This window comes from Martes martes (assembly GCF_963455335.1).
Source record: "Martes martes genome assembly, chromosome: 6".
Lineage (NCBI taxonomy): Eukaryota > Metazoa > Chordata > Mammalia > Carnivora > Mustelidae > Martes > Martes martes.
In genome coordinates, this window is record NC_137893.1 from 147430124 (window position 1) to 147500939 (window position 70816).

The 70816-nt window shown below is 47.0% G+C and overlaps 4 protein-coding genes across 5 annotated transcripts in view; 2 read left to right on the plus strand and 2 right to left on the minus strand.

Moving 5' to 3' along the window:
• The first annotated feature begins 8415 nt into the window (after positions 1-8415).
• Positions 8416-13147, plus strand: LOC308345066 (zinc finger protein with KRAB and SCAN domains 4-like). Its single transcript, XM_080807015.1, has 3 exons — positions 8416-8436; positions 10834-11229; positions 12592-13147. The coding sequence occupies exons 2-3, from the start codon at positions 10867-10869 to the stop codon at positions 12790-12792; spliced, it is 564 nt and encodes a 187-aa protein (XP_080663141.1). The 5' UTR covers positions 8416-8436; positions 10834-10866; the 3' UTR covers positions 12793-13147.
• A 1599-nt stretch (positions 13148-14746) lies between these two features.
• LOC308345067 (zinc finger protein with KRAB and SCAN domains 4-like) lies at positions 14747-17375 on the plus strand. The gene is made up of 2 exons (XM_080807016.1): positions 14747-14871; positions 15751-17375. The coding sequence occupies exon 2, from the start codon at positions 15822-15824 to the stop codon at positions 16611-16613; it is 792 nt and encodes a 263-aa protein (XP_080663142.1). The 5' UTR covers positions 14747-14871; positions 15751-15821; the 3' UTR covers positions 16614-17375.
• A 19127-nt stretch (positions 17376-36502) lies between these two features.
• Positions 36503-51386, minus strand: ZSCAN12 (zinc finger and SCAN domain containing 12). Its single transcript, XM_080806662.1, has 4 exons — positions 50321-51386; positions 47015-47162; positions 44375-45497; positions 36503-37675 (listed from the first exon to the last, which is right to left on the minus strand). Exons 1-4 carry the CDS (start codon positions 50726-50728, stop codon positions 37546-37548), a joined length of 1809 nt encoding a protein of 602 aa, XP_080662788.1. The 5' UTR covers positions 50729-51386; the 3' UTR covers positions 36503-37545.
• An 8610-nt stretch (positions 51387-59996) lies between these two features.
• The window catches only part of ZSCAN23 (zinc finger and SCAN domain containing 23), a 12936-nt gene continuing 2116 nt past the window's right edge, over positions 59997-70816 (minus strand). The window contains exons 2-5 of one of the 2 annotated variants that reach the window (XM_080806377.1): positions 66889-67394; positions 66525-66669; positions 65510-66180; positions 59997-60265 (exon numbers count right to left, since the gene is read on the minus strand). In XM_080806377.1, coding sequence (XP_080662503.1) covers positions 65522-66180; positions 66525-66669; positions 66889-67284 — 1200 coding nt within the window. In that variant the 5' untranslated portion in view covers positions 67285-67394 and the 3' untranslated portion in view covers positions 59997-60265; positions 65510-65521. Of the gene's footprint in view, positions 60266-64357; positions 66181-66524; positions 66670-66888; positions 67395-70816 lie in introns of those variants that run through there. The other variant, XM_080806376.1, reaches the window with a different exon arrangement.

The following is a 70816-nucleotide window of genomic DNA, read 5'->3' on the forward strand; positions in this document are numbered from 1 at the left end:
ATATATATAAATATACATATGTGTATATATATAATATAAAACAGAATATTGCTCAATCATAACAAAGAATGAAATCTTGCCATTTGCAATGATATGGATGGATCAAGAGAGTATAACGTTAAGTGAAAAAAGTCAGAGAAACACAAATACCATATTATTTCTTTTTTTTTTAAGATCTTATTTACTTATATGACAGAGAGAGACACAGCAAGAGAGGGAACAGAAGCAGAGGGAGTGGGAGAGGGAGAAGCAGGCTTCCCACAGAGCAGGGAGCCCAATGTGGGGCTCAATCCCAGGACCCCAGAACCCCAGGACCATGACCAGAGCTGAAGACAGACCCCTAACAACTGAGCCACCAGGCGCCCCTGATTTCACACTCATGTGTGGAATTTAAGAAACAAAACAAATGATCAAAGTAAAAACAGAGGGACGCCTGGGTGGCTCAGTTGGTTAAGTGGCTGCCTTCGGCTCAGGTCATGATCCCAGCGTCCTGGGATCGAGTCCCACATCGGGCTCCTTGTTCTGCAGGGAGCCTGCTTCTCCCTCTGCCACTCTGTCCGCCTGTGCTCACTCTCTCTCTCTCTCTCTGACAAATAAATAAATAAAATTTAAAAAAAAGTAAAAACAGAGACCAAAAAACCACACTCTTAAATATAGAGAACAAAGGTGGGTGGGAGGATGGGTGAAGCAGGTGAAGGGGATTAAGGAAACACTTATTGTGATAAGCACTGAATAATGTATAGAATTGTTGAGCCACACATTGTACATCTGAAACTAATATAACACTGTATGGTAATCACACTGGTATTAAACAAACAAGCAAAGAAGTAAAAACCCATGGAGATCTAAAATGCACATGGAACATTCTCAAAGACAGACTTATGGTAAGTCATAAAACAAGCCCCAGCAAATTTCAAGTGGTTAAAATCATACAGAGTACATTCTCCAACCACACTGGGATGAAATTAGAAATCAATAACCAAAGGAAATTTGGGGAATTCACATATTTTTTGGAAATTAGACAACACACTCCTAATAATCAATGAGTCAGAGATGAAACTTCAAGGGAAAGTAGAAAATACTTTGAGATGACTGATAACAAAATGACAATATACCAAAACGTATGGGACGTAGCTAAAGCCATGCTTAGTGGGAAACTGATAGCTGTAAGCACCTGTATCAAAAAAGAAAGATCTCAGATCAATAGCCTATCCTCTCAGCATAAGAAGCTAGATAAAGAACTAAACTCGAAGCAAGTAGAATATATAAGCATGTATGTATGTATATATAGGATAGAGAATATATATAGATATGTATTTATACATGGAATATAGAAGAACGTATGTATCATAAACTCAAAGCAAGGAGAACAGTGAGTACTCCTAAGAGGATTCGCATTTGCCTCTGTCAGGTAAGAGGTGAATAACTTTAAACTGAATGCATGATTCGAGACTTTTGGGCCCATCTTGGTTTTGTGAATTCGGAAGGCATATCTGTGCAAGAGCGGCCTTGTGGTTACAATTCGCAGGCACTGTTTTGCCCTGTTCTGTTCACACCGAGGCAACTTCCTTTCCAGTCTGCTGCAGGTAGACGTGGGAAGGGGTCGGGTTACTTTGGGTCCCCGGCTGCATCTGCCCCATGGGAGCTGCGTTTATCCAAGGAGGATCTCTGATCAGATGCCACAGGCAGGCTTGCCGCTTTGCCTTATACTTCCAGGACCGTCAGACTGGGGGCGGCTGGGGGCCTCCGTAGGTGAAGCCTCCACCTTTGGCTCAGGTCATGTTCTCAGGGTTCTGGGATCGAGCCCCGCATTGCGCTCGCTGCTCAGCGGGAAGCCTGCTCCCCCCCCCCCATCTCTGCCTGCCTCCTCTCTGCCTACTTGTGATTTCTCTCTCTCTCTGTCAAATAAATAAATAAAATCTTTAAAAAAAAAGATGTCAGACTGAAGATCAAATTGTTGTTTGGCAAAAGGTCTCAGGATAAAAATCAGCTTAAGTATTTGCTTGCCTCTCTGAACTTTCACTTCTACTTAGATTTTACGTTGAGATTCCTTACTATCTCAGGATCTGCAACGCTTTTAAGAAGTTACTTCTAAATAACGCATGCTGCATGGGTTGTCTTCACTAAGAAAGTGGGTCTGAATAATTAAGCTCATGTTTCAGAAATGGAAAAATACCCCTTCTTTTATAAACCCACCGAAATCTTTTTTCTTTTTCTTTGTCCTTGCCGTTCCACTGAAACTGCTTGATCTCCACATTCCCAACTCTAGTGATAAATTGTCATCCTAGCCTCTTGGCAACGTTTCCCGTTTTTAAATACTCCTTCTTCCTTGAAACACACTCTTCTTTGGGGCACCACTCTCCTTCTCATAGTTTTCTATCTGGTTGTTTACTCCATCGTTTCCATTCACTCTCTAAATGTGGGATATTAGAGTTCAGTCATTGATTCTTGCAGTGAATCTATTGCTTGGTGGTCAGCTCCTTCTGTCACAACTGAGGCACATGTTCCCCCCGCTGCTTCAGTGAATGAGAAGGTCTTGATACACATCCTTCGGGCACAATGACAACTCCATAGCTCAAGATCAGGTCCCCAAACATGGCCCCTCACGTTCAGCAGCCACTTGCTGCTGAGGGCTTTGTGCAACTTTGACTCCTTGCTTTGAGGCAAGAAACTCCAAAGGACAATTGCTCTGATTCCAGAGCTCCTTGTAGAATTTGTTGATGTCTCTTTTCAACCTCCCTCTCCACCCAATAGTGCTTCTCTATAAAAAAAAGTGCACTCAATAAATGTCTTGCACATACATCTCAGAATATCTTACCTAGAGAACTGAACCTACATTTGACATTGGAAGTAATCCTAGGAAGTAGTTTCAAAAATTCAAAAATGGGATTTGGGAGTTGGAGACCTGATGTGAACTGGTGATGAGAATCCAGGGCAAGGGGATGGGGCGAGCACTGACACTGTGGAGCCCTAACAGCGGGTAGCAGTACAACTGTTAAAAATGTCAGTGATGGTGAAAGTAGGCTAGGATATTCGTGGGAGGTAATGAATTTTGGAGTGCATTATTTCAGGTGAGGTGACAATGGGGTTTTATTTTATTCATCTTACAAACTAAAACCAGCCTGTTAATGTTTCATGGATGATCTCAAATGACATAAGACTTCAGGGTCAGAAACAAAGGACTTCGCCGTTCAAAGATAGCAGCATGAATATCCACACACGTGCCAGTTCCGCTCGCCCCAAATCTGAAAGACGTTACAAGGCGGACCAGATGGATGAGGTGCGCACAGTGAGTCTGTGTTGCATCTGGAGCAGCTGGGACCTAAGCTTAGGGACCTGCCACTTTTGCAGAATGTTTACTCTTTGTCTAGAGGAAGATGTTACCTCATTTCTCAAAGTTACAGGCTGCATAAACGACTCTGAGAAATGCCTTGGGCAAAAGAATGGTCAGGGTTTTTCACTGTGAGCCACCGACGTATTAAAGGCAGGCAGTGAAATTCTGAGGGTGATCAGCCACCACTATAAGGCAAAGTGTAAAGTCCAGAGGGTTTCTCTGGCACCATGTAAAGTCTTATCTCCTCCAGCCAGAGGGAAGGTCTGAATGCAGAAGGTCAGACCCAGGACTCAGCTGAAGGAGTAGCAGAGCGCCAAACCAGGTTATTATCAAACCACACTAGCCACTGCCAGAGAGCTGACTGAGAAGGAATGCAACTCTGGACTTCAGATGGGAACATCTCAGTCAAAGCCGTGACAGTCGTGGATCCTCGGATTCCTCAATGAACCCTATGGACCTGCAGAATTACTCCATTCCCCCCAGTTAAAAGCTAGTGTTGCTGCCTTGCTTGAAGACGATGTCAAACCCCTGCTCTGCAAGACATCATATGCCCCTTCAGGATCTATCCACATCCACATTGGGCCACGAGGTCAATTCCTAAGGTCACATGCAGCAACATCTGGCTGGGGTAGCACTGGAGGTCTGCTAAGGGCAGGGAGAGAGTATATGCCACCACACGGGAAATTTGTGCTTTCTAGCCTCTGAGTCCGGAAGTCTCAGTTCCTGGACGCTTCTGCCAGCAGACAAAGGGAGACTTTCTGTAAACTTAAAGGTAGGGCTGGCACCCAGACATTTTAGCCTCTTTTTCCCAAGACTCCAGCAGACAGGGAGAGGAGTAACTATCCAGGCAGAAATTGATGGTCCCATCATCAGTAGAAGGTAGGGGTGCTGTTACACAACGAAGACAGGGAAGAAGTTTGTCACTCAGGTGAGTCACTTGAGCGGATGTGTCTTGGTTCTCTGCTGAGCAATTTGTATATTAAATGGACAAATACAGCAGCTATCACCTGAGTGGAGCATAGTGACCACAAATTTAGACCTGTCACAGATGATTGTGTGGCTCACCTATGAGGAATACCACCCAGATCATCAGAGGTAGGAGTCAAGGTCGAGGGGAATCTAGAATGGGTGGTAGAGGACGGAGAAAATGAATATTCTTTATGACTCCAAGATGCGCTATGTCAGCAGGGCTGCAATTCCTCCTACTCATCTATCCCTGTAAGTTTCCCCAGGAAGAAGGAGAAATTTTGGTGTGTTGTTCCCACTTCTTCCATTTTTTTTAAGATTTTTATTTATTTAATTGACAGCGATCACAAGTAGGCAGAGAGAGAGGAGGACGCAGGCACCCTGCTGAGCTGAGAGCCCGATGCGGGGCTCGATCCCAGGACCCTCGACTCATGACCTGAGCTGAAGGCAGAGGCTTTAACCCACTGAGCCACCCCAGGCGCCCCAGTTGTTCCCACTTCTTATAGCAAATAGATCAGAAGCTTCAAGGTTAGACTGTGCTATATGCGCTGCTTCAGTATCCAAAACGGGGCATTCAGTTCCCCAGTCTGGAGAACTGGTAGACAATGGCTTCTAGTGGAGTCTGTGGGAATTGCCCTCTGACAAAGAGTTCCCACGCAAGGGGGTTCTCTACTCCCAGACACCTTGCCTCAAGGCAGAGCAATGCTAAAGGACCATCCCAGCTCATGCGCTTCTGATAGGACCAGCTGGAGCCTCTGCTGTGACTGTCTCACAGTTCGGTTGCTCTGTCTGGTCCTGTTTCCTTAATTTCCTCACGAGTCGTATTTCTGAAGACATATCTCAGTAAAATTCCCGCATACAAATCTTGGGAGTCTCAAGTCGGTTTCCTGGGAACCCAATCTATCTAACAGTTCCCGTCTCCTCTCTCTATACACTCACTTTCTCTGAGATCTCACCCACCTTCACGGACCTATATGCTATCCTTCTGCTTCGGACTCCCAAATTCATATCCCCCGCTGCCGTCTCAATGTCTCTAATCCAGGGTACACTCAGAAATCAGTACAGTACGCTCGGGGAAAGAAAGAGCTCTGGGTATATCACATGCCACTAATCTAACACAGGCACTGGGTTACCAGATGACGGGAAGCTGAGGGGATGGGATGCATCGGCCTCCAGGTTGGATGTGCTCGCCAGCCCGGAAGCTCCCTGAACGCTACATCTGGGGTGTTATGGAGGCCTCCTCGTGTAGGCATGATGAATTATTAACTCCATTTCCAATACTAACTCCATTTCTCCATTATTAACTCTCTGGAGAAGTGGTTGAAAATACCAAGCTTCTAACTGTGGCCTGGTCTGTCTGGTGACAAGCCCCTGTCCAGGAGCCCACCCAGAGTCACCTCAGCAGAACAAGAGATGCTCCTCCTGTTTTTATCACTTAGGAAATTAAGAGGTTTTTAGGAGCTCTGTGCCACGAACCAGGGGCAGAGACCAACTACCTATTATCTCACCATCCCCTGGCTTCTCTGCTTTTCCCTCTACCAGGAACACTCTTACTCAGATATGTACTCCACAACCAGAGATGGCTAACCCCATCTCCTTCAGATTCTGGCTAAAATATCCCTTCCAATGTGATTTACACTGGCTTCTCTATCTGATACTTCAGCTAGCCCCATCCCAGGCGGGGACTTCTCATCTCTCTACCCTGATTTTATTTGGTTCTTTTTTTTCTTTTATCATGGTGCTCATCAACTTCCATTCTACCATTCTACTTTATATATTATTCTGTTTAAATTTTTGTTTGTGTTTGGGCTTTTTTGGGAGGGGAGGGTGTCACTCCCCACTGGAACATTAGCTCTATGAAGGCAGGGATCTGTCTATTTTGTGTGTGTATGTGTGGGGGGGGGACACTTTCTATCCTGAGCATCAAAAGCTGTCTAGCCTAGAATAGTACTCAATGAACACTCTTGTTTAAGTTCAGAGCTCTTAGAAGGTGCATCCTTTGAACCGGCTGGGCTAGTATGTATAGCATTTTCAACTTTCATATATATTTCAAAACTGCTTTTATTTATTTTTTTAAGGATTTTATTTATTTATTTGACAGACAGAGATCACAAGTAGGCAGAGAGGCAGGCAGAGGGAGAGGAAGAAGCAGAGTCTCCTCTGAGCAGAGAGCCTGATGAGGGGCTCGATCCCAGGACTCTGGGATCATGACCCGAGCTGAAGGCAGACACTTAAGCCACGCAGGAGCCCCTTGCTTGTCTTTTCCACTAGTTTCTGGTGTTTTTAAATATAGTTTTAATTTTTAATAAGGCCAAATTTATTATTTTTACTCCTTCACAGCCTGTGCATTTTAAAGCAAATCTTGCTCTACTTGAGGTCACAAAGAAATGATCCTAAATTTTCTTTCAAAGGTGTTAAAGTTTTAGGGTGTCTGGGTGGCTCAGTTGGATAAGCATCTGACTCTTGATTTTGGCTCAGGTCACCGTCTCAGGGTCCTGGGATGGAGCCCCAAGATGGGCTCCCTGCTCAGCACAGAGTCTGCTTCTCCCTCTCCCCCTCTCCCCCTCCCTCTGCTTGTGCACGTTCTTGCTCGCTCACTCTCTCTCAAATAAATAAATAAAATAGGGGCACCTGGGTGGCTCAGTCGGTTAAGCATCCGCCTTCCACTCGGGTCACGATCTCAGTGTCCTGAAATCGAGCCCCTAGTGGGTCTCCCTTGTCACTGGAAGAGTGGGCTTCTCCCTTTCCCTCTGCCTCTACCCCTGCTCATGCGCACTCTCTCTGTCTCGTTCGCTCACTCTCAAATAAATAAGTAAAATCTAAAAAAAAAGAAAGAAAGAAAGAAAGAAAGAAAGAAGCAAAATAAAATAAACTAGTTAATTCCACAGAACATATTCTTGGGATTTAGCTTGACTTTGCACTGAATTTGTATACTAACTTGGGATGTCATAATGACATCTTTGTGATATTGAGTTCTATACACAGACATGATAGGTATCTCCATTACCTATACTTAATAAAGAAAAGTTTATGATGTTTCCACTAAGATATCTCATGTATTTCTTTGCTCCTATAATAGCTGCCCCCCCCCACACCACCATTTTAAAATCTGAGTTTAGTTGAAACTAATGTAACAGACTGTTTCATTGGTTTCAGGTGTACAACACAAGTTCAACTCTACACATGATGCTGTGCTCACATGTGTGGCTACCATGTGTCCCCACACGTCACTGCTACAATACCACTGATCATACTCCCGGCGCGGTGCCTCTTCTTCCCTTCACTTACTGATTCCGTAGCTGGAAGCCCATACCTCCCACTGCCCTTCACGCAACCGCTGTCTTTTACAATTAACGTTTTCTAACTTGTGCTGGGGATAGGAAATGCCGTTGTCATTACACACTTTTAAAACTTACACCGCCTTGCCACATTCTTATTAGCCATTATAATTTGAGTATTAGGTTAACTTGATTTTCTCTGTAACCAATTCAGCTGCTCAGCAGTTACGTATACTTCACGCTTTTGTTGGTAACACAATCAGCTCTAAAACTTAAAATATATTAAAAAGAGCAACACTCCAGTTCTCACCCTCGGCCTTTTCCACTTAGTTTCTAACCCTTCGCCTCTCCCAGGTAACCAATTACTAATTTTCTTACGTATTTTCCCAGGGTCTCTTTCTGGCTGCACAAGAAAACACAAGTTCTCCTCCCTTGCATTTGCAAATGCAGCTGCAGCCGGTCTCCCGTGGCTCGCGGGACACCTGCTTCGCGCTAGCCCGGCGCGAGGCGCGCAGGTGGCGAGGAACCACCGAGTGCCGGCCGAGCGGTGGCTAGAGCGGCCCGGGGGTCGTCTGCGCAGCCGCAGCGCCGCCGAGCCCGCCCCGCCTCTCGCGTGGGGCGCTCGTTTCGGAGCGTGTGGGGTGCCAATGGAGCGTCACCCCGGCGCTTCCCTGGCCAGTGCGGCCGCCCCGCGTCCAGCTCCGGGTGCGAGGGCGCCCCTCCTCTCCCCGGGGGCCCGTGCCGGCCTCCGGGCTCGGGTCGGCGCCTCCCCGCGTTGGCGGACGCGACTCTCGGGCCCCACGCACACACCCGCCGCCAGAATGGAGGCGGCTCGGTGTGGCTCCGCCTGCGGACAGGGTCAGTGGCGAGGTCTCTAAGTCCCCCCGCGGTACTGGACCGGAGCCCGCTCTTCGCAGTCAGGCCGCCTCTCCTGCCCCTGCCACGTCCCGGCTGTGTGGCTTTGGGCCGGTTCCTTGGCCTCTCTGTGCCTCAGTGGACTGCTCTGTGAAATGGGGAGAATGAGGTCGCCTAACCCGCGGGCTTGCGACCGATCCGCGAGTTACGGTGCGTGAGGCCCCTAAGACAGTGCCAGGCACGGAGTGAGGACGGCTTAAAGACTTGCCATGGTTATTACTGTGGTTATTTCTGATTATGACAGCGCGTTCTCTCTCGTGAGTGGTCTTGGCTTTTCTGACATTTCTTTAAACCTTATCTTCCGTCAGTTCTCTTTGTAATGGATGATTTCTCTATTTTAAGAGGGAGAAGTAAAATACAGAAGAACCTGTCCCTAAGCAAAGACCCAAACTGGTTTGTGTTGTGATGCTTACGATCCCCAAGGCTTTACAGTTTGGGGATGCCTTTTCCTTGGGGCTGCCTGGATTCAGCAGGGGCAAGAATGGTTTTGAACAGTGAAGGTGTAGGGCCTCATATGTTAGGAATGAGGGTCTGGCCCAGTGCTGGACTTGTGCCAGCGTCTGAGCTCCAGGAGAGTCCTGAATCCTGGCACGATGTACTACAGTACAGACATTCTGTGTTTCTGTGTTTTTACTTAAGTGTGGGAAATTGAGTTCATACTAACACTGCTAACTCCAGTCCAAATTACAGGGTTCACACCAGATTGGGTTTTTTCTGGATTTGTAATTCTCTTCTCTGATAATGAGCAACTTTGCTCGCATTACCTTCCATACGTTTCCTTATTTGACCAACACTGCCTCTTTTTAACAAGTTTCTCAATCCGGTGCCTTCTCACTCCGTTCCCTTGGCTAAAACCCCAAATAGGACAGGTGGTGACACGTGAATGGGGATGTGAAATAGGAGGTAGTAGTTCTCCTGTCATTCCTGCCTCCCCCACCCCCATGACACCCTCCTCACACCACATGGGCTCCAAAGTGGCTGAGCTGTGGCGCTCTTCCACCTCCCGTGACCCCACCTAAATGCTTTTACACTGTTAATTGAGGAAGGAAAGAAGGAAGGTAGGATTTAGTTTTTAAATGCGGGAGGGGGTGGATTTCAAACATTTCAGCATGAACCTTGAATTCAATAACCTTTTAATTCAATGTCTTTTGGCCATTTTCTTTCATTCTTCTATCCCCTCCCTCTCCTCTTTCTCTCCCTTTCCTTTCTCACCCCGACTTTCATCTTTCTCTCACTCCCCATTCTTTTAGTAAGGAAAACCCAGTGACAATCTTATCTGTTTACCAATTAATACAAATATTTCAGTGTGAATTTCTAACAAGGACCTTAATGTAATCTTAGTATTATTAGACTCAACAAAATCAACAGTAATTCCTAAATATAACTTTGTTCAAGTTTTCCTAATTATTTGAGATGATTTTTTTAAGATTTTATTTTTAAGTAATCTCTATACTCAAAGTGGGTCTCACCCATGACTCTCAGATCAAGAGTTGCATGTCCTACTGATGTTGCATGTTCGACTGAGCCAGCCAGGTGCCCCTGTAATAGGTCTTTTTTACAGCTGTTTTTCCTTATAGGATCCCAAAATAACTTACACTTGCATTCGGTTGATTTGTCTACTAAGTCTCTTATTTATTTATTTTAAATATTTTATTTATCTTAGAGGAAGTATGAGCCGGGGAGGCAGGGAGGAGCAAAGGAAGAGGGACAAGCAGATTCTGGGCTGAGTGTGGAGGCCAACCCAGGGCTCCATTCCAGGGCCTGAGATCATGATCTGAGCCAAAGGCAGGTGCTTAACCAACTGAACCACCCAGGTGCTCCAACTCAGTTCCTTTTATCTATGACAGTTTTCCTTACCTCCTCCTCCTTTTTTTTTTTTAAACATTTATTTATGGAACAACTTCAGTCTTCTGTCCTATAAAATGTCACACTCTTAGCTGATTGCTTATTTTAGTATCTTTAACTTACTAGTTTTCAAACCCAGCTGCACATTGGAATCATCTAAAAAAATTTAAGTTATTAAATGCCCAGCCCCCCCCCCCCGCCAGACTGATGTAATTGATATTGGTTCACCAAAGGTATCAGGATATTTTAAAAGTTCTCTAATGATTCTAATGTGTAGCAAATTTGAAAACCTTTAATTTAATTTGCTTCTGTATTTCACCTGTTTGCTGGTATTTGGATCTAGAGACTTGATGAGACTCAGATTCACTGACTTTGGCGAGATTTGTTAATGTAACAGTGCCCCAGAGCTCCCTAGCAATGTCCCCGAGCCCTGGGCACAATGGGGGTAAGGGACTGCTAACACTATACTAGTTAATAATGCTTTCTCACATGCAGGAATCTTCTGCAGAAGTACAGCTGCCCACTAGCATGAGGCTCAAGTCCCTGCCTTGGCCCAGGACGGCTCGAGAATCGAAGGAAGGCACAGCCCTGGACGGCCAATCTGCAGAGAACCAGATTGGGCTTCTGGTCGTAAAGGTGGAAGAGGAAGAGGCCTCTGCCTTCGTGGAGGAGGCCAGCCCTGTTCAGTGTTCAGAAAACTCCTGCTGGCGCTCCCGGGGCTTCTGCTGTCCCGAGGCCAAGGGGCCCCGAGAGGCGCTGAGCTGGCTGCGGCCCGAGACGCACAGCAAGGAGCAGATCCTTGAGCTGCTGGTGCTGGAGCAGTTCCTGACCATCCTGCCCGAGGAGCTGCAGGGCCGGGTGCGGGAGCAGCAGCCGGAGAGCAGGGACGAGGTGGTGGTGCTCCTGGAGTATTTGCAGAGGCATCTGGAGGAGCCAGGGCCGCAGTTAGAGGCAAAGGGCTTAGTGTCTGAGACGAGCTCTGTCTCCTCCTGAAGTCTCAACATCAGAGTGAGGGTCGTTTCTGGAAGACCCAGAAGTTCTCAGTCTCTTTTTGTATCATAAACCTCTTTGCCCCTTCGGAGTAGTGGTATTTTTAAGAACATGAAGAATTAGAAAAGAACTCAATTCTATTGAAACACAGTTAACCAAGCGTGAAACAATTTAGTGATAAAATTATCTATGTGCTCTTTAAAATTAATGCACCAAATAGTAAGACCTAGGGACAGGCCCAGTAACTGAAAGAGTTTCCAAGTTTTTATAAGCATGAATGACTTTGACAATGTTTGCCTGGCTGTGATGTGGTATGAAAACATCTGTACTTTCTACTGGTGACTAAGTCCTGTGGCTTAACGCCACATTGGTTTGTTGCTTCCATTTAATATGGAAGGAAATGCCAAATTTCTCTTAGAGGCTAGGAAGCATTAAAATGCTTTTTTCTGGACCACTTGAGTGGGAGTTCAAGAATCTCAGGCTCAAAAACAGCCCTGCGTCTTCTATGAGATTGTGTCCTCCATGCACCGTCTTGTGAATGTTGCTTCAGAGGACACGAGGCAGAGCCCTCCAGGCACTGACCCAGTGCTCAGGGCTGTGGACTGGGATCTGCTGCCTGCCAGCCCTTGAGCAGTGAAGTCGTTTCAAGGGTCTTAGCTTCAGGCTCCTCATTCTCCACAGAAGTGGTTAAGTCTGAGCTCCATGGCAGAAAGTAACTAGAAAACAGTTGTTTATAAATTTCTGAAAGGAAGCCTGCTTTTTGTGGGGACAAACCACGTACAGAGTTCTGAGTTAGGTGATTGTACATACTGTCATCTTATTGGTCCCCAAAACCCTGTAAGCAAGAAATGATTGCCCTCAACTTTTCAGACAGGAAAAGACAAGAGTATTCTGGAAACTTAACACTAGCTCCCAAAGTCTTCATAAGAACACAATGTATGTAACGAGGGAGCACCGATAGTGGCTAAGAGCATGGGCTCTGGGGTCCCTCTGCCTGACCCCCCCCACGCTAGCATCTCCAGTGATTAGCTGGGTGACCTTGGGCAAGTTGCTGCAACTCTGGGCCTCCATTTCCTCAGTACAAAAGCACAGATAATAGCAGTCCCTAGCTCATACAGTTGTTGCTACCTGCATTCGGTGAATTACCGAATTATCATTTGGTGAATTCATAAGGTTCTTAGAAATAGTGCCTGGAAAACAGAAAGTACTAGCACAGAGAAAGCATACTAGAAGTTCTGATGAATCAGTAAGTGAAACTTCCAGGTCCTCGGTGGTGACCAGAGGCAGCTGCTCTGTTGCAAGATGGCGGTGCTGACACCAGCTCAGAGGCCCTGGAGTACCGAGTTGCAGCCAATGAAGGCTCTGCTCAAGCACGAACCTCTGGGATCCCAGGCCTCAGCAGACAGAGGTGAGTGTTGTCTCCTGGGCAGCTTGAATTCTACAGCCTTCCTCCAGCTTCATTAAGGATCACCTGATAGGTCCACTGACCGCTACACTGGCCATCACTGACTGACTGTAATTTGAGACTAAGAGGGAAATTTTAAACAGTGGTGGAAAGCTTTCCTAATCAAGCCCGTTCATAATACAAAGATAGACAAGTAAAACTTGGTTTGGAAAGAATTGGTTCTCCATTCATTTCACACGTAATCGTGGAGGCCTCTATGTGGTAGCCCGTGGGTCTGCTGGGGACGGCAGCACATAAGCAGAGTGATACAGCTTCAGACGCGGAGAAGTGCCAAGAAGAAAATGACAGAATCTGTCAAGCCAGTCAGAATACCCCACAGATTACAGGACTGTTGCAAATGAAACTACAAATCTTCTAAACCCTGGCTCTGTTATCAGAATAGCATGAATCACCCCACCGGGTGAGGCTGTATGTCCAGAACGTGTGTGCAGGTTCCCAAGACACAGCCCCGAGACACGCCAGCCCCCACACCCAGTCTTTCCTTCTCAACACAGGTTCTAGCTTAAATCCACTATTCTGTGCCCCTTTTAAAGTTTACCTCTTACAGGGGAACCTGAAGTTCTTGCTTTTCTCTCTTGGCTCTAAGCAAGTTCTGTACAACTAGAGGCCTGTGCATTTCCAGTTCTAGCCTTCGACTCTGCTTAGGCCCCTAACAACCACAAATGGCATTTTAACCAAAATCTTAATTTTTCTCACCCTCCCAAGCAAAATTCAGAGGCTCTTCAGATGAAAAGCTTGTTTTATGTTTCTTAAATGCACTTTTCCTTTTAAGGATCCCACCCTTTCTGTGTACTTTTCGTATACAGACAGCACACCACGCCTCCTAGGCCCTAGGGCTGGAGCTAGCAGGACCAGGCACCGGGGAAAGGAGCACATCGTCTATAACTTTTCAGGGGAGTTTACTGGCCCAGTTGTTGAGCTTGGAATCCACAGGCCAGGGGGGCTGGGTGCCAGGGTCCATCTCACCCAGAGCGTCTTTCCTTCTTAGTCCTCCAGGTTCCCGGGCTTGCCCCGGGAGGGCGCCGCAGAGGACACGCGGTGGTGGCTGCCAGGCTGCCCCCGGAGCCCCAGGTGAGCCGGAGCCCCCCTGTGGTGCATCCTTTGCCGGTCTCTCCCTCCCGCCCTACATCCTGCGCCCACCCAGATCCGAGGTGGGGTTTTAAGTTTCTCATGCATGCCCGTGTCGTCTGTCACGGTCTAACTTCCTGGTGTCTGCGGAGGAGCCTTCTCCTGTTTTATGACTCGCCTGGGCGCTGTCTGTGCTTCCACACCCTCCCCGCTCTCTCTGGTCAGCCCCTTCCTCGGTGGGATTTTCTTCAACAAGTACAATTCGGCAAATGCAAGCTGAAGCTTTTGTCGTGATGGTGCTTTTGTTCTGAAGTGGCATTTTTTTTTTTTTTTAAGATTTTATTTGAGAGAGAGAGAGCAAGCACGAGAGTGGGGAGGGGCAGAGGGGAGAGCGGACTCCCCGTTGAGCAGGGAGTCTGACCCGGGCTCCGTCCCAGGACCCTGAGATCATGACCTGAGCCAAAGTTAGAGGCTTAATGGACTGAGCCACCAAGGCGCCCCAAGTTTTTTTGCCTTTTTTTTTTAATGCCATGATCAGGGTTTAAACACACAGTCCCTGGCTCTCAAGGAACTTAAGAGTCGAGAGGAAGGTGAGGCATGTCCATTTATCTCAACTAATAGTACGATCTGAGCAAGCTTTACTTAAAGTGGATTTTACTTTCTCCTCCAGTTCCTCGTGTCCTCGAGAGTCTGTAGTCCCGCTTGCTTCCCTGACTGTCCTCACCTCAGACCTACGTTTCATTGTATTTTACTTTTTTTAAGACTTTATTTACTTACGTGACAGAGAGAGACAGCGTGGCTGTCTACAGTACTCACTGAGTCTCGGGTGCCCAGCCGCGGGCGGGCCTCGGGGGCAGAGGAGCAGGGGGACCGTGTGCTGTTTCAGGGCCTGCCGAAGACGGAAGACGCGGCCCTGGCTTCCTCCCCTGCATGGACACAGCCGGATTCGTCTCGGGGGAGCCTCCACGGAGAGCAAAGGCAGGAGGACTGCGGCGGCCTGGCCCCCCTGGGTAAGACGCGGGCGCCGGTCTCCGCTCGGGTCTCGCGGCTCCCTCGCCGGTCAGAAGCTGCCGGGCGGCGAGAAGCCGTCTGAACCGTCTGCATCCGGAGCCGCCGTTGCCGAGCCCGCTCCTAACCGCCGCGCGGCCAGCTCCCCAGCCCCCGTGGCGCCGCCTCCGTCCTGCTCTGCCCGCATTCTGGGCAGGGGACGTGGGCTGCGGCAGACGCGGCCCCCGGCACAGGCCTCGCTCGCAGCAGGGGCGGCGCAGTGTCGGTCCCCCGCCCGCCGCCAGCCTCCGCAGGAGAGCCGGGTTCTCCTCGGGAGACGGGCCGGGCCGGAGAGCGCGAGAGCAAGAAGTGACCCGGGAGGGACGGCAGAGGGGACCCGCGGGTCAGGACACGGCCACAGCCTGACTCGTCAGAGCTCCCACGGCTCCGTGGGGTGCGGTGGGCGTGCCAGCCCGGCTCTGTCAGCGGCGAAGCCGGCCCCTGGGTGGGGACACAGTGACCCTCCTATCCCTGACTGGGGATCCGTTTCTCGGCTCCCGCTCGCCCCGTTTCTCACAGAAGGTTCCATCAAGTCCTTACGCTTGCCTGCTTCCTGCGGCCTTGCGCCCGGCTCTCCGAGCACCCGGCCCGGGTCAGGGTCCGGCCTCCGTCCTTAGGACTCAGAGCCTCTGCGCGTGTCCCCGGCACAGTCCTCACCTCCTTCCCCACCTCCCAGTGGGCACCCCGCCTCTGACGGCCCCATGCCTGTTCTCCGGTCTCCTCCCCGGCACCCGGCGGCCCCCTTTACTCCCATCCTCATCCTTGCACGAAACCCTCGTCCAGGCGTCCGTGGAACTCCGCGGCGGGGCGGACTGACCGCGTCTGACCACTCGTTCTTTCAGGTGGTGCCGGGCAGGCTGAGGTCACGGACCCGCCCCCCGATGAGCAACAGCCGGGGCAAGAGCCTGGAGAGATGCCGTGCCCCGTGGGTGAAGACCCTGCCCGGGTTCCTGCCCGCGCAGAAGCTGGGGCACGGGAGGGCAGGTCACCGAGAAAGCAGAAAAGTGACACAGGAAGTAGGCGGCACTATTGTCACGAGTGTGGGAAGAGTTTTGCTCAGAGTTCGGGCCTGACTAAGCACAGGAGAATCCACACTGGAGAGAAACCCTACGAATGTGAAGACTGTGGCAAGACCTTCATCGGGAGCTCTGCCCTCGTCATCCATCAGAGAGTCCACACCGGCGAGAAACCATACGCGTGTGAGGAGTGTGGCAAGGTCTTCAGTCACAGCTCAAACCTCATCAAACACCAGAGGACCCACACTGGGGAGAAGCCCTACGAGTGCGAGGACTGCGGGAAGACCTTCAGCCAGAGCTGCAGCCTCCTGGAACATCGCAAAATCCACACGGGGGAGAAGCCGTACCGGTGCAGCGCGTGCGGCAAAGCTTTTAGGCGGAATTCGCACCTCCTGAGACACCGGAGGATCCACGGTGACGGGAACGTGCAGGCTCCCGGACGTGCAGAGCCGTGGGAGAGTCGGGGGAGGGTGCGAGGCCGGTGGGAAAACGTCGAGGCTCCCGTGGCTTACAAGTGTAACGAGTGTGAGAGAAGTTTCACTCGCAACAGAAGCCTTACTGAACACCAAAAAATCCACACCGGTGAGAAACCCTATCAGTGCGACACATGTGGAAAAGGCTTTACCCGAACGTCGTACCTTGTCCAACATCAGAGAAGCCACGTCGGGAAAAAAGTTCCATCACAGTGACCGTGTCGTACGCGGCAGAGTTGGTGCTCGTTCCTCGTTGAACCGAAGCCTTCCCCAGCCCTTCCTGATCACAGACACTGGGCTGGGCTTGACTGACCACTTCCCGTCATCTCGTGGCAGAAGACAGAGTCCGGCTGAGATGGATTCTCTTCCACATCCTAGAAGGTGGCTGAGGGAACAGCTGGTTGGATAGGAGGCTACGGGAGAGTTGTCTGGAAGGGGTAAGACCTGAAACATTTATTCTCACCTACTGGACTGAAATGGGCTTCCAGACTGGCCAACCACCTCCGGCCAGCACCTTATGACGTCTCCTGGGCAGACGGCTCTGCCTGTAAGGAATCCTCCATCAGCCGGTCAGATCCGTGACATCTCACACTCCCCGCTGAGCCTAGAACCCAGGTGCTAATAAATACTCATTAGCCGTAACCATGAGATGACCCTATAGCTCTGGATATGGTATCATCTAGATTTCCGACGTACTACTCACCACAGCCATTTGAGCTCGTGTCTGATTCAGAGTTAATCCAGTACATTTCTGCAGATCAAATCGGATTGGCGGGTTGAGGTTACTGTGACAGACAGAATCCAAACTTCCTGACCAGACTAGGCGCTCCAGGGTGAAAACCTCAGGTTCTTCACCATGAAATCACCGTGAATGTGCGCCGGCAGGGAGTGCCGTTCTCTAATACTGCTACTCTTTGCAGAGAAAATATCCCTATGCACAGTGTGAAAATCAGATCAAAATAAAATGATTAAGTTTGGTAATTCTCAGCATCTCGTTCTCAGCTTTTAGTCCTCTTGGGCCTCACCACGTTTTCTCTAAAGCCACAGACGCTATCCTGCCCACAACTCACTCCACTGGAAAGTAGAGCAGACTGTCAATCACAACGTATGCAAGTTCAAACTTCTTTCAGGTCAGTAAATTTATACCAAATATTTAAAGCAAGTATCACTTACGGTTTCAAAACTCCATTATTAGTGTGCAACCATCATGGTCATCGTCTTTTTTTTTTTTTTAAGGTTTTATCTTACTTTATTTTAAATATTTTGCTTATTTGAGAGAGAAAAAGCAAGAGAGAGCACACAAGCTGGGGGGAGAGGGAGAGGGAGAAGCAGACTCCCTCCTGAGCAGGGAGCACGACATGGGGCTTGACCCCAGGACCCAGAGATCATGACCTGAGCCAAAGGCAGCTGCTTAGTGGACTGAGCCACCCAGGTGCCCCCATCTTTGTCCTCTTACATGTTAATTTCCAAGTCACCAGTGTGGTACCATCTCTTCAACTGTTCACGATGACAGTTTTAGCCATTAAGTTAATTCCGCAGACTATCTACTTTTCTTTCCTTTTTTTTTTTTTTAAAGATTTATTTATTTGAGAAAAACATGAGCAGGAGGGGCAGAGGCATAGGGAGACTCTCAAGCAGACTCTGCTGAGTGTGGCACCCTATGTAGGGCTCAATCCTAGGACCCCGAGATCATGACCTAGGCTGAAGTTAAGAGTCAGACACTTACCCAACTGAGCCACCTAGGCGCCCTGCTATTTACTTTCCTTAAGCACACTTTGTAGACCATCTTTTTTTCCTCTCATTATCATGAGAGGAAATTTCAGTTTTGTGAGAAAACTTTAAGTCACAATTACAGAAAAATAGTGACCATTGAACAACACTGGTTTGAACTGCACAGGTCCACCTATATGCAGATTTTTTTCAACAAATGCAGTACTAGAAGTATATCTTCTCTTATTATTAATAACATTTTTTTCTAGTTTAAGTATATAGTGTCTATACATATAATAAAAAATACATGTTAACTTTACTGGTAAGGTTCCTGGTCAACAGTAGGCTATTAGTAATTAAGTTTAGGGGAGTCAAAAATTATATGTAGATTTTCAACTGGGTGGGGGGCTGCTGCCCCTAACCCCCTGTTGTTCAAGGGTCAACTGTAGTATTATGTATATTTCAAATGGAGTTGCTTCTACAAGAGCATTCCAGGATGACCGCCTTCCTGCAAACTTACTGGAGAAATACACTTCTGTGTCTGCATCTGCCCACACTTCTCACTTGGTTTCTGGCACCAACAGCTGCTTCCCCATTTATTATTATCAGTCCAAGACTCTGGAATTCGAATATAGCAAGGTTTTCTGGTCACCTTGCCCAGTTAATGGTTTTGTCATTGTGACAGACTGTCCCCCGCTTATCCAAAATCCCTGGCAGACCTGTCCAAGTCCCGGCTCCAACGCCAGCTTTCAAGGCCTGGTACTCCAAAGTTGTGAGGGATCTAGGGGACACAAATCTAACAAATCCTAAAGTAAATTGTTTATATTACAGTAAAAACTTTATGGTTATTTTCTTTGAGTGAATTCTTAAACCAATAAAAAATGCATGATTTTTAGAGTTTCTGTATACCTATGTATTAGGGTCCACCAGAGAAACATATTTAATAGGATATAAATATATAGAAAAATATTTATTATATATAAGGAACTTGCTCACATGATTTTGAAGGCTGCGAAGTCTCAAGATATGTAGTTGGCAACCTGGACCCAGGAGAGCCAATGGTATAGTTCTGGTCCAAGTCCTAAGGCCTGTAAAGCAGGAAAGCCCATGGTGTGAGTTCCAGTCCAAAAGCCAGCAGGCTTGAGAACTAAGAGGAACCAGCTTGAGTCTGAAAGTAGGAGAAGACTGATGTCCCAGTTTAAGGCAGTCAGGCAAGAGGAGTTCCCCCTTATCAAGGTAGGGTCAGCGTTTTTGTGCTGTTCAGGCCTTCAACTATCTGAATGAGGGCCCTCCACAGTAGGGAAAAGATTCTGCTTTATGTACATACCAGCTCAGATGTTAGTGTCCTCCCAAAACGTCCTCAGTCATGCCCAGAACAATGCGTGACCACATGTCTGGGCACTCTGTGCTCTGGTCATGTTGACCCATAAAACTGACCATTACAATACTGAGTATTCGCTACAGAATTAAAACTTAACCATGCTCCTACCCACCCCCCCTCCTTTTGATTTCCAGTTATTACAACTGATAGTAAGAACCTAGGAAATAATGTTTGTGCCTCCCTCCCCTTCCCTGCTTCCAGATCAGGACAGAGAAGGGCTGGTACGAAGCTGAGACAGAAATAAATGACGGGCTCACTACTGTTCGCTCAGCACCCGGCAGACCTGACGAATGGATGATTCTAAAGCTGGGTTGATTCTACTCGCTCTCTCCTATTAACACAAATTCCCTCCTGCTAGAGACCACAGTGTTCACATTCCCATTTCCGGAAATAAACTTTTCTTTCCTATTGCTAAACTCTGTGTTTACAACCTTTCGGTCAGCAAATCTCACAGTGTTAGGTCACACACTAAGGAACCGAAGATGAGCAGTTTTCTCCCCTTTGAAGAGCAGGAGAACTGAACTCTCTCCTAAGATGTTCCGGCCATATCTGTCCTCATTTTGTGAGTCTGCCTGACAGCCCGTGTCCACACGCAGGAGCCGCAAAGATCAGGGTTCAAGAGCAGCTGCTATGGGCCTGTGGTCCACCCAGAATGTGGGACTGGGCGAGCACGGTGTGCAGCCTGTCCAAGGCCACCTGCCACTCCCCCCAGTCCACGTGGCGACTGTCGCGGGGCAGTCTCCTCTCCTGCAGAGTAGGGCTCGTTCAGCTGCAGCACCACACCAGCTCCTCTGCAGCAGGACGTTCTACCATGTGCGCTGCTGACACCAGGTTTCTTTGGGTGCCATCCTGTGGGACACAGGACACAGGGAGCAAACACATCTGCGTATTCCTGCTTATTGTTTACCTAGATTTAAAAACTGCCAGGGTGCCTGGGTAGCCCAATCGGCTAAGAAGCCGACTCGATCGTGGCTCAGGTCACGATCCCAGGTTTGTGAGATTCAGCCCCATGCTGGGCTCCACACTCGGTGTGGAGTCTGCTTGAGATTCCCTCTCCCTCCGCCCCTCCCCCCGTTTACATGCTCTGTCTTTCTCTTTCAAATAAATAAATCTTTAAAACATTTTTAAAAATATTGCTTCAATCTAAAAGGGCTGTTTGTTTTCTGACCAAATCTGTCAGCCTTTCTTTTAAAAAAATCTGGTGCCAAACCTGGGGCTGTTAAGGCCACAGTGCCCTTTCTGAAGACGGTGGCCACACAGAACAGGTAAGAAGTCCTGGGATCTGGGAGCACATGTTCTTGACTATGTAGTGGGTGAGAGATACAGCGAGGGTCTTCCTGCTCCTGCACCTGTACCGCACTTGCTAAGTTACAGGGTACACGGGGCACGTGCTACCTGCCGATGAACGTTCACAGGCTGTCACCACAGGCACGACAGGAGCCAGGTGCCCCATGACATAACCGGAAGTAAAATCTGTCTCCTGAGGCTGAGTAGATGGCCACTTAAAAATAAAAGCGTCAATCTAGGCTTACGAGTGTGGAGCTGATCCTTACCTGCCCTACACCCCAGCCGCACCTCCGGGAAGGAAGGAAGGCTCCCCAGTGCTCCGGCCGCCGCTGCGGTGGACTCGTCCACACTACTCCTGTGCTCCCTAAGCTGCCAGCCAGTCGCACGGTGTCCTCCCCTGGCAGCTGTAGCCCTTCACCTGTCTTGGTATTTCTGTTGGAGAGAAATGTGTCTAAATTCATCAGACGGAATCTGAGAAAAACCTGCAATGAGGAGAAGAAAGTTAAAGCAACCCTGTGAGTGCGGGTGCCCAGGAGGTGACGCGGCTGCGGCGTGAATGGTGTGAATGCCCGTTGCGGGCTGTTCTGCCGGCAAGTACCTGATGGACTTCTGCCCAGAGCTGTTGCTTGCGATCCGACGCGTTCTTCTATATTCCAGACACAAGTCCTCTGTTAGAGATACGGTTTGCAAGTATCTTCCCCTATCTGTGGCTTGGCTTTCAATCCTTAAGTCTTTCACAGAGCAACACTTTTAAATTTTGATCAAGACCAAATTATTAATTTTTCCTTTAATCAACCACAGTTTTGATATCAATTCTAAGAATCTTTGCCTAAATCTAGGTCCTGATGATTTTCCAGCTTTTCTTTTAAATGTTTTATAGTTTTAGGTCTTACGTTGTAGTCCATGATTCATTTTTGAGCTGATTTTTGTATAAGGTGTGAAGTTTAGGCTATTTTTATTTTATTTTGCCTATGGATGCCCAACTGTGCCAGCACCATTTTTTGAAAAGACTATCCTTCCTCCACTAAACTGTTTCTGCACCTTTGTGAAGAATCTGTTGGGCATTTTTGTGTGGATCTGCTTCTGGGTTCTCCAGTCCGAACTCTATGTCTACACCACGTTCTCTTGAGCACTGTAGATAGACTGTAGCCCTAACATCAGCCAAAGTGATTCTTCCCACTTTATTCTTTTTCAAGCTTTAGTTTTTCCTAGGTCCCTTGCCTTTCCATATAAATCTTAGAATAAGTTTATATCTACAAAAAATTTCTGGTGAGATTTTGAGAGGATCTGTATTAAACCAAAAATCAGTGTAGAGAGAACTGATATCTTTACTGTGTTGTGTCTTCTAATCCATGAACACTGTGTGCCTCCATTGATTCAAATCTTTGCTTTCTCTCATCAGGATATGGGCAACTCAGTTCTGAACTGAATTACACCAATAACCGGAATGAGCATGGAGTCAGATTCTTTCTAAGTGCCTACAAAGAAGAACCCAAATGGCTAACACTTTCATTGTGGCCTTGTGGAACCTGGAGTAGAGAAACAAGCTGAGTTAACTGGGATTTCTGACTTAAAGAACTGTGAAATGATAAATTTATGTTGTTTTAAACCACTGGGAGTTTGTGGTAATCTGTTAAGGTGGCAACAGAAAATAAATACAAGTAACATTATAGGCATCACCTGGGAAATTATTAAAAATTAAAACCCAGACCTACAGAATCTGAACACACATTTAACACATTAAAAATGAGTGATTACACTCATTTTTGAAAATCACTGGTAATACTTTGCCTGCTGTGGAAGTGGAACAAAGAAATTGAAAAAGAACACATGTTTGCATGGGTTTCAAAGAAAGACAAATAAATAAAGCCACAAATTTTAATGACCAGAAGAAAAAAAAGGAAAGAAAAAGAACACCACAGAAGGGGTGTGGGCCAAAGATCCTGAATCTATTCTGCACGGATTTCTGGGTGCGGTATAAGAAAGTGGTCCAGTTTCGTTCTTCTGCACGTGGCTCTCCAGCTTTCCCTTGACCGTTGACAAGACTTTTTCCATTGGACATTCTTTCCTGCTTTGTCGAAGATTAATTGACCATAGAGTTGTAGCTTCATTTCTGCGTTTTCTGTTCTGTTCTATTGAGCTATGTTTCTGTTTTTGTGCCAGTACCATACTGTTTTGATGATCACAGCTTTGTAATAGAACTTAAAGTCCAGAACTGTGATGTCTCCAGCTTTGTTTTTCTTTTTTCAAGGTTGCTATGGCTTTCAGGGTCTTCTGTGACTCCATACGAATTTTAGGTTTGTTGTAGCTCTGTGAAAAATGCTGCTGGTATTTTGACAGAGATTGCATTGGGACCTGCCAATGTTTTTAAGAGACATCTCTATCTACCACTGACAGTTCAAGGACCACTGGATATGCTCTATTATGTGGAAGGAGTTTCTAGTTCCTAAATGAGCACTAAAAGGGGCTATAAGACAACGTACTCAAAGGATGAATCTCGAAGTTTGGGTTATGTCAGAGAGTAGTGAGCCAAAGCTAGATTTGACTTAGACGGCCTTTACGGAAACATGTAAAAAAAACAGCCATTGGTAAAGGTTGGGTGCTGCTAGACATCTAATGGGAAGGAAAGCTGATGAAGAGACAAGTACTAATATTTACTGAATATCCTCTATGTGGCAGGTACTGTGCTGGGCTTATATATATGGTGCTTACATTGATGATCTAGTTCCTACAAATGACCAATTTGGGGATTATAATCTGTTTACAAATGAGGGAATTCAAGTTCAGAATAGCTCAGTGGCGTATGTAAGAAAAAAGGAAGAAACTATAAAGTTTTTTATTTAAATGTAGGTCTCCAACTTCAAAATTCAAATGACTTTCACTATTTCAGGGCAAATAACGGAAGGGAAGAAAGCAGGTGTGGTACGCAGTGAGGACTATCATTTAGGAATAACTACATACAGAAGTAAAGAGGAAAAGGGGGTGACAAAGGCAGATGGGTGCTAAATGAGCAAGATGGCCGTCCTTCAAATGGTAAAAGCAGGGCAAGAGTTAAAAGGTGGTCATTGTGAGTGCTGGTCTCCTATACCTATATGTGCATGTATTTTGAGGGAAACAGAATTTTTAAAAATATTTCTATTATTTATTTATTGGGGGTAGGGGGAGAGCTTGAGTGGAGGAGAGAAGCAGAGGGAGAGGGAGAAGCAGACTCCCCACTGAGCAGGGAGCCTGACACAGGGCTCAATCCCTGAGATCATGACCTGAGCCCACAGCAGACACTTAACTGAGCCACCCAGGTTCCCCAAGGGAAATATAATTTTTTTTTTAAAGACAGTACGTATTTATTTGACAGAGAGAGACACAAGCGAGAGAGGGAACACAAGCAGGAGAAAGGGGAAAGGGAGAAGGAGGCTTCCCGTAGAGCAAGGAGCCCGATGTAGGGTTCGATCCCAGGACCCTGGGACCAGGATGCAAGCCGAAGGCAGACACTTTGTGACTGAGCCACCCACGTGCCCCAGGGAATAGAATTAAAAAAAAAAAAAAAAAGTTACGCACACAAAATTTTATCACCATAAAACTGAAAGGCAACAAATGAATCTAAAAAGAAAATCCATAAAAGGCGTTCCAAAGTTTGAGATACATACGCATATAAGGTCAGACTTTTACAGACACCCTGAATAAACAAAACCACAAGAGGCACCAACAAGGATATGTCTTCTGCCCTAAAAGCCACCTTTTACAGGAGGTTTTACCCATACAGAGACAGAAAGTAAAACACTGATATCCAGGCCCCCAAATAAATACAATTTTGGAGATAGTAAATTTTAAATGACATTAATAAGTGATGGAGTCTCGGTCTAAATTATACTTCCTTATTTGAATGTGTTCAATTCACTTGGTATGTATTTTTTTTAAGCCCTCGAATTATTTAGTGGATACCTCAGAGTAACTGGATTTATTCCTGTGAATAGAAAAGATTATGCCCCAGCAATAATCCTGTATAATTACTGCTTTCTTCCATCTCTAAAAGATGTGCTCTTTTAAGTGATTAAGGGTTATATGCATGTAGAATTCTTTGTCTAATAACACGGTAACAAAGTGAAAGAGCCTGAAAACTGAGTTGCTAAAATGTCAGGAAATAGAAATCGTTAATCCCATTTGTCTCATTCCATGTCCAACAGCAAATATCTCATAGCTTATATCCAACTAAGTTCCAACGACTCATACAAAAGCAAAACAACCAACCAGTAAATATACCCAACAAACAAAAACCTACAAGTGAAGCATGTATAACACAGCATTCTCAATGAGATCACAAACACTTTTTTCCTTTTCATTTCACATTTTAATTTCTACCTGCATTATTTCCAGGGAACGGAGTGCTGCATTTTTCTAGCTCTGTGTTCACTAAAAAAGTCAATGTAACCTAAAGTCATTTGGCCACTGATGTCAGTGGTGCTGAAACTGGATGCCAGGTATCAATTAGCATTATAAAATAACCCCCAGTGCCTACTGGTGAGAACCAGAATGACGACATTAGCACTTTCTGTCACTGTTAGCCATGTGGTTATTTGCTATCTATAATACAGTTTTTAAAACTGCTATCTTTTTCCCCCGTTGCTCTAGAAGCCTCTCTCTGCTAGGAATCTCTTTATCTCCAGAGCTCAGCTCAGTGCCCTACAGAGAAGCATTTACTGACAGCTTAGCTAATGACAGAGAAAGGTTCCCCTTCTTTGTCATAAGATTCCGGCAAGAACGCCACTCATTCATTCATTCCTTCGTCCGTCCGTCCGTCCATCCATCCATCCATTCAAGAAGCAATGAGCTCCTGCTACGTGCCAGGCCCGTTTTAGGCCCCTCCGGTGCTGCAGTGAACACAGTAACAGCAACACGTATCGTCAGCCCCCGCCGGGCACAGCTGTGGGCAATCTGCAACTTTACCAGTTCAACAAAACAGACACAAACGTCTGCCCTGGAGGAGCCGCTACTAATGTCACGGTGGAAGCGAGCTGGCGTTTGAGACGAACAGACGAAAACAAAGTGGACTGAAAGCACGTGAGGTGGCCAGAGCCGTCGAGTAAACACGGCGGTTCAGACAAGCCTCCCTGAGGTGACCCGAGTGCCCTCGGAGAAGCCGGTCCTGCCCTGCGCCAACAGAAAGGACCCGCGACGGAGGGCCCCCGGCCCCTCGCTCCCTCGCCCCCTGCCCAGAGCCTCCACTGCGCGGCCCCCCCACCCCCGCGAGCTCCGAGTCCTACCTGCCGCGCAGGGCCGCCGAGAGGAACTGGCGCGTGCCCCGCCCCCGCCGCGGCGGCTGCCGGGACTTCCCTCGGCCGGATGCACTTCCGGGGCCGCTCTAGGATCGCAGGAAGGTCCTCAAACTCGGTGGCTGCTGTGAGCCCATGGAAGCGAGCGGCTGGCTGGGCCCCGCCGGCAACGTGGTCGCGTTCTCTGGCCGGGCCTCCCCCCGCCCTGCTCGGCACCCCACCCGTCCCGCGGGCCGCCCGCCAGTCTTAGTGGTGGTTATGCGCGTGGAGTCACCCTCCCTTTGTCTGTAAAATTCAGACACTTCCCTTACAGGGTTGTTGCCGACTTGCCCAGACCTGTTACATAGGGGCCTGGCGTAAGTCAGGGCTTTTGTGAGTATTTGCTCGAAAATACTCGTGGCCTGATACTCCTCTGTCCTGCCTTTGACCACCGGCCAGCCGCAGGGCGCAGGATGAAGTCAAAGGAGGAAAGTTACGGGGTAAACGGGGGAGCTAGACTAGTTTCCCTTAAACAGTACTGAAAGAGTATTCTTAGTACAGAGAGTTAGTGTCCGACCTCGGAAAGCAGCACCAGGCAGGAGGTGTCTGAAGAAACTAACCTGTTCCGTCGGGCATCTAGGACTGAAATGATCAGTGTCCCGTGCTGTGCTCAGAAAAACACAAGGTCGTCCCCAGCAATCCAAAGACAGTTGGGGGGTCTAGGAAATCGGTACTTCCAGATGCACCGGTTAGGGCTGGCACTAAGCCACACAGGCAGCCGTTGCAATAGAACTCTCTCTGCTGCCAGTGAACAAGATCCAAGGGAAGGCTCTAGCTCGTAGGAAATATGGGTGGGCTGAACTGTTGATTCTTTTTCCTCCTGCTCTCCTGTTATCTTCTTCTTTCTCCTCCTGATGAGGGAAATCTGTGTGCTAAGGGAGCGGGCCAATCCAGCAGGGAAATCCCAGTCCTGGCCCCAGGGCCATTCTGGTTTCTGCCCCTGCCCCGAAGGCTGTGGGCACAAGAGTGGCACAGATACGGAAGTAAAAGCGTATAAACTACCCCCTTTGCTTGTGCTGGGGGCTCAGACCTTGAGAGATTACTCTCCTGTGAGCCCGCTGGCATTAAATAAACCTCATATCCTCCAAGGTCTCCAAGTGCTGCTTGGTTCTTGTCAGGATCCAGTCCAGGTTCTGAAACACTCCCTCTTTCTGTTGTTAATATACCTTACTGAGAAAACAAACTCCCAACAGAAAAACCTTCATTCAGTAATGGTGGGGACATGAATCAGAGGATGACCGTTTCAGTCCTTTATTTCCTGGTCAAGAGAATGCATCCTAAGGAATCAGATAGTACCTTTAAAAAGCTAGAAATGTACTACAATTTCAACCAAGAAAACGTATATTTCCTACTTCCATTTCTTGCCACTTTCCTTCATTTCAACAAAAGTCTCTCAACTTCACCACTATTGATGCTATGGGCTGCGTAATTTTGTTGTGAGGCGGTTCTGTGCATTGTAGGATTATAGCATTCCGGACCTCCATTCACTAGCTTCCAGTAGCTCCTTCCTTTCCAACCTGCCCCTTTCAAAATCTCATAGTCCACATGAAATCTAAGTTACCAGGGTGCCTGGGCGGCTCAGTTGGTTGAGTCTCCAACCTGGTTTCAGCTGGGGTCATGATCTCGCATCCTTGGATCAAGGGCCGTGCGGTGCCGAGTCAGCTTTTCCCTCTCCCTCCACCCCCAACCCCCATCCCGTGCACACACACTTGTGCTCTGTCTCAAATAAATAAATGAATGAGTAATCTTGAAGAATTAAAAAGACTTTGGGGTGCCTGGGTGGCTCAGTCGTTTAAGCATCTGCCTTGGGCTCAGGTCATGATCTCCGGGTCTTGGGCTCCCTGCTCAGCAAGGAGTCTGCTTCTCCCTCTCCTTCCGCACCCCTCCCCTGGCTTGTGCGCATGCACAGTCTCTCTCAAATAAAATCTTAAAAAAAAAAAAAAGGAATTTAAAGTCTTTTAAAAAATCTAAGTCACCCCATTTTTAGCATTTAGTCTAATGACTTATCACCCCTCTACATCTTCTGTTATGCCTGACAGCATTGCCCATGCATTACTATCCTTTCCTCCAAACAAGGGAAGACTCTTATGAGACAGCATTATTCTGCTTTGTAGGGTAAAAACAGTAGAAAGAAACTACTGAATAAAATGTCAGGGCTCCAGGTCATGATTTCCTTCACATCTACAGACCAGTGGAGAAAACTGTCTCATGAAGGGATGTAGGGAGTGAGGGACGGTTGGTCATTGCTACCTGATGGCAGTAGCTCCATAGGTATTCTTGAGGTTTACAGTTCTCTCTTCCCAAGTAGTAAGTGCCCTGGTGGTTAGAAGGTCAAGTTTTTCTACTTGGCTTTTGCCTTTAACAAATGCCTGACCCAGCACAATGCACCTATCAAAGTTGATTGACAAAACAGCACCTCTTTGAGATGGATACACCAGAAGGAAGCTGAGCGACAACATGTAAAGGCTGAGGGTTCAAAACCACTGATGGGACAAGTTGGGAGGGCTTCAGGAGATTACCTGCTACAACATTCTCTCAATTATTTTGAATATGACCTATACAAATGATAACTTTACAAATGACAGGTACACATACAAATACAGAATACTGAAACAAAAGTATCACGAAACAGTATTCTCATTATGAGTGAATTCTGGTACTTTCTATTCTAAATGCTTCCATTTCATTTTTTGGAAAACCTGCTGATACTGACCGCTGCTTCCACCGTGTCCCCAAACATCCTCCAAAAATGATGTAGAACAAGAAAAACAAAACTACACAAAAACAGAAAGTGCCTAAACTTCAAATTACCTGGAATACAAAGTGGGAAAACAGCAGAATTCCCCCATGGCAAGCCTTTGTGGTAGGAAATGGACAGTCTGAGAAAGTCCTAGAAGAGAGAAATGGCCCTAAAAACTGCTCTAAAATCAACATCAGACAGAGGGATTGTACCCTAAGTGTGAAAACTGGGAAAAATATACTGGGAGATTAGAACACTAACTAGAGCAAGGGGTTTAAAAAGGTATGTAATTCAAGGTGGCAGTCTTCAAAAGACATACTTTTGCAGGGAGAGAAGTAAAGAAAAAAAATCACTTTTTGGGAAACATGTAGTGAAAGGGATACAGAGTGAAAAAGGAAAATTTTCAGATTCCTTCAAGATATGTGCGCACAAAGAGTCCAAAACCAGTAATCACAGAGTCCACATTACATAATGTACTAAAGAAACAGGATTTTGTTACTTGGACAGAAGGGACCATTGATTAAGGAATCCAGCACACACCCTCAGTTTAGGAAATAAGAAAAAACATGGAAAAGTCTAGGAAAAGGCACTACATGGAAACAGAAAATCAGAACTAAGGCACCTCAACTAGTCAGAATCACCTAGCCCACTCCCCCAAAAATCCTCGAAGAAAAAGAAAAATGAAACAGCACTGCAAAGTAAACTGAACATCTCAAACAAGCATCGGGGATATGAAAAACACCTTGAATCAGAAACTCAAAAATGAGAAGCAAAGATGGATCAAAAAACTAGAAGGACATGAAAAGAGGGCTGACCGAACTCGGGAAAGAAATGGAAGAGAGTCACCTCAGAAACAAACACTGTATTAAAAGACCCCTAAGGGGGCGCCTGGGTGGCTCAGTGGGTTAAAGCCTCTGCTCTCGGCTCGGGCCGTGATCCCAGGGTCCTGGGATCAGGCCCCACATCGGGCTCTCTGCTCAGCAGGGAGTCTGCTTCCTCCTCTCTCTCTGCCTGCCTCTCTGCCTACTTGTGATCTCTGTCTGTCAAATAAATAAATACAATCTTTAAAAAATAAATAAATAAAAGACCCCTAAGGAAGAAAAGCCAAAGCATAAATTGTAAACTGTAAACAGTGCACTGAGGCAGGAAAACAAAGAGAATGAAAGTGAAAGGAAAGAAGAAAGAGGAAAAGTATCGAGAAGGAGTGATTGAAATGGGAAGTTGAGCCAATGAGCCAATGAAGTCCCTGAAAAATAAAACAATGAAACAAAATTAGTATTAAAACCCATAATCCAAGAAAACTTCACACTGAAGCACAGAAAACAAGACCTGAATATGCAAAGAGCTCACTGGGAAGATTATCCTGGGACAGGAAATACACTCTCTCTCTCTCTCTCCATATATACATATATACATATATGTATATGTGTGTGTGTATATATATATATATATATATATATATATATATATATATATAAAACAAGACCTGAATATGCAAAGAGCTCACTGGGAAGATTATCCTGGGACAGGAAATACACTCTCTCTCTCTCTCTCCATATATACATATATACATATATATATATATATACATATATATATATATACACATATATATATGTATATATATATATATATAAAAATTCAATGAAGAAAGGTATGACCCGGGACCCCTGGGTGGCTCAGCCGATTAAATGTCTGCCTTTGGCTCAGGTGATGATCCCAGGGTCCTGGGATCGAGTACCACATCAGTCTCCCTGCTCAGTGAGGAGCCTGCTTCTCCCTCTGCCTGCCTCTCCCTCTGCTTATACTCTGACAGTTAAATAAATAAAATCTTAAAAAAAAAAAATGTGTGACTCCAGGGGTACCTGGGTGTCTCAGTCCATTAAGTGTCTGACTCTGTCTCAGTTCATGTCTTGATCTCAGGGTCGTGAGTTCAATCCCTGAGGCTGGATCTTCACTGGGCGTGAAGCTTAATTTAAAAAATTTTTTTTTTAAATTATTTATCTGACAGAGATCACAAGTAGGCAGAGAGGCAGGCAGAGAAAGAGAGGGAAGCAGGCTCCCTGCTGAGCAGAGAGCCCGACATGGGGCTTGATCCCAGGACCCTGAGATGATGACCTGCGCTGAAGGCGCAGGCTCAACCCACTGAGCCACCCAGGCGCCCCGAGCATGAGACTCTTGATCTTGGCTCGAACTCCACACGGGGCACAGAGATTACTAGGGGGAAAAAAACCTTTAGAAAAAATGGGAGAAAGGAGAACAAGCTCACAGACTGTTGTACACGCAATGGACTTGAGGTGAAGGAAACAAAAACTGACAAAATTAATAGTAAATGGCCGGAAAAGAAAACAGGTGACTAAGGGCATTAAAATATTGTAAATACAAATGTTACCATTGTAATAAAACTGCATCTCTCTCTAAATACCAAGAATATTTCTAAAGTAAAGAGCAAAATATACACAAGAAATAAATATAGCAAACATGACATAATAAACATTAAAAAATAAATTGACAGTTGGGAATAAAATGTCAAATCATATCAAAAAATGTGAATGAACCTAACACCTAATAAAAGATTTTTTAGTTAAGCTACAAATTAAGACCTGTTTATATGTGTACCCTATTCACTGAATGCTGGTGAGATAAGCTCAAAAAGATCTAAATAAATGGGAGAAATATACCACGGTCATGTATTGGAATATTCAGTAATATTAAGATGTCAGTTCTCCCCAAATTGATTTATAGATTCAATGAAATCCAAAGTAAAATCCCAGAATTTTTGGTAGAAATTGACAAGCTGTTTCGAAAATTCATATGGAAATGGAAATGACCTACAATAGCCAAAACAACTTTGAAAAGGTTGAAGGGCTGATACACCCTATTTCAAGAATTACTGTAAAGATATTAGTAATCAAAAGAGAAAGGTACTGGAGTAAAGGCAGACAAACAGATCATTTGAACAGAACACAAAGTCCAGAAATAGACTCACATGAATATGAACAACGTTTCAGCAAACATTTGAAGGCAATTCAGTGGAGGAAAAAAACCTAAAAATTACACAGCACCTAAAAGCAATTATAAAACATTTGTGACCTTGGCGTAGGCAAAGATTTCTCAGCCATATCACCAACATGACCATTAAAAAAAAAAAAAGATAAAATCGTAATTCATGAATATTTAAAATTTTATCTTCAAAGCACACTATTAAGAAAGTGAAGACAGCCCACAGACTGGAAGAAATATTCACACATCATTGCACTGATAAAGGACTGGCATAGAAAACGAACAGCCCAAGGAAAAAAATGGGCGAAGTCTTGAACAGATAATTCAGCAAAAGGCTTTGTAGGAATGACAAATAATCCCCCAAAGATGCTCACTGTCATTAGTCACTAGGAGATGCAAATTAAAATTACAGTAAGTTACACACCTATTAAGTTGTCTAAAATGAAAGACTGACCTTACCAAGTGCTGGCAAGAATGCGTAGCAAAGGAAAGCTCATACACTGCTGGTAGGGACGTGAAGGAGAATAAATATTAGAGAATAATCTGAGTCTCTTAGCAAGTACAGCCAACCATCCCACTCTTAGGTATTTACTGAAGAGAAATGAAAGCATATGTCTATACGAAGACTTGTACACAAATGTCCATACCAACTTCATTTTTTTTAAAAGATTTTACTTATTTAATTGACACACAGAGAAAGAGAGAGAGAGACAGCGAGAGAGGGAACACAAGCAGGGGGAGTGGGAGAGGGAGAAGCTGGCTTCCTGATGAGCAGGGAGCCCGATGCGGGGGCTGGATCCTGGAACCCTGGGATCATGACCTGAGCCGAAGGCAGACGCTTGACCAACTGAGCCACCCAGGTACCCCACCAACTTAATTTTTAAGAGACCCCAAGTGAAAAGAACCCAAATGTCTCTCATAGGTAAATGTACAAACTGTGGTATATCCAGTTTCTTGAACACTCAACAAGAAAAGAAGGGATTACTGATACCTGCAAAGACATGCATGAATCTCCAAATAATTGTGTGGAATGAAAGAAGCCAGACCAAAAAAGGATGCAACATACTGTATTCCATTCATATCCAATTCTAAAAAATACAAACTAAGTTTATAGCAACCGGAAGCCCAGCCTGGAGATGAGAGTGGTGTGGAGGGAGGAATTATCAAGGCCCACACATTAACACTTTTGGGGGATCGATACGTTCGTTATATTGATGGTGGTGATTATTTCACAGGTGTGCACATGTTAAAACATGTACAACTGTATACTTGTGCAGTTTACTGCATATCAATTTCCCTCAGTAAAACTGATTAAAAATTGTAGCTGATTATATTGCAGATTCAAGGCAAATAAATTTAAAAATCTAGGTGAAATAGGTAATTTTCTAGGCAAATAATATATTACCAAAATTGACCCCCATTATAAACAAAAAGCCTAAACAGACTGGTTTTGTAGAAGAAACAGAAAAAGTTACCATGGAACTATCACACAGGAAAGCACCTAGCCCAGATGGTTTTACATCAGAATTCAACCTTCAAAGACCAGCTAATTCCAGTACCCTATAAATTGTTCTAGAGGATTAAAAATGAACAAAAATGTAATTGCTTTCACGATGCAATTAAGATGTTGAAACCTAAACCTGGAAAATATAGTACAAAAAATAAAAAGAAAGTTACAGACCAATTTCCTACAAACATTGAAGAAAAATGTACGAAACAAAATATGAGCAGTTAAGCGCATTAGCATATTAACAGAACACGCCACGTCTGAGCTGGACTTGCCACAGGAACGTAAGGTTGGTTCAGTATCAGAAAATCCTTCCACATAAATACAAGATAGTAATAAAGTTAAGGAAAAAACCCTGTGATTTCTACAGATGCTCTAAAGGCCTTTTACAGAATGCAGTCATTCTTCCTTTTTATTAAGATTCTGAGAGAGTGAGCGAGAGAGCCCAGTTGAGGGGCACAGAGGGAGAGGGAGCAGACTCCCCGATGAGTACAGAGCCTGATGTAGGCTCAATCCCAGGACCCAGGATCATGACCTGAGCAGAAGGCAAATGCTGAACTGACTGGGCCACGCTGGTGCCCTGAATGCAGCCTATCTTCTTTTTTTAAGAAAGAACTTTTTTTTTTTTTTAAGATTTTTATTTATTAGAGAGCAAGCAAGAAAGAGCATGAGCTGTGGGGAGAGGCTGAAGGAGAGAAAGAAGCACACTCCCCACTGAGCAGAGAGCCCAATGTGGGACTTGATCCCAGGACTCTGGGATCATGACCTGAGCTGAAGGCAGATCCTTAACTGACTGAGCCACCCAGGCACCTCTGCAGTCCATCTTCTAAAATGACTGTAATACCTTTTTTTTTTTTTCTTTTGAGAGAGAAAGAGGGCACACAGGGCAGGGGAGGGGCAGAGAGAGAGGGAGAGAGAGAATCTTAAGCTGGCTCCGTGTCCAGCACTGAGCTTGACATGGGACTCATTCTAACCACCGAGATCATGACCTAAGCCGAAATCAAGATGCTTAACTGGCTGAGCCACCCAGGCACCCCAGTAATACTGACTCAAAAAACCTTAGGAATAATCATTGCAAAGTTTTAAAATCTATGTTTCCTATCTTCAGTGACCTACCATAAATTACGTAAGCCTCATTCTCTCTCACAGAGATTGGGCTGTATGAACAACTCACTGAAGAGCTTCTCAAATTCTTTTCACCTGTTTTAGAACTAAAACAAATAAGTAAGTTACTTAAAGTGTCAGCCTTCACAACATTATATTATGTATTATCCGTAAGGGAAAATATCTCCGTCGTTATCTATCAATAGGCTGGATGTTAATTATCTTTCACTATCTCAAGAAAAACAATCAAACCAAAGCTGGAGAATCTATATTCTCTGAAGGACACTTACATGACCTTATGCTGGAGAACACGGAAGCAGTCTCAAATTTAGGAAAGTGTCCAACAAATGAATGATGGGGTTTCTTTCATTACACGTACTAAAACTTCATAAACGTGATTTTTGTGTCCTGGTACAGACAAGCTTATTTAGTCCATAAAGAAAATAAAATTGTAACCGCAGACAATAATCTACTCTTGTTGAATGAATTAAAGCTATGAGAGCAGGCCCGGGAGAAACATGTGTGCACAGTCATCCAGGAGACAGAATCACAAGCCCTGGGATGCAGGGAAGCAACTTCTTTCAAAAGTCCTGGTCACTTACATCTATAAACTCCTCTAGAAAGAAGAACTGCTGGCCTTTTCTTTTCTTGACCTGAGGCCTTCATTCAGTGTTTTTACTGGCTAAACTGGGCAATCAAGAATACCCATTCCCCATAAATCCTGCCCATTTACACTATTTAATTTCCCAGTACTATGGAGATTCTGTTGTGGAGACCTGGTCTTCATCCACTCAACTTCCCACGATCCTCTCGTTTATAAGAACGTCTGTGATATGGATTCAAGTATGTTTACTGAGGTCCAACCACTGTCTGCACTCATCACACTGTCTGGGTTTCCCGTAGCGTGAACTCTCCAAGGTTGAATACAGCCGGTGATTCCATGCAAAGCATTTCCACATTCATCACGTTTATACGATTCCTCTCCTGTGCAGATTCTCTGGTGCACAGTCATCCTGACTTGTGGGTAAAGGCGCTCCTCTTTCCTCCACGTAAGGTTCTGTAGGGTGTCAGTGCTGAATGAAGGCCTCCTCATCGTCATTACATCTCTGCAGTCTCTCATTCATGTGATTCTCTGATGTACAATGAGGCCACGGTAACTGAAAGCTTTCCCACATTCCTTACACTGAGCACTTTCCCATGTGGTGGATCTCCTGGTGGGAAAAGAGGAACCCACTCTAAACCAAAGCCTTTCCAAACTTGTTCTCAAAGAGATTCTCTAAGGTCTCTGGACTCCCTAAAGCTGAATAAGGACTCACCAGTGACTAAAACTTCTCCTGCGCTTACTGCATAGGTGCTGCATTCCTACAGAGACCCCACCGCATGATTTAGCATCTTCAGAATTTTTGGGGTTGGAGACAGGTCTTTATTTTCATTCCCAGTAACACCATCTAAAAAAAAATGCAAAAAATTCAGATGTCGGTCATCTCTTTGCTGAGATGAGACTTAAGATGAAGAACAGTGATAAAAATAAAACCCAGTTTTACCTAAAGTGCAAGCCATTACTGGGCATCTGAACTGTCATCTCAATTTGGCCAAGTGCCCTAAAAAGCACACAAGGTTCCAGTTTGAGTGAGAAGAGACAGCTGGGGGGGAAAGTTTGGAAGAACATGGAGGATTTTCTCACAAAATGAAACAATGAATCAGAAAGGTATAATCAAAAAAGTTAAGAGGAGATAAGTTTGAATCCAGAGATGAAAAATGGAGTATCATGAAATCAAGAGAAATTTTCAATTTGCCAGTGCAAGTTAAAAGGATCATTTAGAGGCACCTGGGTGGCTCAGTGGGTTAAGCCTCTGCCTTCGGCTCAGGTCCTGATCTCAGGGTCCTGGGATGGAGGCCCGAATCAGGCTCTCTGCTCAGTGGGGAGCCTGTTTTCCCCTCTCTCTCTGCCTGCCTCTCTGCCTGCTTGAGATCTCTGTCAAATAAGTAAGTAAAATCTAAAAAAAGAAAAAATGACCATTTATACCGACTGATACGTACCTAGGCCACTACTACAGACAAGCAAATGCTCCACAAGTAAATATTTATTGAGTCAATCAATGAACAGTGGTCTACAATAACAGTTAACTTCAAGCAACAGCAAGAACAGTTTCAAAATACAGACTGTTTTGATATGGAAAAACTAAAGTGGAGAAAATAACTTTTTCAGTAATGTCAAGACTAAACCATAGGAAGAAAGCTGCACTTTGAAGTTAAAGGAGTTGAGAAGGTCAAAGTAAACCAAACAAAACTCCTCACAGATACGGCTGAAAGCTTCTACCTCAAGAATCGGGCAAATAATGAGAAGGAGATGGGTAGAGACAAGTTTTCGTTATTGAGAGTTCTAAAACGCTTCCTTTCAAGGATCTCGCAGATACCTTTTCTCATCGGCTTTCCGTTCCAAAAGGTGATAATGCTCAAACTATGACAGGGGCTTAACAGACTGCACTTAAAACCCTGGATTCCAACGCACTATCTGTGCTATAAGCACTTCTTGTGCTGTTCTTTAGCCTGGACCCTAAAGGCAATGGGATGAAGCTGGTCTTGGAAAACTGGATTTGAAGTCGTCCAAACAACAACCCAATACGGAAAAACTTCCCAGAGGTGCACTCGAATACAAAGGAGAATTAAAGCCCATGAGGGAGGTGCTGGGTTTGGGCTGCAGAGACGTGTGGTGGATCCCGAAGTTTGGTTTTACTGCTTTTTCTGCTATTCCAGAAGACTTTCACTACTCACGCCATATCATACGTGATTATCCCAACCCTTCCCACCTGATGGTTTTCCTCCAAGCTATCTCCAACTTTTCTAGCGTAAGTGATGCCTCTTCTCCACATTCTGGGTACTATCCCTGCCTGAATGCAGCTTCCCAGCGAGGTGTCAGGACCGGCTTCAGCACCTGCTCCTTGGTCTACTTCTGGTCTCAGCAACCGTGGGCGAAGCTCTCTCAGTCTTCTGACAGCCCTGGGAGGCCCAGGTAGCTCTATCTCCTGATAGCAGCAACTTAAAGTCTGAAGGACTATCTGCGACTTCTTTGCCAGAGTGGTCCCCGGCACGGCCCTCTCCCTCTGCCATCAGTCACCATCAGGGACCTTCCCGCAGGAGGACCGCCATTCTGGAATGAGCGCACTCAGGAGAAGATTCACACCAGCCTGGGGTCCACACCGGTTTTTCAGAAGTATTTCCTTGTAGCTAGTCTTCTTCCTGGGGCACAAAATAACACTGTTAACAGAAACTCTAATTTTTGTTTAGCTCCTTGACTCAAGAACTCACTACCCAGACAAGGCACTGAAAGAAAATGGAACTTCGTCAGGAAGCTAAATAAGTTAAGGAAGTGGGAGGGAATTTGCAAATTCTTAGTTAGCACCAGGTGCTAAAATCTTTCACTTCCTAAATGTTTGTTAATAAAACTTGAAAGACCCTGACCCTCTTCCCTTGGGCTCTCCCCTTCAGAGAATGCCGAACAGACGGTAGAGAAAATAACATCAGAAATGAGAAAATAATAACAGCTCATATTTATTTAAAGTTCTACACCTTTACTCGTTTAAGTGGGCACTGTCGGAAGCCCACGGACCGCTGAACGATTCTGCGTACAGAGATAAGGCTTTCGCTACCAGCAGTAAGCGGCCTCCGACCTTCCGCACGGCAGGGTCGGGACGCACATGCTCTCCCCGACCAGCCCCGCCTCCCGTTTACAAAACCGGGACCCCAGACTCTCCTCTTCCCAAGAGCCCAGGTAGCCCAACGCAACTCAAACCTTGGAAGGTTTGACCCCCCCTGCAACTCTCGGAGATCGGCCCCCACCCTCCCACACCCGCCCCCGGAGACCCGCCCCCGCACAGGTGCGCGCCGAGTCTCGCGGGCTCGCGCTTCCGGGCCGGCTGCAGCCCCCGCCGCCGCGCCGTCCGGTCTCCTCTAGGAATCGGGAGGCTTTCTCCTCTCGGTGGTTGCCTGGCTGCGTCCCCGCCCCGCACAGCCTCCGGCGGCGCCCGCCCGTGAGTGGGGCCCACGCTCCCAGGACAAAGAGCGCGAACCTGGGCTGCGCTGAGAAAAGGCGGGGGGCGAGGTCTGTCCCCGAGGGGGGGGAGTTCCCGCGGGCCCCGGCGGCGGCCCACGCAGCGGTCCTGGGGACACCGCACGCGGTCCCAGTGACCTGCGGCTGCGCGCGCACGGGACTGCACCCTGGAGGGAAGCGCGGTGTAGACAACCCATCTACCCCACGGAACGCCCAGTCGGTGGCTCCTACTGTCACCACTTACCCTGTCGGAAACCGAGACCCCACAGGGTAAATCACTCGCCCGAATTCAGTTTGGCTACAGAAAACTCCCGTTTTTTAGAGGGTGTGAAACGATGGGATCACTGGAGTAGGCACAAGCGAGGCACTAGATCAGAAAGTCAAGTCCGCGTACCGAGCCCAAGAGGGGTCAGTAAGATCTAACCGTAATTCACAGATGACAAGTAACGGCCACTTAGAGGTCCTTCTGGGGATACCCAGGACCAGGCTATCTGGGCTAAGATGATCCGTGGAACAAACATGTATCCCCCAAAGATCACCTTCACTTAAGCTGGGTGAAAGCTCCGGGAGCCCTGACCTTCCAGGCTTTCAGACCCGCAAGTGTGGGCGAGGAGTCAGTGGTTTCCATGAACTCAAGGGAAAACCGCTGCTCTCCATGATGGTCTTACAGTGTGAGCCAAGGACCTACCCAACTGAGTTTACTTATCATGAATGGCTTTGTCAAAATCAAATTATATGTATAAAATAAAACCTACGTACAACACATTTTTATAGAATATAGTCATACACATATTCTCTCTCTGTATATAAAATACTATACATATATAAAAATGTGCAAGGACTCCTTACCAACTACACCCAAAAACATTTGGCATGAGAGAAAACCTACTAAAGAAATTCCAATAAAATGAACTGCTAGGGGCATCTGGGTGGCTCAGTGGGTTGAGCCTCTGCCTTCTGCTCCAGTCATGATCTCAGGGTCCTAGAATAGAGCCCAGCATCGGGATCTCTGCTGGGTGGGGAGCCTGCTTCCCCCCACCCCACCCCCTGCCACCTTCCTCTCTGCCTACTTGTGATCTGTCAAATAAATGAATAAAAAATCTTTAAAAAAAAATGAACTACTAGAGGGACTGTGATGAGAACTTTTCAGTGTGAAAGGATGGAAGTCAAGAATATTTAACTAAAGGTTATCAGATGATAATCCCTAAGCTGAATAGGACAATTTGTTGCCCAAATAAATTCTGGGCTTGTGGAGTCAGGACAGGCACCTGAAAGAACTATTTTATATAATTATCTGTTTCCTTTAATCCTAGTCATGGCATTAGCTACAAATATAAAACCCTCATCAAGAATAGATCCATATGGGTTACCGGACAGATCTATAATGGGACATCTACATCTTTATGATTTGTATTACCGAAGACTGCCAAAAATCCCATATTCTGTCAGAATGGAAGGTGATCCTCTCCTGTAAAGAGCCCATTTTTAGTGGAATGTCTCCTGTGGACACCCTCTCTGTGAGGGAACACGCATTAGGGTTCACGTTCCACTGACCAAACCCCATCCACAATCTGGTGAGCAGAAAGGGTGGTGATATTATTACCTTGGGTGCATGGACCTAGGACTCTGGGGTTTCTGACGTATCTTTTAAAAAAGAGTGACAGGAGTAGAAAAGTTTCCACAGACATCAATTACCACTGCAACACAGGGTTCCTTTAACTGAAACAGGAAGTGTGGGCTCTAGAATTGGGCTGCTTGGGTTCAAAGCTGGGTTCCACCATATATTAACTTTGTGACCACAGGCAGCTTCAATGCTAAAAATAAAATAAAGCACCTAGTAGGGCCTGGCCCTTAGTAAGCCCTATATGTTACATATTTTTAACAAATTTTATTCTCGACTCCCAAAGATGGCCAATAAGGGCTTTGAGTGTGAGAACTCTGTGATAAATAATCTAGGGGAGATAACAAGAGGCTATTTCTGTTCAGAGCACAGTAGTGTGGACCTGCTCTCCACTGCTGGCCTCACCCCACAACTGACATGGCTCAATTCAGAGCCCTGCTCAATCCCATTCTCTTTCCTCAGTAGCTTTATCTCCTACCGAAAATTCCAGCAACCTCTTCGTACACCTGGGGGTTTCTTGGAGGGGGGCCAGCTTTCTTCCCTTTGCAGTCCCTGTTACACCCCCCGCGGCCCGTTTGTCAGGTTACTCTTCATTCAAAGCCCCCTTCACTTTTTATTGCTTTAAGGAATTTTTTTTTTTTTACTTGAGAGAGAGCGCACGCTCGAGCACACAGATGGAGAGGGGGGCAGAGGGACAGGGAGAAGCAGACTCCCCGACAAGCAGGGAATCCGATGCGGGGCTCGATCCCAGGACCCCGGGATCATGACCCGAGCCAAAGGCAGATGCCTAACCGACCACGCCACCCAGGCGGCACCCCTGCTTTAAGGAATGTGATTCTCCCCCAACCTCTCCAGCTTTTTGTCTTAAACACTCAGTATCTTGTTCACCTTGAATCAATGAGAAAAGCAGCTCAATCTCACTCTCATCCTTAATATTATTTCTAAGTCACTGCTTTGTGATTCGAGTGGTACACCAGTGCCTCAACCTGGCTGTTACGTCACTACTCTTGACTGACATTATTTCTACCTTGGACTTGCTGCCATTTTACATTTTTCCTTTCTATCCTACTGCTTGTTATTGCTGATGGTTTCAAAATCCACAAAGGTTAGCTGCTTCAGAGGACCCTGATTTCCTAGATCCTGTCCCTGTTAGACCGTATCTACCTTTTATCCACAGAGACGCACTCTGGGCTTCATCACTTCGTCACTCTGTTCGCCACACTCTCCCATTCTGTGTCTAAGCTGTCCTGTCCTCCACTTGCCCCTGGGCCTTCCACTTCCATGTTGCCAGTTCAGCGGCAGTTATACTGTGTCCCCCTAATCCTGGATAGTGGGACCTCTTTGATGCCTACCTGGAAATGCCACCCCACCCCACCCCTTCTTGGTACTGCAACGATACTTAAGTACAAGAAACAACCAGAACAAAACCCCCACCTTTAAGAGTTATGAACCGCATGCTAGGTAATAGTTATATCCCGATGTTCCGGGTCTCTGTCTACAGCTCCTTTGTACTAGGCAATTAAAGGCGTCAGAATGGCAGATGGACTAATGCGTCTGCGCTGAGAAAGTGTTAAGCAGAAGATGTAAATAAGAGCACTGTGAACAGAAAGCCAAGTTTAAAATAAGAATCACAGGGGCGCCTGGGTGGCTCAGTGGGTTAAGCCTCTGCCTTCGGCTCGGGTCATGATCCCGGGGTCCTGGGATCGAGCCCCGCATCGGAGTGTCTGTTCAGTGGGGAGCCTGCTTCCCCACCTCACCGCCTGCCTCTGCCTACTTGTGATCTCTGTCAAATAAATAAAATCTTTCAAAAAAAAAAAAAAAAGAATCATGTTCTCATGAGCAGTAGGCTTCGAAAGGCTCAAAGGGACTCTGAGGAGTGACTTCAGTTTAGCCACCATGTCTGAAGTCCGATCCGGTGACGAGACATGCTCATACAGGTTCTCGTCACTAAGCATCGAGGAGCTTGTAGGAGTGAGAGATGCAAGGCAGGCCGAGCTGGGAAAGGGAACAGGAGCACACACAGCTCGGAGCTCTCAGGCGCACTCGGGGCAACAAACTGTTTCCTGGATGTAAAAAAGAGCTAGTTCCCAACCCCAGCTGCCTCGGTGTCTCATGTGCGCAGCTCCCAGGCTGGTCTTAGGACAAACACCTAAATAAAGAGTCCTCAACTTGTGACTGAGTTTTCAAATGTTCATGGGCTTTGCTCTGTTGCGAACTCAGAATGTCCTCCCATGGTCATGTAAATTCCAATCCCAAAGCAAATCTGACACATGTCATAATATGCCTGTTACAGTACTAACACCATTATTATTTTTATGGGAAAATGTGCTCACATTTACAGCTCAGAAGCGACATCACTATTTCTCCAGGGACTCTTCTGGTTCCAAACCAGTGTTAATACTCTTGTGTTCTGGACAGGGCGACCGATGGAGGGGTCAGAGACAGGGGCCATAGGGAAAGGCGGCAGAGTGCATTACAGGAGCCGGGAGGAGATGGGATGGAGACTCGGGGCTAGGTCCGACGGCAGTTAGGAGTAGTTAAAGGAGGGTAAGTATCCGTTTCTCCCCTCCCCCTTTGCTCACCACTCCAGGGCCACTCACCAGCTAGAGGTGAGGGGTGAGAGGACCCTGGAGTTGTGTGGGGTGAGGTGGGCGGGGTGGGGGTTAATCTCAGAAACTGCAGTCGGCCTTGCCAAGGTAGCAAGGGAAGGAAATCAAAGGACAGCTCAGCGAAGATCAAAAATCCTCTGTAAAGAAGATAAACAGACCAGGAGCCACGCGCGCCTCTCTGTGGCTGCCGGGCACCCGCAATAATGGCCACAGACCGTCATCCCGGACGGAACTGCTCACCCAGCAAAACAGAAGCAGAGCCAACCAGTCATCGGCTCATCTGTTCTCACGAGTCCCAAGGGACAGTCACTAACCTTTGGCTCTTTGATGTGCTCAAGAAGGTATACAGACCAAGAAATTGTAAACCAGTTCTGCAGAGCAGTTGTTAGGGAATTGAGAACATGAGAACTACGTAACTGGGGGAAAGAGAGGTTAGAGGCAAACAGAGAACCCTAGCGCCCTCCCTAACCAACCACGAAGCCTTGTGCTCTGAGGACCCCGGGAGCCTTCAAATGTAGGTCCGTCTCCTATTTTGACGCCCTTAAATTTGAAGAGGTGGGAAGGCCAGCCCGAAGCCCTTACGGCAGGACGGTGGTCAGGTTCCCTGTGTTCTCTATGGTCCCGCGGGCCCCTGTCCGCTGTCGGGCTTCCCTTACGCTCCGAACCAGCAGCGGTGCCTGCTTACGGGAAAGTGTTCGCACGTCCACGCCCCACAGGCAACCATGAAGGCAGCTGGGATTCAATGCAGTGAGGCAGGAGGTCTGTGAGTGGGACTCGGGCGTTTTGCTCAGTGAAGTGGAGGGATCCCTAGAGCGACGGACAGGACTTGAGGTCGGAGACCTACACTTCAGTGGCTGGGCTTTCCCTTGTGACACTGTAGCTACATCACCGTCTCTGTATGCAAGAGCGTCCTCACCTTTCCAATGGCCAATAATTTGAGAGATATTTTAGGAATGAAGTCAAAGAGGCATTCTTGCCCTCCTAGTCTGTCCCCAAGCTCTGTTGCCAACGTACCGCCAACAACTGCCCAACTGAACAGATCCTGTACCTCAGGTCGGCTCGCGTGCTTCCAAACCACGAGCACTCTTGCCTCTGCCTACATTTCCTTCACCCTAAATGCTTTCCATTTTGCCCTCCAATTCCGCCCACCCAACCCTTAGCACAGTAAGATCTTTCCTGACCCCCCAAGGCACCAGCGGTCCGTCCTACCGGATGGACAGCACTTACTGTGTGCCACGAACCACTTCCAAGACATAGGACCTGTGTCAATTCTCCTGTCCTGCTGCGGTCTCACCTAACCTCACATGCAGATCTTAGCTATCCCCAACTAAACCGTCAACTTCCGAGAAGAGGAATGTGGCGTTCTGCTTCTTGATCTCTACAGCACCTGACAGAACGGGCGGCACACAGGGAATTCTTTATCAATATCTGAGGCTTCCTTATAGCAACAGTGATCGGCGTTCTGCCCTAAATGATTTCAAAGCCTGCACTCTGGGACCCAGCCGCCCCGCAGTCATCATACAGGAACAGGTTTCTCTCCTCTGTGGGTAGTCTGATGTTGAGTAAGAGCTGAGGTCTGCCTGAACGACTCCCCACACTCTTCACATGTACAAGGACCACCTCTAGCATGGGTTCTCTGGTGTTTACTAAGATCTGACCTCTGTCTGAAGGCTTTGCCACATTCGTCACATTGGTAGGGTTTCTCCCCAGTGTGGATTCTCTGGTGCTGGATGAGGCTGGTGATTCCGCGGAAGGCATTCCCACACTCATCGCACTTGTAGGGCCTCTCTCCAGTGTGGATTCTCTGATGTTCCGTGAGGACGGATCTTTGCGTGAAAGCCTTCCCACACTCATCACATTTATAAGGTCTCTCCCCAGTGTGAATTCGCTGATGTTCTGTAAGACTCGTCCTCTGAATAAAGGCTTTTCCACATACATCACACTTGTAAGGTTTCTCCCCAGTGTGGATCCTCTGGTGCTGAACAAGGCCGCTCTGACTGAAGGATTTCCCACACTCCTTACACTGATGGCACTTTTCTTTGTGGTGGATCTCCTGGTGGGAAACCAGGGATGAGTTATAAACAAAGGCTTTTCCACACGCGCTGCACTCATAGGGCTTCGCCCCAGTGTGAACTCCTTGATGCTGAGTAAGTATCGAGCGCCGACTGAAACTTTTATTACACTGAGTACAATGGTACGGTTTGTCTCTCGTGTGGATCTTGAGATGGTGAAAGAGGCCTGCTTTCTGGCTGAAGGCTTTGCCGCACTCATTACAGTGGTAGTGTTTCTCTCCTGTGTGAAGTCTCTGATGTTGGTTAAGAGCTGACCACCGGCCAAAGGCTTTGTCACACTCATTACATTTATACGGTTTCTCTCCAGTGTGGATTATTTTGTGCCGGATAAGCACAGTTCTCCCACGGAATGTTTTTCCACATTCCTCGCACTTGTAAGGCCTGTCTCCAGTATGGACCCTCTGATGTTCTACAAGGCGCGAGTGCGGACTGAAGGCTTTCCCACACTCCTTGCACTCGTGAGGTTTTCCTCCTGGACAGAACCTCTGCTGTTCACCCCGACGGACTCTGTTTTCTTCACCTGTAGGTTGTTCACCTTCCCTGGAGTGTCCAGAAGACTCTTCTGGTTTTGCTTCAGGATCATCAGCTCTGCCCTGCGCAGGCCGGAACACTTCACGGTTAAATCCAGACCTGTTCTCATGTGGTTCTATTTCTTCAGAAATTTCTTGCTTTAAATTCCTGTACTCGTTCCCAGTCCCAACACCTGAAACTACAATGGATCACCGAGTCAATGAGTTTCCAACACAAGATTCGTCGGTGAAAAACACATAAGAACCTAGAGTTTCTGCAGGACTATGAAACGGCATAAGAACGCAGGACAGACATAATACGTAAAACTCCAAAAATTGTTATGGAAAAGACCAGTAACCCAATAGAAACTGGGCAAAGGAAAAACTGTCTCCAGAAAAATTAATACAGTAGTTCTTAAACGTAAGATGCTCCACCTCCAAAAAAGGAAAAAGCAGATTTAAACAATACTGAGACATGATTTTCACCCATCACCCTGCCCATCGGTAAGATGTAACACCATGTTCATGAAATGAGTGTCACACATTGCCAGCGGGAGTGTAAACTGACCCAAGCCTTATAGAGGGCAATTTGACAACATCCATCAAAATTACAAATGTACTTAACCTTTGGCTTAGTAATTCCACAAACAGAAATTTATCTTGCAGTTCACCACAGCACCCCCTGTTAGAATAAAACACTGGGGACAACTTGGGGGATGGGTAAGTTAACTGTGTGATTCATCCATACATTTTATTACTAAGCTGCTGTTAAGAAAAAAAAAATGCAAGCTTTTACCATCTTAGTGATAAAGAGAAGAAAGGGTATTTATTTGTTTGAATATGAAAACATATATATCTCTAGGGAAGGACACACAAGAACTTAAAACACTGACAAACTATTTCAGGGCTGGAAGACCAGACGGCTGAGGGAATGAAGTGGAATGAAAACTTTTCACTAAATAATTTAAAATTTTTGTTTTTGAACTAGATGAATTTTTACCTACTTTAAAAAAATAAATGGAAAAGAATAAATATAGGGGCGCCTGGGTGGCTCAGTCATTAAGCATCTGCCTGGCTCAAGTCATGATCTCAAGGTCACGGGATCGAGCCCCGCATCGGGCTCCCTGCTCCATGGGAAGCTGCTCCTCCCTCTCCCACTCCCCCTGCTTGTGTCCCCTCTCTTGCTCTCTCTCTGTCAAATAAATAAATAAAACCTTTAAAAAAGGAAAAGAATAAATATAAATGAAGTAGAGATAAGGAAGTTATGGAGTCTTTCATCCATTCACCAACTTTTATTATTCTGCCACGTTTGCTTTATTGTTCCTCTCTTTGTAAGCGGACACATATATACACCTTTTCCTGAACCATCTGAAAAATGCGGTCATCGTGGGGCAGAGGCTTGTTTATGAAGGAGGAAGGATACAGCCAAAGTGAAGACAGTAGTACCGTTGGACAGGATAAAGGCTAGAAAGAGCAAGGAGATCAGTACAATGGAAAACAACTACCAGAAAGACTAAATTAAGTGATCTCAAATAAAACAGTGCAAGAATTCAAAAAATATTTAAACATAAAGAGAGGACAAGACCTGAAGGGCGAGAAACTGAAGTGGCTGAGAGTCTGTGCACGAGAGACTTTGTGACTGATGATCAGGAACAGGGCGAAGTACTAGGGCGGCCCGTCCTCCCCCCCCCCCCCCCCACGGGTCGGTCTGCCTTACCTGGCTCCTCCAGCGGGGCTTCAGGTTCTGGAGACTCACACTTGAGCTGTGCCATCAGGGGTGGGAGGGCCACGGCGGGCTCCTGTTCTGTTCCCAGAGGGGCCGACTCCTGCAAGCGCTGGCCTTGCTCCTCGGTGTGGACTGAGACCTGCGGCAAGAGAAACAGCTCACAGTCTGTGAACAGCAGATAAGAGTACACAATCCACGGCAGTGACATCCAGCTCTCTGACCCCTCAACTTTCTCCCAGACACCAGCCTGCCGTAACCCTCCCCACGGCGCCTCCTCTGGGAAACCTTCCCTGCTCCTGTTCTTCACAGCTAAACCCTGCTGGTTGTGTCACCTTCACTGTTTATGCCTGGAGAAAGGCAGAAGGAAACGAAGGAGGGACAGAGGGTGGAGGACGGAGGAGAAATCTCTTCCCTGTAGGCTCCCGAAGCTGTTCCCTACAGACAGCCTTCCCCAGGCCCCACCCCACCTCCTTCCAGGACGGGACCTTATTTTCTCCTTGCCCAAGGTCATGGTCACAGGAGAGACCACCCACCCTTCATTTCACCACTCCCCGCACCCCCCCCCCCACTTCTTCCCTTCCTCTTAAAGGAAAAAGCCTTTTCTCTTCAATGTGCGTAGGTCTCCACTCTTGCCTTCAACCCCATCCCTTACTGCACCCCTGACCCCTGCTCAGGCAACGGAACTCATTTATTTAGCAGTTTAAGCCATTCTGTGGTTTCTGTGCCTGCAGGGAATCATTTCCCTTGTATTCAAAAGTACGTTTCCCCAGCAGGGTGTGAAATGCTGGGATCCGGGCCCACTCTTGTTCCGCAGTCTGTGGCTTAGTTCAGGAACTCTGGGAGTGGGGGCTGGTTACCTCGACTACATGGCACCGTGTACACAAAGCACATCGCAGGGGGCATTGCCACACCAGGCCCTCAAACTGCTCCCCAATCCCGTTCAGTGGCTACACTCTGTAAATAAGAAATCACCGCACACTGCCTCTATTCTGACAGTTTCATTGTGTAACCTTTGCCCCCAGAATAAGAGCCAAAATCAGAAGGATGCTGAGATGGACAGAAAAAGATGTTTCAACCTCAAATGTGGAGGGAGAAAAAAGCCAGTACAGCGGGCCGTGTCCTCCACCTGTGGATCTCTGGCAAGGCTCAGAAATCGAGTTTAAATTCTGTTAGCTGCCCCCAGCATGCTTCGAGGGAAGGGGCTGGCTGGCAAAACAAACTCAACATGTTTCGCTATGTTCTGTTTTTTAATCAGGGGAAAGCACAAACTCAACACGTTTAAAACCACATTACTTCTGCCTGCACTCGAGAATCCCCTTCTTTCTTTTGGTTCTCTTCCTGTCCCCTTGGCCACTCCTCCATTTCCACTGCCCTGATGACCTCCCTTCATCTCAAAGCCTTAAACATCACCCATATTCTGACAAGTCCCAGTATTGCATTTCTAGCATGGATCCCTCCATCGAATCCCAGCTTGTTATACTCAGTTGCTTGCTCAACTTCTCCAAGTGGATTCTAACAGGAATCTCAAAATTGACACATCCAAAAACCTAGTAACCCTTGATCCCTGTCCTGACCCGAAACCTTCCTCTCTCCCAGCCTTTACCATCTCTGTGAATGATGAATCCATACATCATAACGTTCAGAACAAAAACCTTAGCCGAACCCTGAACTCTCTCTCATATCCCACATGCTACAGAAAAACAAATCCTGTCAAGTGCCACCTCCAGAACAGGCAGGATCCAATCGCATCTCAGCACTTCCACAGCTCCTGCCCTAGTCCAAGCTACCAGCACCTGTTTCTTGCATTGGTACTGAGCCTGTCTCCCTGCTTCTGCATTTGACCTCTCGGCCTCCCATACCCCACCACCCCCAACAGGCCCCGTGTACATCTTCCAACAGAGTGGCTGGATGATTATTTTTACAATTTAGGTCAGGTTAAACCTCTCTTCTGTTCAACTCTCCAGTGACTCAGCACCCCGTTTACTGTCTGCCTCATTAGACTAGACTCCAGCTGGGAGACAACAGCAGCTTCTGCGCTTTGTTCATGGCGGTTTCCAGTGCCCAGAATGGTGCCTGGTACAAAAACCCACATTAGTAAATGTCTCCTGAACAAATGAGTTTTTCCCCAATCCACCTTCCCCTACCCCTTGAACTCTGTTAGGAGCACCTGGATCCCGCCAGTCTCTCAAGCTGGAAGTCCCCAGTGCTCAGCCTGGAAGAGATCGCTCCATGCAGAGTTTTCCCTTCATCCTTTCCTTTTCATCCACTCATCTGTCATCATTTCCAATGAATACTTACCTAACATGCTTCATCCTTTGAAGTCTGTCACAACTCTCTCTCAAACTCACGTCTTTCTGCCACAGGTTCCTCCCCTCCAGTGTTTCATGCCCCAGTGCTGGGCTACCCTTCTTGTTTTTTAATTTCCATTTTATTGTTTTCCTAGCAAGTCTTCCCAGCCTTGACGCTACTGACCAGCTGGGTCAGATAATTCTTTGTTGTATGATGCTGTCCTATACGGGTAATGTCCCTGCCCATCAGCCACTAGATGCCAGTAGCACCTCGCCCTATCTGACAACCAAAAATGTCCCAAGACACTGCCCGATGCCTCTAGGGCACAAAACTGCCAGTGGTTGAGAACCACTGTCTTTTATCAGTATTGAAACAAAACAGAACAGAACAAGATCCTACATACTTTGGTTATATCCTCGGGTTAGAGAAGCTCATTTAGACTCAAAGGGAAAACGTTAGAAGCTTGTGTCCTACAGAATAAAATCTAAATTCCAGGGGTGGTATTCAAGGTCCTGGACTCTGTTTTCAATCCCTACTCACAACTCACCTGTCCAATCTACCTGAGCTTTCTACTACTCCCAGTAACTCCCACCCCTGCCCGACCCCTCCCTCCCAACCTTCTGCTCTGCTCATACCTCCCACTCCTCCAAAGTGGTGACTTTGATTTCTCCTTCGTTTAATCCTTTAATGGAGAAAGGGCAGTGGACACACTGTTGCACAACAGAGCGATGTCCCTTTGAAGAGACTGCTGCCCCACTCCCTTACTATGACCTAACATTTGCTCTTAAGAAATCTTCTGTTTTTGAGCAGCATTTCATCAAACAGAACTCTGTAGGCCTAGTACAGAAGTACACGATCTGTGCACAGAGAAGCTATAGATGTTAGGACTACATTAATCAACTTTCCATGAGGCTAGGGCCTGATCCACCCACATGTCAAGAACACACTTTGGCCTAGAAATCCGTAATTCACTTTTTCTCAATCACAGAACAGATCTCTTTTTTTCACCTGTTCTCCAGGCTCATCCAGCTCCCTCTCCAGGTCCTCCAGCGCGGCCACCGCCTGCTCCCCGCTCTCCGGCTGCTGCTCCCACACCCAGGCCTGCAGCTCCTCGGGCAGGATGGTCAGGAACTGCTCCAGCACCAGCAGCTCCACGATCTGCTCCTTGCTGTGCGTCTCGGGCCGCAGCCACTGGCGGCAGAGCTCCCGCAGCCGGCTCAGCGCCTCGCGGGGTCCAGAGGTCTCCTGGTAGCAGAACTGCCGGAAGTACTGTCGGAAGACCTCCCTGCTGTGGGTGTTGTTCTTCTGCAGGATCTGATGCTGTCTGGTGGCGTCCTCCTCCTCCTCCTCAATCTTTACTTCCAAAAGGTCATCCTGGTCCTCGTGGGCCCGGAGAGCCCAAGGAGATGCCATCATAGCTGTGCAAAAGCTTTATCAGTGCCGCAAGCAAGAGTCCCCGTTAAGTTCTTCCTGGGTGGCCCTGAGAGAGAAGCCGTCACTTCTAACACAAGCTACACCAGGGGCAAAAATTGCAAATTCTAAGAATTTACTTCCGTGCCTTGCAAGCCACCTCCAGGTTAGTCTACGGTACTCCGGGAAATACTCCGATTACAAGAGTCAAGAGCAGACTAACCTAGAGTCTGAGTAAAAGGGACGAAGCGGCCTGAGGATTTTACACACCAACAGCACGGCCCGGCAGGGGACTCCATGCGGGGGCTTCCTGCCGGGCAACCAACGGGAATACACCAACACTTGGAGCAAACGGATCGTCTTGAGGCGTCGGGACACTCTCGCTCGGTCGCCTCTCCTGCAGCGGCCGCACGTCCGGCGGGAACGCTGCCGTCAGCAGCGCAGCAGCCGCAAGACCCCAGCCCCTCGCGCGCTGTCTCCGCTCCTTCCTCCGCGGCAGGCTCGCCGCGTCCCACGGCTCTCCGAGGGCGGCACAGGGCCGCACGCTCCCTCCCCCGCCGCCCGCGGAGGCCTGCCTAAGGGTCCCCCCCCGGGCACGAAAGGTCCCGGACTCCAGACCGCCCACAGCCTGACCCGCCTACAGCGCCCCACAAAGGCCGGAAGCGAGCGGGGTCGGCGCGCGCGCACTTCCGCCGCAGCCGCAGGGAGGGGCGAGCGCTGGCCGGGCAGTTCCCGCGAGGCTCCGCGAGGTCGCGAGAGTTAGGCGGGGGCGCGGGCGCGCACTTCCGCCGCAGCCGCAGGAAGGGGGCGGGCACTGCGGCGGAAGTTAGACGGGCGAGCTGGCCGGTGCGGTAGGTCTCTATCCCCAGCTCCGGCCTCCCCTGCGCTGTCCCCGCCCCACTGTGGGCGAGGCCTGGCAACACCGGCAGTAGGTGCCACTTTGTCCTGCACTTCTCTTTATAAGTAATTAGCGTCAACTTGCCGGTGTTTTGTTGGGGGTTTTGCATCTCTGCTCGGGGGACACACTGGCCGGTAGTTTTCCTTTCTGAAATGTCTTCGGGTAATGTTGGCCCTACAACGCGCGGCTCCCCGCGGAAGGCTGACGCTGAAGGAGACAGCCAGCCCCAGAATAACGGGCCAAGGGGAAGCAGTCCACCTCGGTCACGGGTGCAGGGCAGCCACAGAAGAGCATCCAAGCACAGAGCACGCAAGACACACGGCAGGCCCAGGAACAGCATTCCCCATCGTCTGCACGGGGGGAACTCGGGGACGTAGGGATACGGGACAGACAGCAATGATAAACATGGACCTCCGGAAAACTCCTTTCTCATACTTTTTGTCCAAGCTCATTGATAACACTTGGCCATTTTATGCGCCAGGTAACTCCCAACATTTAAAAAAAAGAATGTTTCTTGTGGTATTTTTTTTTTCTTGTGATATTTTGATAAACCTTCTAAGTACTTCTAAAATCAAGAGAAAAAAAACTTTGAGATCCAGGACTCAAGAAAGACATGGTGAAACTAATGTCAGAAGACCACTGTTACTTTGTGTATAAAAAGTAAACCTATATATACACTTGATTAGCTTATAATAATGTTGGGTATATTTAGGGAAGTTGAAAAGGAGGCAAGAAAGGAGGAAAAAAAATTGAACGATTATTTAGGAAAAGAAAATCCAAAAAGAACTTTATGTATAACCCAGGCTTTAAATCTGGGTGGACAAGGGTGTTTTGGAAAATTAAAGATGGCTACAAATTCTTTAGCACTTTCGCCATTACGAGGTGGGGGTCTATGTCATTTCCCCTTGAGTCTGAGTGGATTTGATGACTCCTCTGATAAAATATAGCAAAAATGATGCTGTTTGAGTTTTCCAGCCTGAGCCTTTAGAGAGAAGCAGCTTTCACTTTTTGTTTTTTGGAAAAATTGCTCTTGGAGCCCTGAGCCATCACAGAAACAGGCTGACTGCCCTGCTGGAAAGATCACATAAGGAAGCCCTGAGCCCACCCCTCTACCTATCCTTGCCCCAAGGCACTGGGCATGGCAGGGCAGCTGTCTTGGGATTTTCTAGGCAAACCCAGAAGATGCCACATGAAATGGAAGAACCTTTGAGCTGAGCACTCCCCAGATTCCGGGCGGAAAACATCATGGGATGGTTATTCTAAGCCTTCATTTTGTGGTAACTTTTTATGCATCTATATCTACATATATATATATATTTTTTTAAAGATTTTATTTGACAGACAGAGATCACAAGTAGACAGAGAGAGAGGAGGAAGCAGGCTCCCCGCTGAGCAGAGCCCGATGTGGGGCTCGATCCCAGGACCCTGGAATCATGACCTGAGCCGAAGGCAGAGGCTTTAACCCACTGAGCCACCCAGGCGCCCCTGCATCAATATATGTTACTAAAACAATTTGGTTATGCTAGTCCCTGAAGATACTAAATTTCCTCAGATTAGATGGTAGAGTCTACAAGGAATTTTAAATTTGTAATTGATTTCTTCACTTCTAACCAGAAAATGGTGTTGAGGACAAGCTACATTTTTTTAAAGTTGAGTTTATAAGGGAACTATGAGGGGCAGAAACACCCCAGTGACAGAAGAAAATTCTGAAAATGTCCCTTCAAGCCAAGTGGGGGCCGACTTTGACCTCCCCAAAAGGACAAGAAACTGGTGGGTTAGCAGTGAAATTCTGCGGTGGCCACCTTGCCAGGGCATGTGTGTCTCAGCCAGGACTGCCTCTCAGCCCCCCACTAAAGGTGGAGAGGAGACTAAGGCTGTTTATAGACCCAATGCAGAGGCAATGAGAGGTGTAAGGAAAGTCGGGGTGGGGGGGGCCCTTAACAAAGAGTCCTGGGGATTGGCTCTGGGCAACTCAAATACTTTGACAAATAGTTCTACAAAATGTTACTTAAAAGATAAAATGCCTAATACTCCTGAGTTCCCCAGGTTCACAACCAGGTTTTTTTTGTTTGTTTGTTTTAAACAAACCAATTTGTATCTAACTGATTAACTACTGAATACATTGGATCCTTGAACAACAAAGGGCTTGAATTTTGCAAGTCACTTATACATGGACATTTTCCCATACAGTACAGTACAGTACCATAAATGTATTTTCTCTTCTAAGATTTTATTTACCTGAGAGACAAGAGACGGAGTGAGCGAGTGGCAGGGAGCAGAGAGGGACAAGCAGACTCCACACTGAGCACGGCCCTTCCCAGGGCTGAATCCTAGGACCTTGAGGTCATGACCTGGGATGAAATCAAGAGTCGGACACTTAACTGACTGAGCCACCCAGGGCCCTCTGTAAATGTATTTTCTTTACATTTTCTTGGGGCCCCTTGCTGGCTCATTGAGTATGTGACTCTTGATCTCAGGATAGTTGAGTTCGAGCCCAACATTGGGGGTAGAGATTACATCTTAAAATATCCTAAAAATATTTTTTTGTATACAGTATATGATGCATGTAACATATGGAATACGTGTTAATCAACTGTTTGTTATCAGTAAGTCTCTGGTCAACAGTAGGCTATCAGTGGTTAAGTCAAGTTAGACTCAGATTTTTGACTGTGAAGGGGTCAGTGCCCCAATACCCATGTTGTTTAAGGGTCAACAGTACTATACTCAAAAGTATGAAAAGATCATTATGTTTTTGTTTTTTTTTTTTTTAAAGATTTATTTATTTATTTATTTGACAGACAGAGATCACAAGCAGGCAAAGAGGCAGGCAGAGAGAGAGGAGAAAGCAGGCTCTCCACGGAGCAGAGCCCGATGCGGGGCTTGATCCCAGGACCCTGGAATCATGACCTGAGCCGAAGGCAGAGGCTTTAACCCACTGAGCCACCCAGGTGCCCCGAAAAGATCATTATGTTTACAGTGGTTGCAATGCCTGGGGCACCTGGGTGGCTCAGTTAGGTTAAAGGTAGAACAAAAGATCAAGGGAAAGTTAGACAAAAATTTTAGTGATGAGGTTCATTTGGACACACACAAGAAGACATTTCCTGTCTTTTCCCCCAGTGGAATCTCCTCACCTTTCTCCTCAACAGAGGGCAGCTCCCAAGGTTCAGAATTGAACTGACCCATTCTGGCTGGAGCTGGACCCCTGTGAGTCCTGGACCCCTGGAGCAGCAGAAGTGCTGCTGCCAGATAAACTATCTGCTCTTGGGGCCCTTCCTGTCCCTGTAGCAGGACTAGGACCCACGGACAATGAAATAAATTTGACCAGCGTGATATATGCTGAAAGGTCTAGAACTTCGATCCCAATATTAATGGGGAACATAGAACAGCTGGACAGAAAGCAGAGTTTCCCTTGACCTGCAAGGGCAGGAAATAAAAAGGACAGGGAAGGGGATGCAACTCTGGCCAGTACATCTTGGCCATCTCCTCCCTACACATGAGAGGAGATCTCAACTCTCTTATCTCCCTCTAGAGAGAACACCTGCCTTCTGAGGATAGATCATTTCTTCCTCATCTCACCTTTCCTCGGGGATATTCAGCTTCCTGGACAAGCCCTCCAAGTCCAGAAACAGCCTCCTCCCTGTACTCTGGGCTGCTCCCGCACCCGGGCCTGGAGCTCCTCGGGCAGGATGGTCAGGAACTGCTCAGGCACCAGCAGCTCCACGATCTGCTCCTTGCTGTGGGTCTCCAGCCGCAGCCACTGACGACAGAGAGCCTACAGTTGGACTTCTGAGACCCAAGGGAATCCTCCCAACAGAACTGCCTTAAGTTTTTTCTGAAGAACTCCTGTCAGAAGCACCATTTTTGTGCAGGCTAGATTCTGTAACTAGTTGACATTCCTTCTGTTCTGCAGCCCAGAAGGGCTGGACTGAATCCATTCCTGGGCACAACAGCTCAGAAGACTGGCTCGTTACAACAGCAGGGAGAGCTTAAGGCTCATGGCAACACATAACGCATCACTGTTAACAGAGATCAATTCCAAACTAAGAACATATTTAGTCAGAGTGAATCACTGTGGTCAGGCCAATGATTTGAAGGTAAAGATGCTCTGTAAAAGATAAAACAAACACAAAATGTCTTTAGGATAATATAAAATTAAGTAAAAGACAATTCAGTTACTTTAGGATTAAAGAATACTAGTAGCTCTTAGATCTAGAAACTTCAGTGACATATTTAGATAATGTAAAATATTCATATAATGAAGAAAAACAATGCAAACAGCTTTGCCTGCTTAAATTGCATGTCACAGATCAAGTCAGTTCAAATCAACTTCTCTGTGCCAAGAATTATGCTAGATACTTTCAAAGGTGTTTTTAATTTCAGAAAAGAACAGTCTGTGGGTCAGTGTGTCCCACATTTGACTCAGGGGTCCCAAGTCATTAACCAAGGCCCGCTTTGTATGCAAACCCAGTGAGTACTTTTCAGTCCTTTGCTTACCAGATGCCCCTGCAGCATCTAACACTGCTAGCCACTCCCAATGCTATAAGAACTACGATCTTCTGGCTGTTTTCCATGAGTTGGTTTTTGTAAAGTGCTTAGACCAATGCCTGGTGCTCAGGTAGTATTATATAAGGGTTTGTCAAATGGCTCATTCTTAAGTCTACTTTACGGCTCTTCTTCAGTTTGCCAAGAAATGTCTAGATACCCTAAGCTGAGACCCAGCCTTCTCATTCCACATTCATTCTGTGCAACCCTCTCCATTCAGTAGCATCTGAGAACTGAGATGTTGTCACCCAAGAACTCCTAAATCTGATTCTCTTATCAAAAGTTTGGCTTGGAGGGGCGCCTGGGTGGCTCAGTGGATTAAAGCCTGTGCCTTCAGCTCAGGTCATGATCCCAGGGTCCTGGGATCGAGCCCCGCATCGGGCTCTCTGCTCAGCGGGGAGCCTGCTTCCTCCTCTCTCTCTGCCTGCCTCTCTGCCTACTTGTGATCTCTGTCTGTCAAATAAATAAATAAAATCTTTAAAAAAAAAAAAAGTTTGGCTTGGAGCTGCAGACCATTACATAGTCCAATGGTGTATTGGACCCTTCCACTTGTATGTCTTAAAAGCATCTCAACACCACCAAAAATTAACTCATTTCCCCCTCACAATCAATGCCTCCTCCAAAGCTACCTGTTTGGTTTTTTTTAACCCATTTCTTTTAAAATGGCACATTTATGGGGCACCTGGCTCAGTCAGTTAAGCATCCAAATTCTGATCTCAGCTCAGGTATTGATTTCAGGGTTTTGAGTTCAAGCCCTGCACTGGGCTCATGGAGCCTACTTTTTTTAAAAAAGGCATATTCATTCATCTAATCACCTAATCCAAAAACCTATCCTTGACTATATTTTATTTTTTGAAAATAACTTTTTAAAATATTTTATTTGACAGAGAGATCACAAGTAGGCAGAGAGGCAGGCAGAGGGGAGCAGGAAGCAGGCTCCCTGCTGAGCAGAGAGCCCAATGCAGGGCTCAATCCCAGGACCCTGAGATCATGACCTGAGCCGAAGGCAGAGGCTTAACCCATTGAGCCACCCAGGCGTCCCTGAAAAAATTTTCTTTATTTGAGAGAGAGCAGGGGAGGAGCAGAGGGAGAGTGACAAGCAGAGAGCACAGAGTTCTTCTCGAGGCTGGACCCCACAACCCTGAGATAATGAGTTCAGCCGAAATCAAACATCAGATGCTCCAAGGCTCAATTGACTAAGCCAACCAAGGGACCTGCCCTGACTATGTAGTTTTTAAAAGTTTGTAGTACTTAGTATATGTCATGCCCTGTACTCAGCACTTTTTAATCTTTAGCCATCAAGCCTAGTTCAATCTGCCTTTCCCACAAAAATCCATTCCACACCTTCATTTCCACAGCCACCACGTTACTTTCACCAACTTAAAATACTGGTTCTTTCTGTGACGACAGCACCTCTCTTCTGTCTTGCATCCACTCTTGCCCCCTTCCCATGCATCTACCATTTTTTCAGAAGTCTCGGAGGATTACATTACCTCCCTGGTTAAAGACGGACGCCGTCGCTCTGCGGAGTAGCCCCTCCCGTCGACTGCGCGATGCCGCAGTGCCCTGGGTGCCAGCCTGTCCAACTCAGCTACTGACGTGGGCAAGCAGAGCTGGGAGAGCCCAAGCCCGTGCCGGCCGGCGTCTTCGGCGAGGCAGTGCGCACACAATCATTTTCTGTACGAGCTGTTACGTTAAAAACGGAGCAGCACACCGCCTTTAATGTCCAAGCTCCTTAGAACATCCCCGGAATTACGGACTTGCCCACGTCCCCTCCGTCGCGGTGTTCTGCGGCCCCAGGGTCCCTTCCCTCCTCGCCGTCCGGCTCCTCCTCGCTGAGCCTACTACCGCTCTAACTCGCCACCCCCCGCGTCCAAAGGCCCGCGCACGGGTGAAGCCGACTTCCCGAGGCGCTTACGCGGTACTGCGGGGGTCTGTACGGCGAAGGGCGCCTCCTCCGCCCGGCACAGCCCCACGGTTAGGCCCTAGGCACTGGCGCACACGTGCCCCAGTGTGTGCTGGACGGAGGCGCTAACTTCTGCTTTCCTCGCCACGGAAACGCACGTGGAGCTCGTGCGGACCTCGTTACCGCGTCTCAGAGGGATACGCCGCAAGGCCGCGACCGCAGGAGGCCCGCGCAGGGAACAGACCACCACCTGCCGGCCTCAAGGCCGCGTCCATGCGGCGGGCCTCCCCGCGGCTACACCGCGCCCGCTGACCCCCCGCTCCTCGCGGCGCCTGTACCCACGAGCGCCGACACAGGGGTGCCCGGATTCCGGGGCCCCACGCGAGGAAGCGGCGTCGAGCCAGGCGAGGGAGCCTCGCTTCGGAGCAAGCACGAGCCAGCCGCCAACGCCCCCGCGACGCCAGCCCGGAAGTGCGTCACGACGCCCGGGCGCGCCTCCGCCGGCAGCCCGCCGCCTCTCTAGGAAGCCTGGAAGACCATCATCTCGGTGGTGAGTCGGCTCCCACCTCCCTCCGGCCGCTGCGAACGCCGCAGCCTGTGAGCGGCTCAGGCAGGCGGGTCCTCCTGGTGCCCCCGGCCACTCTGTCTGGGCCCCCAGCTCGCTATCCCACCGAGGACACCTGTCCGCAGTCACGGGTGCCGCGCAGCCCTCCGCTTCCCAGGACCCTGGTCGTCCGGGATCCCAGCCCGCAGGGTCCCTGCAGATCCCCCTCCTGCAGATCCTGCTGTGCGCTGGGCCTCCAGGGTCACGGGCAATAACCAGCGCCACCGTGAGCAAAGCGGCACGTGGGCTTGCTCCCCACCGATTCAAGTCCTGTGTGACGGGCCGGCTGGGAAACGGGGCTCCAACGTGGCGGACGCGCCCGCCTCCCTCACCGCGGCCTCCGCGTCACCGTCGGGAGCCTGAAACTCTCCCCCCAGGAGCTTCCAAACTGGGAACCGCCCATCACGGACCGCCTCACCCCATCCCTTCCGATCACCAGATATGGATGTGAGCCCATGCCCTGCCTTGGCCCGATAAAAGACCCCCGCCGACTCCCTCCCGTGCGACTTCCCCCACTCCCCTTTCCGGAGTCGAGGAACCTGGGCCGGGGGTGCCCACCTCCTCGCCCGCGACTCTCCTGGCTCCCCTTCTCCTGAGCCCTGACACTTCGCCGGAGATGCCTTTAATAAATCTTGCCTTGCGCCTACCTCGCCTGGTGGTGTGTTTAGCTCGCCTGCAGAACCTTACGCTGTCCTCCTGTGGAAGGGAACCACTCAACACCCCTGTGCTGGATCCGCAGAAAGCTGCGGGGACGCGGCCCCGGTTCCACAGCCAGGGAAGCAGCTCCATCAGTAATAACTTACGAAGCGACCGGGCACAGGATCTGGTCCTCATCCATCCCACTTGCTCTAGATGCCTCACACTCTGCCGTATTCCCCTAAGTTTCTCCTCTAGTGCCCTATACGCCCACTTTTCCTCCGCAGTTTTACACGTGAGCATCAGTCCCGATACACGGAGCCGCTCCTTATGCTTCCGATAGGTCATTCACCTTGTCTGGTAAACGGTGATCTCAACGGGTTCCCACTCGGTAACTATCTTAACTGTTTTGCGGTTTGGGGGACCCTTTTAGGAGGAGTGTGGTTTTTGTAGACATACCCACCCTTGCTGAGCTAATCCAATAGACAGGTTAACAGGAATTATTTCAAACCAGGCAGGTGGTGGCTACACTAAATCTCCCACAGCCTCCTTTACAGATGTCCTACCTTAGCTTTCACGAGAACATTTATTCTTTCTTATTCTATCTGGTCTTCTATCTCCTCCGCTGGAAAAGTCCTAAGTGGAAGACGACCCATCCTGTGATGCCTCTAGTCTGGGTGTAATTATTAATGCCAATCCCTTTTATTCTCAAGTGTCCCAGATTGGGCAATAAATTATATATAGTTACCTTTTATCTGAGAACCACTGATAAGCTGGCTAAAATGCAGATTCCCAGGTTCTGCCCTCAGAAACATTCAGCCAGTCTGGGTAGTGCCCAGGAAGCTGTGGAGTTCAAACAGCACAGGTGATTCTGACACAGGTATATATTCAGAAACGGTGGCTTCATCACAGAGTGGAGACGTTCACATGGAAAACTAGGTGCGGGTCCACAGAGACCTAAAAACAAAAATCAGTAATGTATACACTGTGGTCTTCTCCTTCTTTTTATGTAAGGCACTGAAATGGGTTTGGAATAAGAGCAGCGGGACTGTTTCCACTGCTAGGACACATGGACCACATGAGAGACAGAGGGATCTCTAATAATAGCTATTATAAAGATAAAGCACATTTCTTGGTAACTGTCCCTGCATCTTACTTCTCCTTCTCTTTGGTCACCATTTCTTGGTCTAATCCAGTCTTAACATGTAATTTTGCCTGAGTCCTTTTTATGTTCTCACATTTTGTTCGTCCCTTTTCTCTTCCCCTCCCATTTTCTTGCTGCTGTTACTGTTTGCAGATGCCTAAAGTCTAAGTGTCTATGAGACTACATATAATTCACAATGATCTTTGTTCATAGTTTTGTTTTTAAAAATTTTAATGCAATTGAAAAATAGATCACTGCGAGTGTTTAACCACTTTGGGCTTCGCTTTTCTCACGTACATATGAAATGGGTAAACTCAAAATTTCCTCCTAAAGCTAACACTCTTACTCTGTGTTAAAAAGCCCCTATAGCACAACAAAATACTTTCAATGATCCCATTATGCTTACCAAACAAAGACCAAACCCACAGGAAAAGTGTCCAAGGACCTCTCAATCTGGCCCCCACTCCTGCACTTCCTTGTAGGAGTTCCACGACCTGTCAAACTGGAAAACTCATGGCTCTTGAGCATATCTCAGTTGGGACTTCCTCATCCTGTTCCCTCTGCTAAAGCACTTTCCTCTATTCTCCATCTCCTTCTACAAGGAATCTACTTTTCTCTCAACTTCTAACCCAACATTTAACCAATGACACACATGTATACTGGTATAGATTTTATATTTTAACATTGCTCCTGAGAAAGTACTTCGTATTTTATACTTTGACTTCAGAATCACTTTTTTTAAAGATCTTATTTATTTGAGAAAGTGAGCAAGCATGAGTGGAGGTAGGGGTAGTCGGAGAGGGAGAGCAGGAAGCTGAGCAGGGAGCCCAACATTGGGCTCACCCCAGGATCCTAGGATCATGGCCTGAGCTGAAGGCAGATGCTTGACTGAGCCACCCAGGCACCCGGACTTTAGATATACCTTTATTTTAAAATATCCCCAGAGAGTGTTTCCCCTCTCTGACTCTCCCCAGTCTCATGCTCTCTCTCATTCTCTTTCAAATAAATAAATATTTTTTAAATGTTTAAAATAAATAAATAAATAAATATCCTCAGAGATAATTTTTGTCTTATAGGGAAAATATAAAACAATCTTCCACTATAAATTATATTTTTATGAATCATATTTTAATTATAATTATTGATATTATATTATCAATTATATTTATATTATATATTAAATTATATTTATTATAATATAATAAAATATTTTTTAAAGAAAAAGCATTGTCAGATATAGAAAATAGGAGTCATTTCCAAATACGAAATGTGGACAGAGACTTGGTTCTCCTTGAGTCCTGGCCTTCAAATAAAAATTACAGTGAGGGCCGCCTGGGTGGCTCAGTGGGTTAAAGCCTCTGCCTTCGGCTCAGGTCATGATCCCAGGGTCCTGGATCGAGCCCCGCGTCGGGTTCTCTGCTCAGCAAGGAGCCTGCTTCCTCCTCTCTCTCTCTGTCTGCCTCTCTGCCTACTTGTGATCTCTGTCTGTCAAATAAATAAATAGAACCTTTAAAAAAAAATTACAGTGAAAGACAGTCTTCAGGGCTCTTACATACAGATCTAGACAGGTTTTGGTTCCAAAATTCTCAGCCATTTCTTGACAGATAGCGTCCAATCTCCTAACTGTGCTCAGAGGGGTGTTGGACTATCCCTCAAGAACCAAAAAGGCTTTTTAATTGGATTTGAATCAGTATTTCTTACACCTTACCCGGCCATAAAAGGACTACTCTTTCAGACCGGACTTTCAAAGGCACAGAGAGGGATGGTTACTGGCTTACAGAGCACCTGAAAGGAGCTCAATGGCAGAGACTTCGTGGGTTGAATAAGAGGAGGCAGGGTAGAAACAGAAAAGAGAGAAGTGAGCGTCATGTAGTAATGTGAAAGGGAAACAACTGAGGAAGAAACAGGCCACGGGCCAGTGCAACCGCACTGCTCAACCCATGCCAGCTGCTCGTCCCGCATGAAAGAATGAGCAGAAGCGAAGCAGAACCGTTAGTATCATAGAACAAGTAGTCAGTCTGATGAACTGGAGGTCGTTCAATCACGTGAACCATCACTGCGCTCTAAGTGGCATATGTCTCTACAGCATATATAACATCTTCTGTTCCTTGGCATTTCATCCGTTGCTGAGAAAATTTAGAATTTCTGAGAAGCTGTGAACAAAACAAAACAAAAAGACAAGCACAAAACAAACATCCAATCTTCAACTGCAGGTGTAAAACCAGTCCATTAGAAATACATCCTTTAAAATCCTGATCTGTTCGTATTTTAAATCTTCCAAGCGCCGACATAACAGAATTATCCAAGCATGCTGCTTCGGCACATGCAGAGGCGTCTGAGATGCTTACGGGCTCAGGTTGTAACAGCGTATGTATTATACTACTATGTGGAATACATATTTACTGGAGAAGTTGATTTTATTTCAAATTCAAATCTACTATATTTTCCTTAACTTCACTTGAAAATCCGTATGTATATCTTTTGGAAATAATTTAACCTCAAGACAATACACTCTCGAGAAAATGTAAGAGTTTTGATAAGACCTACAATTAGCCACAAATGGTAATGGAAATGGTTTGAAATGTTATGACTAAGGATGTATAATAGAGCCAAATACACAAGACTGAAAACCACCCCCAGCACTTCCGCATTTCTCTGGGAAAGAATGAGGAGCAAGTCTAGTTGCCCAAACCCTGTTTCCTAGCTCATGCGGAAGTTATTATTTTAAACAGAATTTGGCTTGAACCACACTTGGAAGAAGAATGAAACAATTTATGACCTTTTCAAGTACTGACTGTGCACCTACAGGAGTGTGTTAAAGACTGTGGAGCACCACCAAATTAAATACCGTCCACCTGTAAACAGAACGAGGAAGCTCTGTTACTCTAAAGACCGCACTATGTCAGGAGCACAGCCAGGTGCAAAGGAGTGTACGCAGTATGCCATCCTTCTGTGTAGCAGAGGAAATGAGGCGATATGTATTCACGTTTTCTTGTATTTACATAAAGAAACACTGAAGATATATGAAATAGTAGAAAAATGGCTACCTCTAAGGGAAAAGAGAGTCTCCCTTTTTAATGTTGTTCTGATACTTGAATCAGATGAAGAGTGAGTTATCTTTCTTGAAAAGTCCCTCTAAGTAAATTAAAATTTAAAGGTTAAAAATAACCGGGTTGCCTGGCTGGCTCCGTTGGTGGAGGATGCAACTCTTGATCTTGTGGTTGTGAGTTCGAGCCCCACGTTGGGTGGAGAGATTGCTTAAAAATAAAATGAGATGCCCCAAATGAGGGATAAGTGGTGAGTCTTTCCTGCAACTCCACTGTAAATTGAACAGAGGAGCTGTGCACTTATTTATTTTTATTTTTTACATATATGCTTTTTTTTTTTAAAGATTTTATTTATTTATTTGACAGACAGAGATCACAAGTAGGCAGAGCAGCAGGCAGATAAGGAGGGGGAAGCAGGCTCCCTGCAGAGCAGAGAGCCCGATGTGGGGCTTGATCCCAGGACCCTGGGATCATGACCTGAGCCGAAGGCAGAGACTTTAACCCACTGAGCCACCCAGGCACCCCGAGCTGTGCATTTATTGCACAGGGAGGCCCTGTTGAGCTAAAAAAACAAAACCTCAGGGCCTTCTAAATCTTCTTAGTTCCACATGCTAGTAATTTCTATTTGGAAATAAACTGCTTCCAGTGGCTGAGCAGAAAGAGAACTCGGAATTAGAAGACAGGGTTCTAGGTCCAGCTCCATTAACTAGCTGTCCGTGGGATCTTACAGCTACTTCCCAAAGCCTCCGTTTCTGCATCAATTACGTAAGGAGACAGAGAAGTGATCCTTAAGTTCCCTTACAGGGTTTCTACTATTCTTTTTTTTTTTTTTAAGATTTTATTTATTTATTTGACAGACAGAGATCACAAGTAGGCAGAGATGCAGGCAGAGAAAGAGAAAGGGGGAAGCAGGCTTCCCGCTGGGCAGAGAGCCCGATGCGGGGCTCGATCCCAGGACCTGGAATCATGATCTGAGCCGAAGGCAGAGGCTTTAACCCACTGAGCCACCCAGGCGCCCCGGGTTTCTACTATTCTGTACTCTGATCCAGATTGTCAATACCAGACATTTTCCATTTCTGTGTGTGCTGGGCTTAGTATAAAGCAAACACTCAATTACTGTTAAGGGAAAGAAATTTTTTTTATGCATGACCTTGGTGGTAATCAACAGGTAATGCCAAGAAGCACGGCACTTAAAAAAGCAACATGAAGACTGATCATACTTTTCTACTTTTGTGTTTGAAATTTTCCATAAGGGTTAAAGAAAGAAAGCAAAAACTGAAAATGCTTTTAAGTCACAGGAGAAGTGCAAAGAGGCCCATATTTTCATAACAAAGATTGGAAGTGAGATATCAGATTTTTAGCTATGTTTCTTGGCCTGGACAAATTTAAAATCTTGAGCAGTATCTACTGCATCTAGCCACTGAGCTACACAAGCCTGCTTCAATTCCTCGGATCCAAACTGGAGGCTGAGTTACTGGAACTCTGTGGAGTTCTCCGGTAGGGAAAAGCCTTTGAGTATTTATGGGAGGATTCATCAGCCCCCTGTTGTAGGTCAAAAAGCAAATTATCATATCTTATGAAAACAGAAAAGAGTCAAATCATTTACATTACAGGTTTTACTGCAATTATTTTTAAATTAATTTTTAAATACTCAGTGAGCTCAGCATTTAACATAATTTTGTGTTTAGGCAGCATATGATTTTTAAAAACTTTTTAAAAAGTTTCTGAAAACTAGGATGAAGAAGTTTCCCTGAAAGACACATAGAAAACTTTTTGCACAGGTGTGTGTGAGGCTGGAGACCACACGGATAAAGTCAACACAACAAGATTCAGCATCGCACAGTGGGGATGCCGTCCCCCCCAGAGAACTCGACAGATGTACTTAAGATATTGTGCTTCTCTCAGCATAAAAGCATGGACAATTTCACTGGCTCTCCTTGGCGCTTCCTCCTCAAGAGGATTGGACTAGTGTTTCCCATTACCTTGCTGGGGGACAAAGTAAGAACCTACCCTGCGACCGAGCTAGTGGTCCGACGGCAGGAAGCCTGGCGCCACCTGCTCCACGGGGCTGGCCGGCCCGAGCGCGGGGTGGACCTTGCGATGCTGGATGAGGTTGCAGTGGTAAATGAAGTTCTTGCCGCACTCCTCGCACTCGTAAGGCCTCTCCCCGGTGTGAATTCTCTGATGCTTACTGAGGACAGAGCGTCGGCTGAAGCGCTTGCCGCACTGGCCGCACGGGAAGGGCTTCTCCCCCGTGTGGATCCGGAGGTGATGGAAGAGCCCCGCGTTCTGGCTGAAGGCCTTCCCGCAGGTGCCGCACTGGTAGCGCTTCTCCGCGGTGTGGAGCCGCTGGTGCTGGAACAGGCCCGACCGCTGGCCGAAGGCGCGCCCGCACTCCTCGCACTCGTAGGGCTTCTCCCCCGTGTGCGTCCTCTGGTGCTCGATAAGGATGGAATTCTGGGTGAAGCTCTTCCCACACTCACCGCAGACATACGGTCTCTCCACGGAAGCACTCGGCCGCTGCCTCTCCAGTCTGCCGTCCCGGCCACAGGGGTCTCCGCGCTCAGGCACCCGAGCAGCATCACCGTTCGGTTGCTCCGGTGCTGCCGCAAGAGGCCTCGTTTCTGCAGAAAGCTCCCTCTCTGGGCCTAACTCCACGTTCCAAGTCCCGGCCTCGCCACCTGAAACAGCAAGGGGAGCACGCGGGTGTCCGGTGTCCAAAGGGGAAGGGGGAAACCGGGCGGGAGAGGGGGTTGGAGGGGGCGAACAAGCGGGGCTTCTATTACTTCTCCTTTGCCCTCGGGGAGAAGACGGGCTGCACTGTAACTGCGCGGTCCGCCGTCCGCCTGTCCCCGGGGGGGCCACAGTCTTCCTGAGGGCAGGGGGCGCGTCTACCTTGCTTGGCACCATCTCCCCAGGACCAAGCACAGCGCCCGGTGCCCAGCAGACGCGGAACAGATGTGCTGAACAGGGGGGGGGGACACTCAGGGAGTGAGGGAGGCCTGAGAAAAATCCCGATCCTCACCGATCTGAGCCGGGCGTAGCTCGCGTGAAGGGCACCGATGCAGCTCTTCCGAGGGCTGGAGCCGGCCACCTGGCAACTCCTGGGCCGCTCCCCGAGCTGCCTTCTCCTTCGCAAACTCTCTCTGTTCACAGGCATAGCTTGGGACCTGGCGGAAATTGAGGATGATTAGGAATCAAATGTGAGAGGTACCTCGTAAGGGGGCCTCCCCAGGTCCGCCATATAGGAAAAGGCAGCCCAAGAAACTGGCAACAAGAAAGAGGCAGAGAGATGGAGAGCCCACAGCAGACCACATCAGGCACAAAAAATCCTCCTCCACTACCTCTTGCTGCACGAAAACCCCACACTCGCGCCTGCAGGTACAAACCTCTGTGCTCCCATCTTCCACCAGCTCTCCTGGCTCATCCAGCTCCCTCTCCAGGTCCTCTAGTGCGGTCACCGCATCCTCCCCGCTCTCCGGGCGGTGCTCCCGCACCCAGCCCTGCAGCTCCTCGGGCAGGATGGTCAGGAACTGCTCCAGCACCAGCAGCTCCACGATCTGCTCCTTGCTGTGCGTCTCGGGCCGGAGCCACTGGTGGCAGAGCTCCCGGAGCCTTCGAAGAGCCTCGCGGGGCCCAGGGGTCTCCTGGTAGCAGAACTGCCGGAAGCGTCTCCGAAAGATCTCTCTGGTGTGAGGGTTTTCTCTCGGGAGGCCAGATTCCTGCCCACAGCCACAATCCCCCTCTTTCTCTTCTACCTTTACTGCCAGAACTCCTTCCTGCATCTCTGAAGTCTGAAGGGCCAAGGCTGTGGCCGTCTTAGGCTTAACTCTTCAGAAAAAGAGTCTATTCTCGATGATTCCTCTTTGATCTTTTCTTCTGGAAATCCCAAAATCTAAAAAATAATTGCAGAGAAAAAAATACTAAAATGTTGAAAATCTCTGCTGACAGAGTATCTGTAACAAAAGCAGTCACTGTCTAGTGAAGAACACTAAGTGCACGAGTAATTAAGAACTACGCAAATTCTGATGCAGGTGATACTGGAAGGAACAGAAACACCACCTCCCCTCCCCCAACCCAGCCCCCACCCCCCACCCCCTGCCACACACACACACAGAACACCTCCCCCCCCCCCAACCCAGGTCCCAACACATACATGCACAGAGTTTTATCAAAGGAAGGGACCATTTTGATCGTCCCAGATGCATCAGCTCAAATAAATCAGCTGGAACATACAGAGTTTCCATTTGAATGGCAAGATAGACTCAGAGTTAAGTTTGCAGCTGAACGGAGGTAAACTAGCATTTTGGTGCCAAGTGGTTACAGAGGATGTTAAGAAGAGGAGAAAAGGGAATCAAAATGGAGAAGAGGAGAAAGGACAGAAGATAAAAGGACAGAATGAGAAGCAAAGGAAATGCCCTTGGGGAGGAGAGGCCCAGTCCCCCCAGTCAGGTGAGGTGTGGAGGAGAGAGGGCTGTCTGCGGCAGCAATCTGCGGTGGAGACCTGGTGTTCCAGGCACAGCCTCTGCAGGCCTACCTTTCTAGGTTGATGTAAAGATAAAATAAGATCATGGATAAAGAGCACAAGAAGCAGGGAGCTTGGTAAATTCTCAAGTCTTGTATATCACCACTACTGTTATTTTCCTTATAAATTTTATTTAAAGATTAAATGAATCCTAGTGATCAAAACACTATGGCAAAAGAATCAGAAAGTAGTCAACTGAACTGGTCTTGAGTCAGAGATATTAAAATGAGAGAAATATTGATTCTGTATTTTAAAACAGAGGTAGCCTTTTAAAACACAGGTAGCCTTGGAAATTGTTTATTTTTTAATCTCCCTGAATATGGAGAGAGGGCAACTGTGTGTAAAATAAAATTAGTGCTCATAAGGAGACAAGTGTCTATGACCACTTAAAACTTATGATAAAATACTAACCAGAATAGTAACTAATGAAAGCAATTTTTTAAAAAGATTTATTTATTTATTTGAGAGGGAGAGCACACAGGAAGGGGAGAGGAAGAAGCAGACTCCCCACTGAACAGGGAACCTGACTTGGGACTCGATCCCAGGACTCCAGGATCATGACCTGAGCCTAAGGCAGACGCTTAACCAACTGAGCCACCCAGGCGCCCCAAGAAAGCAAAGAATATTATGTAGCTTAGTGATTTTGACCAGAACCCTCAGTAAGAAATATTTTATTAAAAAAAAAGAAACATTTTATATTGAGACTCAGAACACATATATACGTGTACATATGAATGTATGTTTGTGCATGAGATACACACCTACACAAGTAACTGAAATAATAATTTCACAAAACACTATGTATCTGAATTATGTGACACATACTATTATTTTTAAAACCTTGCCTTTTTTTTAAACCCCAAAACAAAAAACCCTGGTTATAGCCTATCATAAGGACTTCATGATCCACATACGAATCATGACCTATAGCTTTAAAAAGCTTCTAAATTTAAGTAAAAGAATTATAATTCACTGTAAATATAACCCAACACTAGTCTTGGGTATTGGCATGCATTGCAAAATAAAAACTAGGAACAGTGTATTTAAGTTCTAATGGAACACAGCTCACACTACAACTACAAAAAAGTTAAATCCATATTGCCACTATTAGTTCTGCTTCTCAAGGAGGGAAAAACCGCTGGGCTGGGGAAGCATCCTTGTGGATGCAAACATAACCCCCTCCACAAATCTCTGCCACTTCTGGCTTCAATGACCTCTCTACAGTCACCACCCCAGGAAGAGTCTACAGGGTTTTCCCCTCCAAAGACAAGGATCCCTGGGCTCTTATTTCCCCCTCCCCAACTTTTCTTAGTGCTGACTCACTATCACTTTGAGATCCACATTATCTTCTTTCAAAACTTCTCACAGACCACTCATTCATTTGGCAAGTATTTATTCCGATACTGCTCTAGGCACCACAGACAAGGGGCCCCAACAAAACAAAGTCCCTACCTTGATGGAACTTATATTCTAAGCACAGTACCGATAGCAGCTGACATTTCTCTTGCTTTCAAGGTACTAGGCTTTGTACTAGATGTTTCACATATATCAACTCACAGACTCCGCGAGACAACCGTAAGGGTTTGTTACTACCCATGTATGGACAGATGAGAAAACGGAGGCCCAGAGAGCTGGAGTCACTTGCCCAGGGTCTCACACACAGGAAGCAGTGAAGCTGCCTTTCCAAAAATCTACTTCAGAATTCACAGGCTCAACCACCACCCCACCGTCTCTCCTGTACGTGGACAGGAAGAACGGAAAACGATGAAGGAAGGAGCCGGCAGGCACAGACAGTAATGAAATAGATGTTAAACAGCATAATATAGTATATATTATAGTGTGTGTGTATATATATAGTATAATTATTAAACTATAATTATACTATAATTAATTATGGTATAATTATAACATAATTATATATTATATATTGTTGTATAATTATACTATAATTACATGTTATATATTTATATTATATATTACATATGTACATATTATAGTATAATATCATATAATTATATATTATACTATAATATATAATATATACACATGGAATATATTATATAGTATATGTTAATTATAATATATTAAAAATATATATTTTAAAGATTTTATTTATTTATTTGAGGGAGAGTAAGAGACAGCATGAGAGAGGAGAAGCAGACTTCCCAGAGCTGGGAGCCCGATGTGGGACTCAATCCTGGGAATCCGGGAACAAGACCTGAGCCCAAGGCAATGGCTTAACCAACTGAGCCACCCAGTCGCCCTTCCACTTTGGTTTTAAGTCAAAGATTTTCTATTCACAGAAAAGGAAGCTGAAGCTTTGCACTCTGCTCATAGAAAATCATTTCTGCTATATGGTGTTTCAAATCTTTACTCAGTTTCACTACAATCAATCCCCTCTATTCTCTGTATAGCCTAGGCTCCCTTTTGCTTTTCTCTCCTGATCTTGCTTCTGTCTGGTGGCCTAAAATCCCACGGCCTCACACCAGCACATCGTAGCTCCTCTTTGAACCCAGTGCCTCTAAAATGCTTCCCAAGTGTTTTACAACTCTGCCCTCAAGTCACAAACAGTTCTTAAGCTCTTTTAGGTTCATCACCCCACTGTAAGGTCTTCCTCGACTTACACTGGGGTTATGGCCTCATGAACCCATCACAAGTTGAAAACGACACACACAGAAAGTGCACTGAATGTCCTTCACCCACCAAACATCATAGATTAGCCTCACCTACCTTAAACATGCTCAGAACACTTATGCTAGGCTCCAGTCGGGCAAAATCCCTAACGCAAATCC

Excerpts from the sequence above, each read along its gene's own strand:
- LOC308345067 (XM_080807016.1), top strand. The coding sequence starts at position 15,822 with ATGCCGTGCCCCGTGGGTGAAGACCCTGCCCGGGTTCCTGCCCGCGCA.
- LOC308345066 (XM_080807015.1), top strand. The coding sequence starts at position 10,867 with ATGAGGCTCAAGTCCCTGCCTTGGCCCAGGACGGCTCGAGAATCGAAG. Across the intron at positions 11,230-12,591 it reads AGCCGGAGAGCAGGGACGAG|GTCCTCGGTGGTGACCAGAG; the intron begins GTGGTGGTGCTC and ends TGAAACTTCCAG.
- ZSCAN12 (XM_080806662.1), bottom strand. The coding sequence starts at position 50,728 with ATGATGGCATCTCCTTGGGCTCTCCGGGCCCACGAGGACCAGGATGAC. Across the intron at positions 47,163-50,320 it reads TGGATGAGCCTGGAGAACAG|GTCTCAGTCCACACCGAGGA; the intron begins GTGAAAAAAAGA and ends CTCTTGCCGCAG. Across the intron at positions 45,498-47,014 it reads AGCCCCGCTGGAGGAGCCAG|TTTCAGGTGTTGGGACTGGG; the intron begins GTAAGGCAGACC and ends GATCCATTGTAG.